General features: G+C 39.2%; 1 protein-coding gene across 1 annotated transcript; it reads left to right on the top strand.

Moving 5' to 3' along the window:
* Positions 1–18,685: 18,685 nt before the first annotated feature.
* LOC308406665 (scavenger receptor cysteine-rich type 1 protein M130-like) lies at positions 18,686–42,530 on the top strand (the record flags this gene model as incomplete). The annotated part of the gene is made up of 20 exons (XM_080897803.1): positions 18,686–19,048; positions 22,223–22,295; positions 30,811–31,131; positions 31,332–31,430; positions 31,658–31,876; positions 31,945–32,136; positions 32,278–32,432; positions 32,622–32,769; positions 33,016–33,324; positions 35,178–35,483; positions 35,748–36,044; positions 36,414–36,722; positions 37,320–37,616; positions 37,907–38,179; positions 38,591–38,772; positions 39,201–39,303; positions 39,509–39,658; positions 40,681–40,776; positions 41,824–41,958; positions 42,099–42,530. The coding sequence occupies 20 exons, from the start codon at positions 18,686–18,688 to the stop codon at positions 42,281–42,283; spliced, it is 4,212 nt and encodes a 1,403-aa protein (XP_080753929.1). The 3' UTR covers positions 42,284–42,530.
* Between the last annotated feature and the right edge of the window lie 10,972 nt (positions 42,531–53,502).

The raw sequence follows: 53,502 nt of genomic DNA, 5'->3' as shown, positions 1-53,502 counted from the left end.
ATCATTTTCAGCTGAATTCTTAAAACTATAACAGCCATTTAAATTTTAGCAGTTACTATAGCTATCTGCACTGATCATCTATTCCAATAGTTGTCAAACCGCTTACATTGTTTATAACTGTTTATAACTTCCATTAGTTTCTGTCCTGTTTATGACTTTTAGCTGATATGTAATAAATCCTTGCGGTGTCTTTATTATTGTCTTGGGAAAATTCACATGTGATGACTATGTGACGACCTGTCAGTTTGTGGTAGGTACAAAAACAACAAACAAACAAAAAAACAATACATGTTACTGTTACTGTACTTGAGTAGAATTTTCAGGCATCTATACTTTGCTTGATTATTTATTTGTCTGACAACCTTTAACTTTTACTCCCTACATTTTTACACAGATATCTGTACTTTCAACTCAGGCTCATTACTTTAGGTGGTATCAGTGGAATAATTTATAGTGTTACACTCGGGGTTAAAGTGAGCCAGAGTGAGTGCACATGCCTGTAAGCTGTAGTCACAGTAATTCAGCATCTAGTGTTACGGGAAAGGAGTGAGGATGGAGAGTGTAACATGTTTCTATTAGCTCAACAAACATCAGTACACACACATTTTTGTGTGTAGTTTCACACACAGTGTTTCTGCTAGCTAAATGTCTTGCTGCTGTATTTTCCAGTTGGAGCAGGATTAGAGCTAATTTTATACAGGGATGGAGAACGATGTAAGAAGGAAGGATAGAGATGTAAGTTTCAAAGGTAAGCAACACTTGATAAAGTGCAAATGTGAAGCTTACATGTATCATCATCATTTTTTTCATATATTGGATCCATATATGATTTGTTTTGATAAATTAATAAATACATTAAATGTATTTTATATTGCGAAAACATCCTGTAAAATAAATATATACTAGCTTTGTGTCATTCCAACACGGTAGTTTAGTGCAGGACGAACTCTTCATTATTATGTTAGGATGGCACAAGGTGTAGATACCTTTGCATAAAATATATGATAGAAGCCTGCATTTTTTCACTTTCAATTAAGTAAAGTAGTTGATACAATACTGCAACTTACTGCACTGTTTTTAACACAGGTCTTTGTTCTTCCACTTAAAGCATGTTTGTGCTTTTGATATCTCTGGGGCCCAGCAAAATTTAACCCAATCTTATTTATTTTGAAAGTTGTATTCAAAAAGATCAACAATAAAGACCGTTGGCTGTAAACTGCCACTGGGAAACTTCAATTCAAGAGTAGTAAATTTAGGTCAGGGTAATCAGTAATATTGTCCTATTTAATTCACTTTGTACACGCTTGTGAGTAATTTCAACCAGAAATTCTGTTACTATTGTGGCCCACCTGGGTACACTATGGGAATCACTGCTATATAACCAAGATGGCGCGGCCACGTCCAGACGCCTTCCTGACCGCTCCGCTCCGACTATCCACTTTTCTTGTTTTTTACTTATTTATCGGTGCCAAGGTTGCACATCTAATCTTGGACACTTTTAAACCTGACCCTTCCTGGCCGCCAGAGATTCTACGCGGCGCGGAGAACAACAAAGGACGGGCCTCTCATCCGAGGGACAGAACAAAGAAGCGCCGGGGAAAACGCGCTGGTATTAGGAACAGACTGAGACAGCAGGCGCATTGCGCACCACTGCCCAGTATCCTACTGGCCAATGTACAATCCATGGAGAACAAGCTCGATGACCTAAGAGCAAGGGTCACCTTCCAACGTGACATGAGGGACTGCAACATTCTGTGCTTCACGGAGACATGGCTGACCCCCCACCAGGCCGTAACTCCGTCGGATTCATTCTTTGTGCTCCGCGCAGACAGAACGGCAGAGTCGAACAAAACCAAAGGTGGGGGAGTGTGTTTCATGATAAACAGAAAGTGGTGTGATGCCAGGAACATTTCTACTCTCTCCAGCGGCTGCTCGTCACATCTGGAGTTCCTGAGCATTAAGTGCCGCCCTTTCTATCTGCCCCGTGAGTTCACCTCAGTCATCGCCACGGCGGTCTACATCCCACCCCAAGCGGACACAGGTATGGCTTTGTCCGAATTACATGATGTGCTGAGCTCGCTTCAAAACAAGGACCCGGGCGCAGCCCTCATTGTAGCAGGAGACTTTAACAAAGCGAACCTCAGACAAGATCCAACAGATCCACAGAGGATGCCATCGCCCACGTCCTACACACCACTCTCAGCCACGTGGACAAGAAACAGGGTAACTATGTGCGAATGCTGTTTGTTGATTACAGTTCAGCGTTTAACACAATAGTGCCCTGCAGACTGTTCACAAAGCTGAGGGATCTGGGACTTAACAGCCGTCTGTGTGCATGGGTGTTGGACTTCCTCACTGGCAGAACTCAGGTGGTGAGGGTGGGCAGGTGCTTCTCCAACAGCATCACCATCAACACAGGAGCACCTCAGGGATGTGTCCTCTCGCCACTGCTCTACTCCCTCTACACTTCAGACTGTGTGGCCACCCATGGCTCCAACACCATTGTGAAGTTTGCTGACGACACAGTGGTGTTGGGTGCCATCTCCAACAACGATGAAGCGGCCTACATGGATGAAGTGAAGAATCTGGCATCGTGGTGCCAGGACAACCACCTCCAGCTGAACGTCAGCAAGACCAAGGAGCTGGTGGTGGACTTCAGAAGGGGTCAGCACAGAGACTACAAGCCCATCATCATCAATGGAGCTCCAGTGGAGAGGGTGCAGTCCTTCAAGTATCTTGGTGTCCACATCTCCTCAGACCTGACATGGGCTGCCCACATTCAGGTCCAGACCAAAAAGGCTAGGCAGCGCCTGTATCACCTACGACAACTGAGGAAGTTCAGGGTCTCTCCAAAGATCCTCAGGATTTTCTATACAGGCGCTGTGGAGAGACACTCTAAACCAAGGCACAATGTACATTTCAATTCCTTTAATTTTAAATATGTTTATATTGTCTATCCTGTAAAATAGTCAGATGTCTATTCATATTAATGTACAGAATTCACCTGCTTGCTGCTACTACTGCACATTCACCCAGTGTATATACTATATGTGTATATATATATATAATGTTCTTCCTCTACACCCCCCCCCCCCCCCCCCCCCCCCCCCCCCCAATTTTTGCACACATGTCGAGGAGCGTGTCAGGCTACATTTCACTGTGTGTTATACTTGTATAACTATGCATGTGACAAATAAAGAACCTTGAACCTTGAACCTTGATATACAACAAAAATGCAACACAACATCTCCACAGCAGCCATGTGGTTTTCTTTCACATACATCCATCCTCTTCCACTTATCTTTATCAGTGTTGTGGGGTGTTGGAACCAGCGGCGGGGCACACCACGAACAGAGAACATGAGCTGAGACGAAGTTCTTAACTCATGTCAGAGTCATGTAAATGATGGTTTTAGCTACCTGCTGATTATATTTAGCTGATTTAGAACTCCATTAATTTAGCATTACCATCTCTGGATAAGTACATATTTAGCATTTTATAATTTTTCTGATTTGTTTGTTCTGATGTCAGCAGTAAAATAAAGCATATAAACTGTTATTTTGTGGGAAAACTATCATCAGGCCTCATGTAAATGTGTGTGAAATGGGACAAGCTATTCTAAGATATTTTAGTCATTTAATCACCATGTTAATATTCCACTAACTTTATGCAAACACTTTTTACATTCATGCTAGCTTGGAAAGGGTTTATTCCTGCATTCATACACGTTAAGCTTTGTATTATATATATGATAGTATTATATTTGGTGTATTTGTTACAGGCCCCAGGAGTGGTGTCACTATAACAAAGATGAAATTAATGTAAATACAAGTGAAATTCAGGAACAATAAAGGCACAGTGCACTCGGTTTACCTTCCAAACTGCATCTGTTATTCAAGTTTCATTAACAGTAACAATATCCATGTGTATCACTCGCTTTCAGTCTCAGTGATCTTACACGTTGCATATGTTCATCTTTTAAGTCATAAGCAGAAAAATAAATGCATTCACACTTCAATGTTCCATCTCTTTACATGTACTTCATTAGGGATTGAAAGCTTTAATACATCTACAGTGCATCTTACAGCAATATGTATTTAAGGCAAATCACTCTCTTGGCTGGTTAAAATTAAAGTGGACAAATGTACCTGTTCTCAATACTGAAATTAAGGTAACTAAGCATCACCAATTAGCAGTATTATGTAAAACAGCACGGGCAGCACAGTGGTACGGTGGTTAGCACTGTTGCCGCACAGCAAGAAGGTCCTGAGTTCAATTCCACCATCAGGCCGGGGTCTTTCTGTGTGGAGTTTGCATGTTCTCCCCGTGTTTGCGTGGGTTCCCTCCGGGTACTCCGGCTTCCTCCCACCGTCCAAAGACATGCAGCTTGTGGGGATAGGTTAATTGGATAATCCAAATTGCCACTAGGTGTGAATGAGAGTGCGAATGGTTGTCTGTCCCTGTGTGTTGGCCCTGCGACAGACTGGCGACCTGTCCAGGGTGTACCCTGCCTCTCGCCCTATGACAGCTGGGATAGGCTCCAGCGCCCCAGACTTAAAAACTCCTTTGTCCCACACGCCATCAAACTGTTTAACTCCTCTCTGGAGGGGAGAGGGAGGGGAAACAGGAGGACAAAGGAGGGGGGAACAACTAAGCTGTAGTGCCTCTTCACCTCACTGTACAATACCTTTGTGCAATACTTTTGTAAATAGTCAACAGTGCAATAGACCTCAATACTTGAAATGTGCAATTCACTTGTATTTTTATTTTTATTCCTATTTATTCTATTTATCCCCTTTGTATATTTTATTTATATTTGTCTCTGTATTTATATATGTGTGTGTATGTGTGTGTGTGTGTGTGTATATATATATATATATATAATATTCTGTAACTCTGTAACTTCTGTCGGTGCTGTGCTTTTTTGGAAATCGAATTTCCCAGAGGAACCCACCCGAGGGATTAATAAAGTTCTATCTTATCTTATCTTATCTTATCTTATCTTATCTTATCTTATCTTATCTTATCTTATCTTACTTTTTCTCCTTTACTTGAATAAAGAAATTAATCAGTACTTTAGCTTTTACCACAGTATTATTTATGACAGGTTTCTATTCTTCTACTTAAGTACAGGATTTCTGTACTCTGATCGGGGGGAGTTGCCGTTATGGTGACAGTTAGGATCCAATGGATATTTCCTTATCTCATAGTTATTCACCTACTCACTCAGTTTGTTTCTTCCCCACTCCACGTTCACGTTCATGGCCGCTCTTCACCTGTACAACCTTACAGCCTCTGGAAATCCACCTGCTAAATTCTAATACATCTCTTTTTCCCAGGTGTTTGTGGCTAATCTAAGCTTTACATCAATTCCACTTTCCCAGGCTATCAAGCTGATTGTGACATCACTGGTCTCGTTAAATCATCTTTCTGCCTGCCTTCTTCAGGTCAATCAGCCTTCATGCCGCGTACTGTCATTATCCCTTGTAGGTAACTTTGTGCAAACCACTTCCCCATTGCTGCCTCTCCCCATCACTCAGACTCAAGTAGAAATTTAGACAATCATGAAGCTCAAAAATTATTTTGCTATGTCTCTACCATCCTGGAATCTGCATTAATATTTTCTCTCCTCTACCAGAAATCCCATACATTCCCCAAAACTGAAGGTACCAGTTCACTCGTTGCTACATATCTCACCCTCACAGGTCCTTTTAGTGTGTGATAGTCGCGGAGACAAAAGCTATTCAAACTGAGTTTGTCATGGTTGTCATGTCAGCTGTGATGAGCATCACTACTACTTTGGCGAGTGCTGGAAAACTAAAGGAAAGAGTGATGTAAATTTCTTGTAGTAGTCTGTATATGTCCATACACCTGTCTTCCAATGCATATATCTCTACCTTGATTCATACATCACTACATACATATGTGTTTCCTCTGCTAAACCACTTTCATTTTTGCTTAGTTTTCTTAGTCCATTTATTTTAAAAACTTTTTTTTCATATAAATGAAACAAATATTTGAGAAAAATAACATTTTCAGGGTCTTTGTGGGAGAGATCTAAAATAATCTGTATATGCAGTAGTGATAATATTTCGTGATGTGATTTTTCCTTAGTATTTCTAGCACAGAATTAGGATTTTAAGATTGATGTAACTCATACATTAGCTAGAGCCAAGGCACATTGTGTCTAACTTAGCTTAGGCTGGAGCCTGGTGAAGCAAGTGACCTCAGCTCACAAGTGTGAAAAAATTTTCTTTGAGTTTTTAAACAGCAACATTTTTTACACTTTGGCTTTCATACCTTTGGACAGAGGGAAGCCAGCTGTTTCCTCGGCCCTTCTGCTCTTGCTCTTGACGAAGGTGGTCGCACTTTTCTCCTCTCCTCCTCCTCCTCTCCCTTAGCTTCCCTGCTTAGCCTCTTGTGTCCTTGTCTAGTCTCGTGTTTTTTGTATTACTTTTCCCTGGAACACTCTCTCACAGTCTGTTTTCTAAAACCTAAAAGAGGAATTATGGATTTGATCAACTGGTCCCTGAATGCAATTGACACCCTTTTCTCAACGAGAAGTCTGGGCTCAGGTGAGCCTGAGTGTCCTGGAGGTACTTTCCCTGCCGGATACACAATGGACGGGTGGCAGAATTGGAGGATCGTGTGCCTGGTGGGACTGTCGATCAAAGACGCTGAAGATATCTACCTATTCGGAACCATGATAACAGGGTTCTTGCTGATCGGAGCTGGCTTGGCCCTGGCTTATCGAAGAATTAAGAAAGCGGAACCGGCTGTTCAAACCCCCACAAGGCTGAACGCTGGGATTGAAACGATGGGCTCAAAATGGGCCATTGAGTGCAGCACGGATAAGATGTTGGAGATGCTTACGGCTGCCGTGAATACTCAGAATAAGACCTCTGAGCGCAAACTGGATTACATTTTGGAGGGGCTCGCTCGGAATAACACCTCTGAGCAAAAATTGGATCACATTTTGGAGAAGCTCACTGTGGTCGTGAGTTCTCAGAATCGGCTCTTTGAGCACAAGAATGACAACATCACGGAGCGCAAGGTTGATAACATCATGGAGAAGCTCACGGCTCTCCAACGGGAGATTGACAGACCAGTGTCAGACTGTTAGAACAACTTTGAAATTCTTATGAGTTGTTCGCACTAAAGTAAAAACCACCATCATTTCCCCTTCGGCGCCAGCTGCGGTCTCAAGGCTGGAGCTGAACAACAACACCCTGATACGGACTGTGTTTAGACTGTTCTTCCCATTCAATGCAAGGCCACCCGGGTTGGCTGGAAGACTGTTTACTTAGCCTGGCAGGGCGAAGGACACTGTCTCAGCTGAACTCTGGACATACACACACACACACATACACACAGACATATATACACATGCAGATGTACACTCATCCCCCCTCCCCCTCCAAACGCCTTCGACGCTTATTCCCTTCCAATACTGACGGTGGATAAAGGAGACCAGCGCATTGGCTGCAGGCCCGGATGTACTGTCTACACTGGCTGTCTCTCACCCTTTACCCATCCCTGTTGCTTGTCATGTGTTTCTTTGGTGTATTAAGAGTTTTTTCATGTGCTATGTGCAGGTGTTTTTTTTCTGTTCTCAAACTGATCTCCATGTTGGAGCTCAGTCTGGGGGGAGTTTTTTTTTTCTCCTTATCTTTCCTCATGTGGTGCTTTTTCCATTGTTATACCTCTCTGACCTGTCTTCCCCATGTGATGTTTTTGTATAATGTATGTATGATCGGAGGGTAAGATGGCGCCGCCATTGCGTGCAATAGGTCGGCAGCCTTAACATGAAATTTCCCCTTGTGGGACTAATAAAAGTATCTTATCTTATCTTATCTTATCTTATCTTATCTTATCTTATCTTATCTTATCTTATCTTATCTTGGTGTTTTTGCTAAGCTGACCATCTGCAGTTTCATATTTGTATGTCTTTCAGACTCAAAGTGGATAAACGTGTTTCCTAAAGTGCCAAAACTATTAATCCTTTCTCAGTATGCCATACTGGTTTTTAAAATATTCATTCACTTGTTTTGCATAGAAAGGGACTGTACATCCATGAACTTAAATAAAGTACAGCTCTCACTATGAATGAATCCAGAAAACTAAAATGTGGCTGTATTTGATTTCAGACTGTGATGCCATTTCCACTACAGTTAGAGAGAAAGAGAAAAGGGTTTTTGGAAGCTTCTGGCCATGAGAGGGCGCTCCTTCAACATACGGACTGAATTGTGACGTCTCTGTGCCCTTCAGTACATGGCCATTTCAAATAATGCCATCACTTGCTGTTGACTGAACACGTTATGTACTGTAAGAGTAAATATGTAACACTGTAACCTTTCAGCAAGAATGCTTCCAGGGACAGAACTGGAGTTTGAAAGTAAGGAATATGAGGATGTCATGAACAAAGAAAATGAGGTGACCTCAGTCATAGCAGTGAGTCATTTATTTATTTATTTTAACTTTTTAAAAATGTATTTCTAAACACTACTGATTCTGCTTAAAGTCTTTAGCTTAGTGTGATTTATATCCTGTACATCAATAAGGTCATTCATTTGGATTAGGAATGGTATTATATTACATTTTAATATTTTACATCGATAATATTATCGATATATTGATATTCCAATTTTCTGCTTCCATAAGTTGTTTCTACTTAACTACTGCTGTACCTACTACTACAACTGTATCAAGTAAGCACAGAGGCTCCAACCATAAAAAGTGCTATTGCTCCTGATCAATTCAAGGTGCATCATTTCTATTTCACCTCAGTTTTCACTGTGGAGCTGAACAGAAATACAACAAATATGAAATTCATTAATCTGTTTGTTTGTTTTTTAATCTGCTTTTTATTACTGATCCTCATTTTTGAAAGTTTGTGTCATTTAAATACTGTACTTCACTAAGGTTGTTATAATCATTATAAACAAGAAGTATTTATGTAGAACAAGAAATAGCAAAATCTTTAACATCGTTTTATTTGATACTGATAATATTACATGAGCTACTATGAGCTAGTCTGTCAGCTGCACAGACACAAGTCACTCACCTGATCTATCTTTCTGTAAAGAAGAAATGCAGAACTTTTTAAATACAACGCTGTTCATGTCTTTAACCTCCTAGGACCTGCCGACCACATATGTGTACATCACATTTTTGGTTGTCTAGACCAGCGGTCCCCAACCTTTTTTGGGCCACGGACCGGTTTATGCCCGACAATATTTTCATGGACCGGCCTTTAAGGTGTCGCGGATAAATACAACAAAATAAAACTAGTACTGGTACTGAAAAAAAGAAAATTTATTCATAACACACGTGAAAAGACCAAGGAAAACCGAGAAAACGATATAAACGATAACAGAATAACGCTGAAAACCGATAAAAACCCTGAAAACCATACATTTCACACCTGAGCCTCAACTCTCACGGCCCGGTACCAAACAACTCGGAGGCCCGGGGGATGCGGACCGCTGGTCTAGACCAAAATACAGTATTTTACTCTACAAGGGCCTGCTATCCACTTATGAGGACATTGTACTGTTTCTGTTTTATCAAATGTTAAAACAAATATCCTCATATATGGCTCTCATTTTTCTTAGAAACAAGAATCAACAAATTAAATCCATAGTAAAAAAGAAATTTAGACCGGGTCAAGTTGAACTACAAACACCACCAAGTGTGGTTCAATTTCTTACTCTTAAAACCCCCAAATTACTATCCAAAATATACAGAATGCTTTCTAAAACAGATGAATCAATATCACTTCCTATTGCAAAATGGGAAGCGGATTTATCAGTTAACTTAGACCTAAACTTCTGGTCTCAGATTTGCTTAAAAACCTTTCATCTAATTAGAAATCCCAGTCTTCAATTAATTCAATACAAAATATTACATAGAGTGCACTATACAGGTCATCGGATGTTCAAGATGGGCTTTACGTCTACCAACACCTGCTCCCACTGCCAAACCAATTCACCGGACAATTATATCCACGCTCTTTGGTTCTGTCCACCAGTTCAGAAGTTTTGGCGCGAGATATGTGAAGACTTATCGAAGTGTCTGAAATGTAACATTCCAACTTCCCCCTTAGTGTGTTTGTTGGGCAGCTTAGATATTGTCACTTCAGAAAATAATATAGCCCATATGGTTTTCACTGCCCTATGCATAGCCAAGAAAACAGTCCTCATGAACTGGAAAAATAAAAATAATCTTAATTCTAACCAATATAGAAATTATCTATTAGATCACATTAATCTTGATACAGCCTCTGCCACCACATCAGATCAATTGCTCTGGGCTCCTTTGATCAGCTCCATCACCTAGTGGGGGTGGGGGGTTCTTAGTTTGGTCCCGCCTTCACTGTTGTGATTGGTGTGGGGGTAGGGATAGGCTTAGGGTGTCTGGGGGTTCCCTGGAGGCATCTTCCTTGGGGGGCTCAACCCGGGGTAGCAGTCATGTCCGATTAGGGGCTCTGTTGGCTCTCAGGTGACTGTTTCCTCGCGGCTGCGTGCAGCGGGGCTAGGGGAGGGTCTGTGCTGACGGACATGGGTTACTGACCTGGTAGCCTGGCTGCCCCTGGGTGGGTCCGGGATGGGCGTGAGGTTCTGGGGGCGCTCCGTCTCTGGGCTGGGGCCCTGGCCGGGCCTCGGGGGCTTGGGTCCTGGTTGGTGTGTTGCCGGGTGTTGTGGGCGGGTGGGTGCATGAGGGCCCAGCCCTGGAGCAGGGTGCCGCCGGTGCGTCGAGCCACCTGGGGGACTCTTCAACTGGGGAGCTGGCCCCAGGGAGGGGTCACTTGCCCCTCCCTTCCTTCCCTCCCCATCTTCAGCTGCCTCCCTCTTCCCGCTCCACCACAACCACCCACACATGCAGGGCCTTGGAGTAGGGGTATGTCACCAGGGTGCAGAGGAGGCTACCCCCCCTCCCCCTCTGTCCCCTTCTGGCTGCCTCTGCCTCAATTTTATCCCACAACTTAGACATTCACATTACTCACACTCTCATTACACATACATATAGGATCTTGGGGGTGGGCACGCTACACGGACTCCAAAAGACCATCAGTGTGTACACCTCACCCTTGGCGTCGTTGCCCACCTCTCAATTTTAAATACACATAGACATTGAGGGCTAGCAGGAGGGGCTATGCGCCTACCTGCTGCTCTCTGGCAGGTAGCTCCATGCCCTCCTGGGTTTTAATTGCACCTTAGAACACACATGCATCAACACTACAATGAGCGGGTGGAGGGAGGTTTGGAGTCTTCTCTCACCCCCATTCTCTGCGGCCTGCTGGAGCGGGGGGGCTAGGAGGAGGAGTTGGCCGTCCGACTGCGGTCTGGAGTGTGGGGCCTCCCTGCTGCTGCGGAGTCGGGGCGGTCTGCCTCCCCCCACCGCAGGGAAAAGGGTAACACCACCTGGGTCTGGGTGCAGTTCCCCCCTCCAGGGGCAAGGGTACCTAGACCCAGTTCGTAGAGTACGCTTGGGGAGTGTGATCGTGCGTACAGCGTCTCTTTATGTCTGTCTCCACGTTGGTTGAGTGTGGAGTAAGTGCATATGAGAGCATGAGGGTGGGAATGGATGTTTGTATCTGTGTATGCCTGTATGTCTTTGTCTATATGTCAGGTTGGGTATCAGACGCCACCTCTCTGGGGACATCTCAGGCACTCCAAGGTTTGGAGGTCTATCTCCCCCCACCACCACTTCCCCTGCCAGTGGCGGACTCCCTCAGACATCGGTGCGTTGGTGGTTCTTTGTGTCTGGGGATGGGCGTCCAGGTACACACCGGCTCACTCCTTGGCGGCCGCTTATCGGGGCCTGGAGCCTGGGGCTCGCTCGGGCCACTTCGGAGGTGGGGTGCCCCCAGCCTCTCGGCCTGGGGCTCGGTCACTCAGGCACAGCTGGCTGCCGGTGGAGCTCACGGGCGCGTCACTGCAACTCCCCCTGGCTTCTGCTCCGCGGCTGCTGAGTGAGCCCTCATCTGGGACTCTCCTCAGCTCTTTCTGGGACAGTGGCGCAGCTGCCCCTCTGTTGGTCTTCCTTGGTCTCTTGTGTTCTGGGGGCCTCTGGATGTCTGGAGTTTTGATCTCCTCCATACCTGCTTCATGCCCTGGAGGACGGGGCAGTGGCCCCCCCATACCCTCTAGCAGATCATTACATGAAGGAACCTTTTAAAAAAACAAGCTCGTCCATGCTCACAGGTGTACACACGGGTGATCACACCCACAAACTACACCCTTTTTGGCTCCTACCTCAAAGCACACTGTGTGCTGTCGATCTTACGTGCTGCACAATAATGTTTAATATTTAGTATTTACTGTCATATTCCCATATATCATTGTGATGTTGTTTATTCTATTACTCTTGCTCTCTTCTGCTTGTTTTCTTTTTTCTTTTTCAACAGGTGATCCAGGTGATCGATATATGCATTTTTTCCCCCCCTGCTTATTCTGTTGGTTTTTGCTTTTTGCCCTTCTCCCCCATCCCTCTTCTCAGCTGTTTCTCTTTCCCTCTTTCTTTCTCCCCTTCTTTCCTCCAGTCAAGTCTGTCCCGTATTCAGCAAGTGAAAATAAAATAAACAATAAAAGGTGAATCAAATGGACCATTATGGCAAGGCTGGGATGGTCAATTTGGTAAAGTAAATCCGTTGGGCATCTTTCTTTGCCTTTAGACAATAATTCTGATGGCAAAAGAGCCAAACGGGACAGGCAAAAAAAAAAGAAAAAGAAACAAGAATCTGGTAAAGTGTCTTAGTTTTTACATTCATCGGGTCCCAATCATCCCAAATATCAAAGCGAAATTAAAAATGCATGCCATGAAAGAGTTCATAGGAGGTTGAATTGAATTGAATTGAATGAATGCTTTATTGGCCATATGCAGGTTGCCCCGCAGAGGAATAGGACCCCCCTAACATAGAGTCATCTCGTTTCTGACACTGTAACAAACTAAAAATATATCCATTTCCTTTTTAATTCAAGTTTCATTAAGAGTTCAATTGGATTTTGGTCAGCCGCGCGTGGGGGCCAGTCAGTGGTATCAATTTACTCAATCATTCAGGAACTTTCCTTCATACTCTCGAGCTATAAATTTATTCTTCTTCCTGCTCCTTTTCATGCATGGAAACAGTGTTACTTTAATTGAAAGGAAGGTTGTGTGTAGGAAATGAACTACTGCTGTATCATGTGTGAAACAAAATAAAAAATGAAATGAAATGACCCACAGCAGCAGGCTGTCTAGCCTTCAGCTCTGTCACCACCAGTCACTGCCCTTACATCAGAATAGCCTCTGTCGACTGGCAACCCTGAAATTGCAAAGTACAGAGAAGTGGAAAAAACTGTAAAAATGTAGCCCGAAAGTTTGCTTGTTTTCTGTTAATTTTTCTGTTTCTTTTTAATTTTTATTTATTTTTATTTTTGGGGGGTGGGGGGTTAACCCTCTTAGGTCTCAAATGTGTTGATTTTTTAAAATAACCCACCTCATACCATAATAATAAAAAATGTTTATGTTGTTCTCCACCTTCAACTTAACCAGGCCACACCTCTGCAGTGGAGCCCATCACTTCAACAGCCATCGTTCCAGGACACACTCTAGAATCCAGCATGCTTTTGGAATGATGAAGACCAGGTTCAAGGCCATCTTCCTGCAAACAGATGCACCACACCTTGGTATCTGATGTAAGTAATGACCAACCACCACACCGTCACTACTATTAACAGGCAGGTAAGCAAAAAATATATAAATCTAGGATTCCTGTTTTTTCACAGTGCTTTGTTAACCTTTTTTTTGTTGTTTTTGTTGAAGAGTTCCTTGTTTTATATTATAGTAGTAATATTTTGTATCCACCATCTTTTATCTTTGCACTTCTCTGAATCCATCTATGTGATGTGGCAGTGGACAATGGAAAGAAGCATCCCAAACACTCTCTGCAGCCCACCCTGTGTGACCACCCTGTGCTTACCAAAACCAGACTTCCTGTTAGGGCAAATATCAGGTTTGCTATTCTATTAAAATTCAAAGCTTTTTATTCTTGGGATTTTTTTTGTTAGAATTCCATTTCCTTCTCATTCAGCAATCAGCCATTAAAAATGTTTCTAGTTAGCTAACAGATTACTTAGCAAATAATAAGCAATAAACAAATACTGTAAATAAACACACTGATGCAAAATACCATTTGTGTAAATCTGTTTATTCATTAAACATCAGTTAGAAGTTAAAATAACTTCTTGAACTTTTAATTTAATTTAATTTTAAATTAGTTTATAAGAACACAGCTTAATCTGTGTTGAAAATAATCTATCCATGCTTTCCCTGCTGGTTTTTTTTTAAACCTTTATTTATACAAGCAGTCCCATTGCAGCTCAGTGTCTTCTTTAAAAGAGAGATTTTTTCCAGACAAACATATTAAAACTACAAAAATAACAGATACAATAAAATAGCTCAATTTGTCTTGTGTACACAGACAAAAACAAGTTCCCAGTGATGATTTCACAAAATCATTTGTACGTCTTTTGAAATCTGCAAGTGAAATCATTTGAGCGAGCTTCAAATCCTTCTGCAATGTATTTCATGAAGACGGGACAGAAAAGGAGAATGGCTTCTTCTCAAGCTCTGAATGTAATGATGTCCTGAGGCTGCAATCTATGACAGAAATGTTTGCGTAACATGTACTCTGATAAATATGAGGGAGGTAAACCAGAAATAGATTTATAGATAAAGTGATACCAATGAAACATCCTGCCCAGAGGCCCAGTCAACCAGAGCATATACAGTACAGTAGTGTGTTAAAGGTCTACAGCCAGTTATAAATATTAATGCTCCATGACAGAATCCAACAGATAAAGAGAGTGAGCAGAGGTATTCATGTAAATTATGTCACTGTAATTCTGGAGGGGTAAAAAAAATTTTTTTTACTTGTGGTGAGAAACATGATCTGTTTCTGAAAATGAACCCGAACTTCAGCCTCAGTTTCTTTCACAGATAGTCAATCTGTGGCTTTAAGAAAAGATTGACATCAATTACAACACCTAGGTATTTGTAGGAGGCTACAGTTTCAATGGAAATGCCTGCAGCAGATACTAGAGAAGGAAATACTGCTGGCACCCTTTTTCTTTTGAGAACATCATGAGTTTGTATTTTTCTGCATTTAAAACCAGTCTAAGCTGACTGAGATTGAGACTGAATACTGTCAAAAGCTTGCTCTTGTTTAAAAACCAACTCGAAAATAAATAATTGTATCATCTGCATAAAAATGGACAGATGCATCTTGATTTCCCCCATTGACATAAATAGTAAATAAAGTAGGCCCCAGGAGAGAACCCTGTGGCACTCCATTAGAGACATTTAAAAACTGGAAGAGAGACCACTGAGCTGTACGCACTGCTTACAGTACGAAAGATAATGTCGTGGTCCGCCAGTCCTTGCCAGTCGAGCTGCCATGTATTTGGATTTGTGTTGTCTACTTTCCTCTGTGCAAGTTTGTGTGTGTATGGCGATGTTCACGTTTTGGTGCAACACTAGGCCTGGATAGTTTTCTTGCCTTGGAGCCAGCCACACCCGTGTAGTAATCACACTCGCCTGATGCTGTTTAGCCTTGGCAAGGGATCACTATCAAACAGAGTAGCTGAGCTACAGACGATGCTGGATCGTTGTTGTACACAGTCAGTACTCCAGCTCGTCAGGTGAAAGTCGTTGTGATAAGAGTACTTACTGCAGTGTCTTATTGTTTCCAGGTGAATTACAGAAACGTGTGGAAGGAGCTGCGCACCATTTTACATAGACACAGCTGTAAGTTGTTTTGTCACCACGGACCATGGTGAGAAGTCACTGCACGGGAGCTGGGAATCATCACAAGGAGAGATCACTCACTGTGATTAATTTGCACCGTTTATCTTGAATTACTGTAAATAAGCACACTTTCAGAAACCTGACAGATAATTAGAGAAACAGCCAACTGCCTGGTTTGAAAGGCCTATTTCCAGTAATCGTTGGCATAAAGTGCCATGGTCAACAGTGTCAAACGCTTTTGATGGATCATATAAAAAGAGCTGCAGAGTAGATCTTTGCGTCCAGGGCTTCACTGAGAACTTTTAGGGAGGCAGTTACAGTACTGTGCAGTTTTCTAAAACCAGATTGGAAAGGAGATAAAATACTATTTTAATACAGATAATTTTTAAGTTGATTATTTACCAGCCTTTCAAGAACCTTAGGTACGACACAAAGTTTGGAAATTGGCCAGTAGTTATTAGTCATGGAAGAACCACCACCTTTCCATAGGGGGAGTACAAAGGTGCACCTCCACATCCCTGCTAAAGTGTTCTGTTGTATAGAAAGATTAAAAATATAAAAAAAAACTGGCTCAGCTATGATATTTGTAGCCAGGCAAAAGACAAAAGGAGAACCGGCTGACCTTTTGGCCGTGCAGTGTCCTTGGGGATAGAAACAATTAGGACAGGAGGCCTAGTTGAAGAGCTCTCTCCTAGCACCTCATTCATAAGGACAAACCAGGTCAGCTGCAGTGGGCTTCTCACTGACTCCCTCTCCTGAACTAGATCCTTTCAATCCTGAAGACAAAGGAAATCAAAAAGGCAGCTGACAAAAAGACTAAAAATAAACATAAACTTCTTTTTAAAGATCATTTGTTCATAGAACTAAAAACAGGAAGAATACTGTCTGGAACAATATATCCTGGCTGCAATGATATCAAACGTTCTGTATAGGATGAGGGTTAATAAAACTGTACTCATGTGCACGAGGTGCTTATGAGTATAGTTTAAACTGACAGATTATTTACTCTCATACTTCAGAACCACAGTGGCAGAATCTTTGGTGAAAAGGAAATTTTCATCTGTCATTTGGATGAAATGAGCTGTTGGAACCTAAAACACGATGTTTAAATTCTTACTTTATATGAGTAAGAATTTAAACATCTAGTATTATCTAAAATGTGTTTCTTCATTTTTCTGGCCAGAGTGAGGTCAGTTTAAAAATAGAGCCTACAAAAAAAATGCTTCATGTTACCCAAAATTCATTTTTTACTTCCATAACGTTCTTCTTCTGTAACAATTATATTATTTGTATGTGTCATTTATTTTTGTATTTGTTATATGCTTGTGTATTTTTGATGATGAAAGTTATTTATTTTAAAAAAAATTAATCTGAAATACTTGTTTTGTGAAATCTTAAATAAATGTGAAAAGATGCTAGAGTGTGAACTAATTAACACAAAGAATGAACATATGGGGATAATATGTTAAAAGCAATTTATTACTGCTTAATTAATATTGCGGTAGTGTGCAAGTTATAAACAGTGATAATGGTTATATAATATTAATAACTAGCTACAACAGAAAGTGTTAATAATGTGGCAACTTGTTTGTTAGACAAATGTGTAAACAGTAGAGCCACAGTTTACACAAATTCAAATTTTATTTGTCACACACACAACCAAACACAGAATAACATGAGGTGAAATGCTTATTGCTGTGCAATGCCCGACCAGAACTGACAGTAATATTTACAGATTTAACTCAGAAATTTACAGTAAGATGTGCAAATAACAGTTTGCATAAGAAATTATTAATAAAAATTAATTATAAATCATAAGAAGTGTGCAAAAGGAAAAACTAGAGTGCGTGTGGAGATGCGTGTGAAAGCGTCCAGTCCTACAGTGATGTGATGTGTGTGGGCGAGTTCAGTCCTACACCTGGTTTAGGGCCCGAATAGCTTGGGGGAAGAAGCTCCTCCTCATTCTCTCTATTTTGGGCTTAAGGGAGTGGAAGCGCTTCCCAGACCTCAACAGTGAGAAGAGTCCATTGTTGGGATGGGAGAGGTCCATCATAATCTCCCTGGCGTTAGTCTTGCACCGCTTAGTGTAAACGGACAGCAGGTCAGGAAGCTCTGATTGAATGATGTGTTCGGCCGAGCGCACCACTCTTTGCAGATCTTGTTTGTCCTGCTTGGTGCTGTTCCCAAACCAGGTGCAGATGTTTCCCGTCAGGACTGTAATATTTCATGTATATAGATATTCCTTGACAGTGCTTTTTTTTCTTGTTCTAATGTTGTCATGGTCCTGGGTCCCCTGACCCAACGTTTTTAGTTCCTTGTGATGTTTGTAATATTGTACTTGTGTGAGTTATTCTATGGTTTCTAGTTTCGATCCCTTGCCCTTCATGTTTCTCTGTGTCCCCTCTGTTCTGTGTAGTCTGTGTCTGCATGTTTGAGTTCCCCTCTGTGTCTCTCGGTTCTTAGAGTCCTCTGCCTTATGGTTTATGTCTCTGTGTTTCTTAGTTGCTGTCTCCACTGTGTCAAGTGTGCGTCTCTGTATGATACTTCCTGTTTTACTTTGATGGTCCGTGTCTTATGTGAATGTGTCCTGCTTCGCTTGTCTCGTCAGTCCTGATTTCTCCCAGCTGTGCCCTCCTCCTGTGTCTCATTCCCCTCGTTACTTCCCAGTGTATTTAAACCCTGTGTTTCTCTGAGTCGGTGTCGCATCGTCCCTCATGCTGTGTGGATCTCCCTGTGAGTGCTTAGTTTGTTGTTCCCAGTTTAGTTTGGCTGTTTTTTCCCTGCCAGCAAATAAAGCTGTGTTTTGAGTTTACCTCCCCGAGTCTGTGAGTCCTGCATTTTGGGTCCAACTCCTGCCTGCCGCACAGCGATTCATGACAGTACGACGCGACCAGACATGGACCCAGCAGCACTCAACCCACCAGAAGAACTGCGTCTGGACATAATCTACTCCGTGGAAAGACTCCTGCATCTGTGGCTCGAACATGAGGGGAAGGAATTTCGCCGTGCTGTGGAAACCAGACTACAGCGTTTAATCTCTGGTCTTCCTTGGCTATTCAGTGCGCTCCACCCACTCGAACAGGATTTAATCCTAAATGAGCTCCACCTTCATCCCCCAGCTCCTACTGCCCACCTGCCTGAAGGGCCGGACGTGGAGCTGCTCGGCCCGTCAGAGCCATCATCAAAAAAGAAACGGCGTTCCCACCGCCGACACCCACCGCCACAGCCGGACCCCGAGACTTCTGAGTTGCTAGCTGTGGTGAGTGGAAGGGACAATCAGGAGTTTCCTGACTCTGGGACTGTTTATTCCGGGGCTGTGTTTTTTCACTTAGCTGCCCAGCCAGAAGCGCTAGCTCCGTCTCCTGTGTCCCCGCTAGCACAGTCGTTAACTCCACCACAAGCTCCGTTTTCACCCCTACCATCACTTCAGTCTCCCTCAGTTCAGTCTGCCACTCAGTTACCACCTCAGTTGACTTTAGCTCAGTCGTCTACTCAACCACCAACTCCACTCTCACCACAACCGTCACTGCAATCTCTAGTGCAGTCCCCTGCAGCTCAGCTTTCCCCAGCGCAGTCTCCAGTGTCCCCAGTGCAGCCTCCTGCAGCTCTGCTTTCCCCAGTGCAGTCTCCAGTGTCCCCAGTGCAGTCTCCAGTGTCCCCAGTGCAGTCTCCAGTGTCCCCAGTGCAGTCTCCAGTGTCCCCAGTGCAGTCTCCAGTGTCCCCAGTGCAGTCTCCAGTGTCCCCAGTGCAGCCTCCCTTAGCACAGTCATCCACTCAATCACCAGTTCCACTTTTCCCCCAACTATCATTACTACCTCTAGCTCAGTCTCCTGTGCACTCACCTCTGGTTCATTCTCCTGTGAAGTCAGCAACTCCACCGCCTACTCCACTCTCACCACCACCGTTACAACAGACATCAGTGCAGTCCCCTGTGCCAGTGCAGACGCCCTCAGTTCAGTCTCCCGTGCAGTTATCTACTTCACCACCATTAGTAGCTCAGGTCCCCGTGTCTCCAGTAGCTCAGCTCCCACTCTCACCCGTGTCTCCAGTAGCTCAGCTCCCACTCTCACCCGTGTCTCCAGTAGCTCAGCTCCCACTCTCACCCGTGTCTCCAGTAGCTCAGCTCCCACTCTCACCCGTGTCTCCAGTAGCTCAGCTCCCACTCTCACCCGTGTCTCCAGTAGCTCAGCTCCCACTCTCACCCGTGTCTCCAGTAGCTCAGCTCCCACTCTCACCCGTGTCTCCAGTAGCTCAGCTCCCACTCTCACCCGTGTCTCCAGTAGCTCAGCTCCCACTCTCACCCGTGTCTCCAGTAGCTCAGCTCCCACTCTCACCCGTGTCTCCAGTAGCTCAGCTCCCACTCTCACCCGTGTCTCCAGTAGCTCAGCTCCCACTCTCACCCGTGTCTCCAGTAGCTCAGCTCCCACTCTCACCCGTGTCTCCAGTAGCTCAGCTCCCACTCTCACCCGTGTCTCCAGTAGCTCAGCTCCCACTCTCACCCGTGTCTCCAGTAGCTCAGCTCCCACTCTCTGCTCAGTTAGCTGGCCAGCAGCCACTCTCTGCTCAGTCTCCTGTGTCGCCAGTTTTGCTCATTCACTCCACGCAGGGAGGTACCTTAATTTCTACTCAGGGCACTTTTCATGGTTTAGCCGCCGTTGGCACAGTTTGCCACTCCAGGGCTTCCCCAGAGGCTGGGTCTCAGTCCCCAGCTGATTCTGGACCCCTGCCGTTTAAACAGCCCCCTAAGAACTGCACCATGTTAGCATTGCCTGGGCAGAGTCAGTGCTTGGTGCGGCGCCAGTTGGCCTCATGTCCGCCCCCTGAACTGTTTCCACGTCGCCGCCGTTGCCGTCCGCATGGTCGGCCCCCTGAACTGCACTGTGTTTGGGCTGTTTTCTTGGGCTCCGGTGTTTGCTGTGCTCTTCTTTTGTTTTCTGTCCCGAGCCCTCCGTCCTGGGCCCCTGCTGCCCGCCCTGGGTTGTTTTCTGTTTGGTTTTGTTTTTCTGTGTTTGGGCTGTCTGGAGCCAGCCCTTAAGGGGGGGTACTGTCATGGTCCTGGGTCCCCTGACCCAACGTTTTTAGTTCCTTGTGATGTTTGTAATATTGTACTTGTGTGAGTTATTCTATGGTTTCTAGTTTCGATCCCTTGCCCTTCATGTTTCTCTGTGTCCCCTCTGTTCTGTGTAGTCTGTGTCTGCATGTTTGAGTTCCCCTCTGTGTCTCTCGGTTCTTAGAGTCCTCTGCCTTATGGTTTATGTCTCTGTGTTTCTTAGTTGCTGTCTCCACTGTGTCAAGTGTGCGTCTCTGTATGATACTTCCTGTTTTACTTTGATGGTCCGTGTCTTATGTGAATGTGTCCTGCTTCGCTTGTCTCGTCAGTCCTGATTTCTCCCAGCTGTGCCCTCCTCCTGTGTCTCATTAACCCCGTTTCTTCCCAGTGTATTTAAACCCTGTGTTTCTCTGAGTCGGTGTCGCGTCGTCCCTCATGCTGTGTGGATCTCCCTGTGTCTCTCTGTGAGTGCTTAGTTTGTTGTTCCCAGTTTAGTTTGGCTGTTTTTTCCCTGCCAGCAAATAAAGCTGTGTTTTGAGTTTACCTCCCCGAGTCTGAGTCCTGCATTTTGGGTCCAACTCCTGCCTGCCGCACAGCGATTCATGACAAATGTGATGTTTTGTGAATACAGAGAAAAGTAGTTACGAGTTTGTGTTACAGAAATTTTTAGGTCTGCACATAGATTCAAGTCTCTCAAATCACCAGCGGCAATCTCCGAATTGATCATGTTTTTTTTTTCTTTTTTTCTTATCTTGTGGAACAAACTACTTACGTGACCTGAGATCTGCCACATCTGCATGCAAATGTAAACTAAAAACATTTCTCAAGGTTCTCATTGGTTACTCTGTCTGCATGCAAGTCTGGGTGGGTGGGGGTCTTTGTGGTTTGTCTTTGGGTTGGATGTGGGTTCTGAGTAAATGTTTTCATATGCATTTGTTTGAATGCAAAGCATGTTAAGATGATTTGAGCGCCAAAAACCGACGTTTTCATCAGGTGTAAACTCACAACCAACCCAGCCAGATTAACTCATTTATCAATACAAACAATGTTTTGGTAAATCTTACAGTTAAAGTTGGATCCGGTGACCCTTAATCCTCTTTTAGTTACGCTGCAGTAGAGGTATGTGTTTATAGACCACTCTGTGTTTAACCATTAGTTATTATCAATAACTCATCCTGGCTCATCCTGTTAATGCAGCATATTTATATTCAGTGGCATTAGAACATTTTTGCTAACAAAATAATATAAATACAGAGGCAAAACAAACAACATAGTAAACGCATTTCTCATACAAGGCATAGTAGATTACAGTCAAACTAACTCATCGGCCAGTACATTTTCAGACCCTTTCTTGTCTTTTATGTCTAAACTGTATTCCTGCAGCATGAGGGCCCAGCACGTAAGGTGCTAGTTGTGATTGAACATGTGTGCCAAGAGTACAAGAGGGTTATGATCAGTAAACACCTCAATAGGTAACGAACTGGACCCTAGGTAGACATGGAAATGTTGAAGGGCCAGCAGCAACGCCAAAGACTAGTGAGCCTCCCTGAAAGCCTGCCTCAGGTATGCTTTTATCCACACCTGACTAGGTGTGGCAATTAGCAATATCTGAACACACTGAAGAGATTAGGGGCTGTAGAGGGGTGTAACACAGTTAGTCCCACTGAGACTCAGGGTCTCATTTACGAGAGATACCTGTTGCAAACTTTATCTCTTAAAAAAACATTACATTTGTTGATGAATGTGAGCTGTGTATTTGAATTTACTTAAATACATAAGATATTTTAATTTTGGTTTTGGCATCTGCTGTCTGCTAAGATATTAACATTGTTTTTTCTTTTTATGGCTAAAGACTGTCAGAGCTGTAGTGGTGTTTAACTCAATCAGCTCACATCGCACGTGTGAACATTATTAAATAAATAAAATAAAATAAAGCAGTACGTGTGTGTGTGTGTGTATATGTATATTACTCCGTTGTTTGCTGTCTTGGCTACAGGGCATGTTAATCTGTTAATTACATTTAAAAAATTCAGTTTTGAAAAGATTTTAATTTCTTAAGGATAAATATTTTTTTTTATACAAACCTACCCTACCCGCTGTGAAAAAGGAATTGACCTCTAACACTAATAACTGGTTGTTCCACACTTTTCAGCAAAAATCCCGAAACGTTGATTCTGTTCATCTGGGATTTCCTTCCCTGGATGATAACTGGGACGAGTCTGTCACATCACTGCGAAGGATTTTTCTCCATTCTTGTTTGCAGACTTATTCAGTCATGGCTTCAGTATGAAAAACTTGTTTAAGATCAGGCCAAAGTATCTCAATCAAATTTAAGTTTGGAATTTAAATAGACAACTGCAAAAATGTTTTTTTTTAATTGAATTTAATGTAATTTATTTAAGCTCAGGGGTCAACTTAGTCTACAGTAATTAGGTCTGGCGGTAATCAGCCCTGATGCAGCTAGTGAAATGGAAAATTTATTTTCAAAAGATGATTATGTTTTGGTGCGTAAGTTTATTTGTAAATAGTTGCAATTTTATTTATTTTAATTTAAATCTAATAGAAAATAAAGTGTTGAAATAATGGAGGTCTATGTATTTCCTCAAGTGACTATATTAAGGTTTGCACACATCAGTGCACTTTTTAAGGACTATTGTCATTTCATGTGATTTCTTAATCTTTTCTTAATATTCAAATATGTAAAGCCAAGCATTATATTAGTTACTGACAGCTTTATGCAAATAAACTGAGAGGAGAAGATTTAGATAGAGATATACCAGTCATGATAGACTGTTTTAATTTTGTGGTAATAAATACAATGTTGAAAGAAAGCCAGTGTTTTATGCATAAACTATTCATGTGTAAAAGTTAGTTATGGCATATGTGATACATTATTGAATAGTGTGTGTCTCTACAGCGTGTGTTGGAGGACAACAGGGTTGGTTTGTGCATCCAGACAGTCTTGTTTGCTGGTTAGCATGCCCTTTAATTTTGCATTCAGTTTGATACAGATGTAAAGCACTGAAATTCATGAATCTGTTGTTTAAGTAAATATTCAAAACAAGTGAAAGCTCCAAAATCATCTTTTTTCCCCCTTAAACACTTTAAAACCCAGTTCGGAATGGATATTTTTATGTTTCCTGAGAATATGTCTGAAGCAGAAGCATATGTACGAGTACAGTTTCCTGTTTAGATAGACTATCTGGTTTCAAAAATACAACCCAGAGGTTTGTGGCTTCATTTCTGTTAAACTTGCTCCTAACTTGAGCTGATGGTTGAGTCAGTTATGCCTTAACTCTGATCGGTCCACTGATAAATGTGGTCACGACACCACTGTGTGAGTCATACGCTTCAAAGTGAGATCAAGAAGAAATCAAACAGATTTCCAATAAAAAAAGGAATTGAAAAACATTTTGTTACTTTAAAACTAGTTAATTTATTTTTACAATTTTATTTAATTCACTTTATGTTAGTGTCTCTTAGTGAACCAGACAAACACACAAACTGATTTAGAAGGAGTTATAATATGTAACTTGTGTGAACCTTGGCATTCATTATTTGCTTTGTTAACACTGACCTGTAAATCATTCAAGCATAAAAAAGGAAACTAGACTAACTGCATGTGGTGCAGTAAAGGTGATTATATCCATGTTGAACTAACAGCGTCAGAACAGCGGCCCTCGTTCTATGATTACGGTTACTAATGCCACATCAATTACAGCTTCCAACTCACATGACCCCTATTTTAGTTTCTTTACATTGGCTTCCAGTTGATTTTGGATTCTCACGCTTGCATGCAGAGCACTAAACGGACAACTTCGTGACTACTTATCTGAACTTCTTGGTACAAACACTGCTGCTTGCTGTCTTCCCTCGCAAGCTCAAAATCTAAGACTGAATACTGTAGGTGACAGAGCTTTTCAGTCTGCGGCACCAAGGCTTTGAAACACCTCATCTCCCCGGCTTTGTTTAGGTGGCTCCTCGTAGTCTCTTATAAAACAGTTAAAAACGTTTCTGTTTATTCAGGACTTGTGCTGACATTTTTTTTAATCTATGTTATTTTTAATTATTTTCTAACATAGTTCTCTATTGATATTGCATTGTGACTGTTATGTCTGTGTTATATAAACAATCTTACTTTACTATATTAATAAAATCAAACTGAACTGCATTAAAAGTGATTTGATTAATGTGCATCAACGTAGGATGAAAAAAAGTGTTTTCTTTCAACCTGCTGAGACCCCTTGAACAGAGTGTATCTCTTAGAAAATGAGATATCTCTTGGAAGTCTTTTAGTGACCTATTTTGCTTTCACCTAATGTGCGGTTGGGCGTAAATGTATTTCCGCAGCTAACCAAAGGGCACTTGAGAATATTTTTTTCCAGTTACTCACAGCTCTGAAAAGTCTCCAGCCACAAAGCCACAGAGCCATACACTCATTTTCTCTCATATACTCATTTTATACCTGTGACCACAGTTCAGGCAACATTCACATGTAAAATCTGACTGTAAAATAGATGGATAATTTCATTAGAGTGACTAGTAGATATCCATTACCATTCGCTTGGATGTGTTTTTAAAGAAAATCTCTTGTGTTTTTATGCATATTTTATATATTATATCTTGTATATAATCTTTCTACACTCTGCAACATTCACTCCAAATGAATGTTTACTTGCTATATATGCAAAATATTCTTATTTACATTTATTGCACAGCCTTTATAATTCCCCTTCATGTCATTGTAATTTTTACGCAAATGCCATTCTCTCTATTTTAAGGATGCTTTTTTTTTTTCAACTTCTAGATGCTGTGTGATAAAATATACCTGGTTTGTTGTTTTCCTGTCTTCTCACTTAAATCTTTCCATTCTAAGAATTATTATTTTTTTGCTGATATGAGCTGATGTTTGCTCTGCTAATGATTGCTATATGTGCTGCTTCCAGTATTAGTTTTCTAGTATATAATGTTCTCAGACATATAAAAGATCAAGAGGTTGATATTTGGTAGAATTTTATTCAAGAAAATTTTTTGTTGCTGATGATACAGCAACAATTTTTATGGTAATTTGTTCAAATTAAAACTTTAAAATATTTTTTTGATATTTTCTACCTATTAATTTTATTATTTTAGTATCAGAACTTGGCAATCTGTCTTTGCTTGTATTCAGAAAGGATCATGGTCATTTAGTCTGAAATCATCATGGGCCGTCTGCTCAACTGTCCCTGATTTCCATAAAAATGTTATGACCCAACATTTCATCTGTCACGGTTCTGGGTCTTTCTGACTCAGCTTTTTGAGTTCATGTGTTTTTATATTATGGTTTATGTTTTGAGTCCTTTGTTGTACTGTGTTTGTTATTTCCCTAGGTTTCAGTTATGGTTATCATAGGTTTATTTCTTAGGTTTTATAATATGGCTTCTCTGTGTTCTATGTTGTGCCTACTGTGCCTTTCTGTACCACGTTTCAGGTTCCTATGTTCTGTCTCCCCAGTTGCTGTTAAGTTTACATGTATAGAGTTCAGTCAGTGTCTCATGTCAGTGTTTCTAGTTTTGCTTCCCTTGTCTCGTCCAGCCTGATTACTCCCAGCTGTGATCTGCTTCTGTGTCTCATTCCCTCGTTATCCCTCAGTATATTTAAGCCCTGTGTTTCTCTACGTTCACACTGCAGGCGAAAGCGCATCAAATCCGATTTTTTTGACCCTATGCGACCCATATCCGATCATGGTATGACAGTATGAACGGCACAAATCCGATCTGGGTCACTTTCGTATGTGGTACTGAATCTGATACATATCCGATGTTTTAGAAAGCGACTGCTGTTTGAACGGTCATGTCGCATTAAATCCGTCTTTTACGTCACTGACACAAGACAGACGGCAATTATCAGCGCCGGAGAAGACATCGCGAACTCCTGGGCGTCCAGCGTATATGTTAGTGAAACTGTTGGGAAGATAATGTTGGAGAAACGTGAACATTTTATTTGTACTGTATAATCTGCAGATTCTGACAGAAATCTGCAACTATCCTTTGAATCACCGCTCCTCTCTTAAACAGCAATAAGGATCATTATTATGTTATTTACATTGTTACGTAAATAACAAAATAACTTAAAGCAAAAATTGGGAAACGTAAAGTCCGAAGTCTTTATATTAACGGCCATCAGTCAAACAATATTGTTTGCTCTGGGTCTAAACAGAGCGCGTTGTGTGTGACGTCTTCTTTTGCGCATGCGGGCCGCTTTGAGCGTTCACACTAGAGCGCGTTTGCTGTCGCATTTTATTTGTAGTGTGAACAAGCAGACCAAAAAATTGGATTTGATCAAAAAATCGGAATTGAGCATTAAGACCTGCAGTGTGAACGTAGCCTAAGTCAGTGTCGTAGTCTCCCTCATGGCTGTGTTTCCCTGTGTGTTAGTTATCTATGTCCCAGTTTAGTTTTGTTATATTTTTTGTGACAATCTGCAATAAAGCAACTTCATGAGTTTAATTCCTGTGTGGTGAGTTTTGCGTTTCCTTCTCCTGCCTGCACACAGCCGAAACATGACATCAACATAAATATTCCCCCAAATTTTTGATTCATACTTCTGAATTTTAGATTTTCAATTTTAATTCTTGCAAAAACTAAAAAATGTCATTGTCATTCAATTTTCAAAGTAGATTGAAAAATTATGGCAACATATGCCACAAAAACAAAAATATCAGATATCAATAATCATTACCCAGAAAATTATTTTGTTAAATATGTACACATTTTTCCATTCAAGACCACTCGAATTTCAATATTTTCTGCTCTGGTATATCTTTTTTGCATAAAGATGTTATAGTACAAAGGGTGAATATATATTTTATATATGGATTGCTGTTGATTTTATTTGGGCATGAATATCTCCTATCGTCCTTTCTTACAGTCAGCATGAGTCAGGATGTGTTCTCTGGGACTGATATTTAAAAAATAGAAATCTCTTGGCTATTCAAGATCCTGAATTTCAAGATGGCACTCGAATTATGATTGAGAAAATACATTTGTTAAACAAATACACATAGAACCATTCTACCTACCTACCATTTTGAGGCCTTCTGTGATAAATACCATAGTCGATAAATACCATAGTGGCCTAAAAGTCGGTTGACTGACCTAAAAAAATAAAAACTGTTTAAGTAAATTGGAGAGGGTTTAACAGAAAATGTTCGGAAATGCTTTGCTGATGTTTAACAAAATTATTATTTTTAAATTTTAGTTAGAATAATCTAAGAACTCCAGAATTGTATTGTTTTCAGACAGTCTGCTCATGTATTTTGATTTTGTGATACAACTTGTCATATTTGCAATCAGCACGATTTTTGTCACTTCTGATGAAGAATTTCTTGTTGAAAAAAAGCATACAACAGGCTTTATTTTGCATTCAAAATGAACTATTTAGAAATTGTCACCATATGTTATCCTGATTCAGTTTTATGGTAAGAATGACTAGTTAAAACAGTAATAGTAATATAGTAATAGAGTAGTACATTTAAAAATAGTTTTTGTGATATTTATGCTCACATATTTCCAAAGTTTTCAAAATGCAAAAAATATAAAGCAAAAATTTCACAGTAATGATCATCACACTTTGGATCAGAGCTGCTTAGATCTTGGGGGGAAATGCACGTGTTTAACGTAATTGTTGTCTTAGTTATAATTAAGGTATCATTGAGAAACTCCTGAATTTCGCTCTATTTGGATTCCATTATAGACTTGAATTTCTTCTATTTTGATTGGAACAATTATTATTTGCTGAATTTAGCTTCAGTCTTCAGTCTGTAAATACCTCATTCAGAAATTGTCGCTGTCTTTTGCAATATTAATTTTTTCATTAGTATGTGCTTACATACTGATTTTTGCAGGAGAGCTAGACTCCAAGCTTTTTTTTTTTTTTTTTAACAATAAAATTTCACAGTACTCGTTATGCTTGTAATATCTTCAAGATTTAGACCAAAACGGGAGATGGTTGGGTAGAAAATCTTAAAAAATTGGCTGATTTGAAGTGGAATACCCAATATGACCCTGTTTGAGGCAGATATTATATGATGATTAGAATAGAATAGAATAGAATTCAACTTTATTGTCATTGCACATGCACAGGTACAGGGCAACGAAAAGTGAAGTCTATACTGTAATCAGTAGTCTATGTCATAAATCTGTAATGTGTAAATAGTTAGAACTCTGTTTCTAGATGAGCCTGCGTCAACATTTTTGGAATTAATTAATTAACAGTCAGTTATTAATCATTGAATCAATAGTTGATCAATTCACAATTTTTATAAAATCTCTAGTGTGTGTAAAAGCGTCATAGTGAGTTTGAGTTCAACGAAGAGAAAAGCATAAAAAGGTGCTGCATAAGAAATAAGTGCACTTGTGTGTTAGTTTTCTTTTAAATTAAGACAATATTCGGCAGTCTAAATTTGGCGCGTATGTTGCTCATTTCCATTTTTGGTGGGCGAAGCCACGGCAATATAAAGCTGAGAACATCATTTGTCTGTCTCACTCTCAAGTCATGAGCTGTGGTGATGATGTGGTTCCTCCTCCTGCTTCTCCACCTTGCTCACATTGGGCTGATGATCTCAGGCAAGTTAATTTAATTTATTTCATTCTGAATACGATTAATTATTGTTATTTGTTAGATTTAAGAAAGTATCTTAAAAATGTCTGTGAAGTATTTAACATCTTTGAAATACTGTTTTAAAAAAAGCTCAGTGTGTGTGTGTGTGTGTGTGTGTGTGGATCTGAACTGATTTGAGATTTAATACTCAATTTAAAGCCAAAGTAATAAAATAAATATGCTATTTTCTTGCAAAATATATTGAAGTAAGTTTGTGTCGAAGTAGGAAGTGTTGTGTCCTCTAATGTGATATACCAAATTGCACCACTAGAGAGTAGTATTGTGAAAACGTGCTGTGGAGAAAATAGATGAAAAACATCTGAGAGAGCTGATGAATGCGCTTGTAACACCCTACTACATCCAACTATGTAGGTTTATGTGCTGCGATCATTAAAGAGCCACTTGTTCCTTGCAGAGGACTTGTTTCATTATCAGTCACCATTACAGGAAGGAATCTTTAAAATATTTTTGAAATCCTAACAATGTTTTACAATGGGAATCCCCCTCTCTATTCAAAAAGTTATGTGAAATGGTTATATTTCTATAGCTTTTTTTTTTTTTGCAAAGATGAGGTGTTGCGGGAAATTCGGAATTTCAAAAATTCACAGTCAACAAAAAGCTTTAACTTTTCAAATGTATGTGGAGATCTATTTTTTTATTTAGAGAAAAATGACTACTTAAAGAGCAGCATGAGGTCCAGTGGTGAGCATTGTCACCTTACAGAGTGCTAGGTTCGAATCAATGATGGGCCTTTTCTTCGTGGAGCTGGCACAGCCGGCTTGTGTCTGCATGGGTTATCTCTGGGTACTCTGACTTCCTCTCACAGTCCAAAGATATCCGTGCAGTAGGTTAATTGGTAAATCTAAATCAGCTGTGGGTGTAAACACGAGTGTCTCCATGTGTTAGCTCTACAACAGATTGGTGACCTGTCCAGGGTGTTATCTGCCTCTTTCCCTATGACGGCTTAATTCCGACTTCCCAGAAGTTTTATAAGCAGACCTGTTTGGATTAAGACTTAGTGGATTCAAAATAATAATGATAATAATAATAATAATAATAATAATAATAATAATAATAATAATAATAATAATAATAATAATGAACAAAAACAATGTTTAGAAATATCTTGCTAGATATATTAAAATAATAAAGTAAAACATAAAAGCATACAAAACAAAAACAAAATGTTTTGTTATGGCAGGAGCTCAAATTCTTTACAAAATTTTAACATTTTATCCTTTGCAGTTCCCAAAAGTAAGTCAGCCATGAAACAAATCATAATAACAATAATAATAATAATAATTTGCTGTATAAACCTTGTATGTTCCTAGCTGAGGACAAACTGATTCTAAAAAACAAAGGAGGCTACCCATGTGAAGGCTACCTTGAAGTCTACCATAACAACATATGGGGTTATGTTGGGGATAGACTCTGGAGCAACAACACTGAAAAAGTGGTTTGTAAGAGCACTCACTGTGGGGAACCTGTGGAGAACTCAGTAACAGATATTCCCAAGCCTTCTGAAGACAGACCGATCTGGCTCAATGAACTGGAGTGCAAAGGACACGAGAGCGCTCTGTGGAAATGTAAACATCCTGGTTGGAACTACAGCGATTACTCAAAGGTCACAGTGAAAAAACTTAAGTGTTCAAGTAAGTTTTTCAAATTTTTCTCTGTTTTTGTTATTTATTTATTTATTTATTTTTGGTGAGCTCAGTGACAATGACTCTTAGCTAAAAGTTGTTAAGGGAAATCAATTGTGGTGTTTGTTTGGTTGTTTTGTGTGGGGGTTTTTTGTGTTTTTTTTTTATCTGTGTTTATATTTGGCTGATAATTGAGTGTGCTCTTCAAGGTAATATCACATTAAGCCTGGATGGACCCAAATGTGCTGGAGCTGTCCAGTACTCTGTTGATGGCATAACTCAGGGTTACTTTTGTAACAACAACATTGGTATGTCTTCTCTTTTTGTTAATTATTTATATATATATATATATATATATATATATATATATATATATATATATATATATATATATATATATATATATAAGGGCAGGGCTGTTTAAATATTTTCAATATTGCTCTCTCTCAATTTGATTTGCAATAAGTTCTATCATTTTTTTATGTTTTGCGATGTTTTTGATGAACAAACAATAAATTATTCCTCTCTTAAAAAGGTGAAAAAGAAGCCAGGCTTCTGTGTAAAAATCTCGGGTGTGGTGGGCTCAGAGAAATTCCTCCCTCAGAGAGGGGGGATAGGGAAAGATTCAAAAAAGCATCAAAGATGAAGCTTGATTGTTCGGCTTATAAAAACGGAGACCCAGATCATCTGTGGCAGTGTGCGAATGGCAATGATGATTCAGCATCATGCAAAACTTTCTCTGTCATATGTGAAGGTAACACACACACACACACACACACACACACACACACACACATATGGTGAAAGTGTTTTTATGAACAGGTTATACGAGACTGCAGCTCAAAGGAAACCAGTCAAATGTGTGTTCTGGGCAGCTGGAAAAAGAAGAAAATAACAACTGGGTACCTGTTCAACAGGACAACTTTGATTTTGATGTGTGCCAGCAAATGCACTGCGGTAACTCTCTCAGCCCAAACAACAGCACAAACAAAAACCTTAATGTGACATGCACAGGTAATTCAACACATCTATATTCCAACACAAACAACTTCCAAGCAAACACTTCACACTGTGAAACTGCTCTCTCGCTCTCTCTCTCTCTCTCTCTCTCTCTCTCTCTCTCTCTCTCTCTCTCTCTCTCTCTCTCTCTCTCAGATAAAGTTAAAGTAGTTCTGAAGGACTCTGGTAAAGACAGCAAGTGCTATGGTACAGTTAATATTGAAGTGAAAGGTTCAGTTAATCCTGTGTGTGCCTCCACCTGGACTAAAAAGGAAGCTGAATTGGTCTGCAAGGAGCTTGAATGTGGGGAAGTGAGTGTTCAAGTTTAGTCAACATAAGTTACCTGGTGTTCTGATACATGGATACTGAGTGTATCAGAAACTGTCCATACAGCAGTGCTATGGACTTTATTGTGATAAGTGTACTAACGTGCACCATTAATACTTAATTAATAATGATTATCAATGAAATAACATAAACTCATAAATGCTCTGTTCTAGCTGATTTATACTAAAGTCGAACGTCAAAATTCAAGAGGGATAATGGACCGTGTGAGCTGCAAAGGCAATGAGTCCTCACTGTGGCACTGTCAGTCTCAGCATGGCAAGAACATCCAGTGTTCAAACCAACCTTATATGGTGTGTTCAGGTGAGATACAGCAGTGGAAATGTACAGAGTGGCTGCTGATGGCCTTTGTCTACTTTTATAATGGGATTTTAAATCCTGCAATAAATTCTCTGTCGAGAGAGAAAATGAGTTACTTCATTCAGTGAAATTGTGACATTGTTAAATTCTGATTTTATTTTTCCAAAATGTGTTCAGTAAGAGTTTAATTTAATGTATTTATTCTTTTTGTGTTTCGTGGCTGATAAATCTCTTATTGTCGTGGTACAGACAGTGTGGAGGTGAACCTGGCAGATGGTCCTGGAAGATGTGCTGGGAGATTGGAGATAAAGCATGAGGGCCAGTGGAAGAAAGTTCCTGCAAAAGAATGGACAGAGGCTCAATCAGCAGCTGTCTGCAAACAACTGCAATGTGGGGAAAAAGGCAAAACTGAAAAGTTCAGTCAGGGTTCTGGTAGCTTCCTGTCAATAACGTGTCCGAGAAATAAGAAGATATCAAAGATATCTGAGTGTTTAACAGAAAACTCAAACAACCAATTTTCGGATCGGGAAGCGGAAGCAGCTGGAATCACCTGTGAGGGTGAGTGTAATGTTATAATTTCTCTGCCCTTCAGTGACATCAGCCGGGAAAACGGTTTCCTTTCTTAAAGGAAGAATTTTTGTATCTTTGGCTTTTTAATTGCTTAACACTGATTATATTGGTGAAGTTTGATCAAAACGGGAAATACTAAATTACTAATATACGACAAAATCTTAGAACCAGGAAAAAGCCATTTTCATTCATCGATGTGAGGCAGAAGAAAAGAAAATGTGTTTTTTCCCCTCAGCTTATTCTTGACCTCATTCAGGCTCAAGAGTCCTTCTATACCTACAGTTTAATACTTGCAAACTGAGAAACGGATTTTTGTTAATCTGTTTTGATCAGAAAAGTGAAATAAGACACTACAACTTTCATTGATCATGCCATATTACCATTTTTTCTTTAACATGCTGCCTTGACTTTTTACTCAAATGTAATTTACAAAATTATTTTTGGAAAGTCACATGCTTCGTAAAGAAAGTCTTAAAGCCAATGCCCATTTTTTGCTTATAAAGAGAGATAAAACTGAGTATATTTTAATCTTATAAATATTAAATTGGCCTCCAGTTAAATCTTTACTTGATCCAGAATGCTGCAGCGAGAGTACAAGAGAGAGTAGATTTGTCGTATCTTGGCTTCTCTTGATTGGAACCCTAGATCAAATTTAAATCCATCTCTTCACATACAAGGTCTTGAATAATCATCTTAAAGAACTACATTGGCAGTTGAGCACTTCCCTCTCAGACTACAGGCTTGTGGTTCCTAAAAGTGGAATAGAAGGCAGAGCACTCAGATTTCAGGCTCGTTTTCTGTGGAATCACCTCCCAGTTTGGATTTGGTAGACAGACACTGAAAGAAACTACGTCCCGGGTCTGGTCCGTGGATCGGGTTTCTCCAAGGCGTGGGCGTCTATAAGCAGAGTTTTGTCTTTACCCTATAAGATTCAAAATTATTCTTAAGTAACACTCAGCAATATATTCTCAAGTAGCACTCAGGTATGCCGTCAGCGGGTTAGTTACGACGTCGGGAGCAGCTGGGAGAACAAAACGACACAGAGACTGTCCGGGTTGCTTTCCCAAAATCAACTCAAAGTTGTATTCCTTTGTGCAGCGGTATTTATAGACAGAAAGGTTCGTGTGTCAACAAGTTTCAAGTTAGAACCATATAAGGAAGGTCCCCCCCCGCTCCGAAAGGGGCCTTGTACAATCGTATCTCAACATACCTTTAACAGGTCCGTTAAACACTTAGACAGTTAGAATCCTTTGTTCTACAATTGCAGTAAAATGCACTCTCAAGGCCTATAAATCTTATACAGAGATCTGCTACATCCTGAGTTCTGACACAATTCAGATGGTCTTTACATAAACATCCTCTGCAAGGGAGTGATAAGTAAAAGAGTGATTTGTTGGTGTTTTCCTTCCAACCTTAGTATCTACTTTCACACCATAAAATCTTCAGTTGACACAGCAAGAGGAGATGAGGTTCAAACAAAGGGCATTGCAGAAACAGGGTCCTTTGTATAATATCATCAAAAGAATACCCAGTACATGCTCCAATAATACTAAATTATCTAACAGACACCTTCTCTGCTTTTAAGATTAGGCTTCAAACCTTCCTTTTTGATAAAGCTTATAATTAGTGTTCAATAAGGTGATCCCGAATAATCACTTAGTTATGCTGGAATAAGCCCAGACTGTGGTATATCTCCATTCAGCTTCTTTCACCAAGTATGTATTTATGCACCACTTTCCTATTTTTGTGTCTATGTCTTTGTGAACCACTGACCTTTCAACAGGTAGACGACCTGCACAGCCACTTACTGTATATCATGTTTCTCTCTTTGTGTCCATCAGGTCACAAGGTGGTGTTTTTAAGTGGAACCTGTTCTGGTCACGTGGGGATAGAGCATGGCAGAGAAATCTACTGGCTCTCTGGGTCTAAAGAGACATGGAACCAAGAGTCTGCAGACACAGTGTGTCAGCAGATGCATTGTGGGAACGCTTCCAGGTTTTCTTTCAATTCTAGGGCTGATATGATTAATAAAGTTTGGAAAAACTCTTTTAGCTGCTCATCCAGAAAAAAGTCTCTTTTTGAGTGTAGCCGAACTACACCTCTGCCTCCTGACCACCATAATTCTACTGCCTATGTGAAATGTTCAGGTAATGTGAAATATGAATGAGTTAAAGTATAAAACTAAGAATAAGGTCATTATGGAATTGATTTATTGTGTCACAGAAGAGACAATTTATTTATAACAGACTTTACCTTTTAATGTCCATAGATGTACATTCACCTCCTTGTTTTCTCTCAATCAAATTTCTACTATTTTCTATTTTTTCTGAAACCTAGCTTGGTCTAAGAAGTTGTGAAATATCTGCTGATACTAGTTTCCTCTTAAATTTAACTTTTTCATGTCACAACAGGAAATATTGAGATGAGGTTGACGAACAGCTGCTGGGGAAAAGTCAGGATTCATGTAGAAGAGAAGGAAGGAGATATGTGTGGAGACACCTGGACAGAAGACAAGTCTGTGAAGCTGTGTGAAAAGCTGAACTGTGGGACGCCCATAAAAGCCCACAACAGTCCCAAAGATGGTGATATCCTCTTTAAGAGTTTACACCCGACAAATCAGACTACTGACCTGACACAGAGCATCTTTGTCAAAAACCAGGACAATGATAAGTCCTGTAAACAAAAACCAGCCTATGTTGTTTGCTCAGGTAATTAATTGTTTTTAAAAAAAAAAAAAACTATTTTTAGATTGCAAACATATAATAAATGTTGTGACTTTCCTTGGCAGAATGTTTCATTTTCAACTAATTTGCCTCCTTTGGAAAAAATTGCCAGTTTTATTGTTGCAGTTTATTGGATTGTTGAATTTTTGTCACTAAGTTACAGGATACCAGAATTTAAAAAACAAAAAGAGACTGATTTTTGCTTTAACATGAATCTGTTTTTAAATATTCCTTCAAATCCTTTTTGTGTTAAAGAAGCAAATTTGAATTTTTCTGAAGTTACCTTTTCATCTTTTCACTATGACTATGATGGATAATTAAAAATAAAGTGACAACATTACTAATTTGTTTCAGGTAGTGTCAAGCCCAGATTTAGCATTCCCAGTTACAAATGCTTTGGAAACGTAGAGGTGGAGTATGAGGGGAAGTGGATCCCTGTGTGCGAGGATGCTCTCAAAGACACTAACAATGGAAACACCATCTGTCAGGAGCTTAAATGTGGTGATGCTGTCGAGACTCTTCCCTACTTTGGACCTGCACCAGCAGATAAATTAGCCATTTCAAACCTAAACTGCACTGCAAATGCTAACAGTCCATTATCTGCATGCAGCAGTATTACTGCTTCTACAGCTGCCTGCAAACACAGTGGCCTCCGATGCTCTGGTGTGTATAATGATCTTTGTGTCAGCAGTTTCTGAATTATTCTTTGCTCCTTCAGCCTAATTTTAAAATAAAGGCTTTGAAACTGAATTGAAATTGAAACAAACTGAGACTAGTTTGTATTTCAGAAAAATGTTGAGATAAAAATAATGCTGCGTTCAAACTTTGACATGCTCGCCTTCAAAGGTTACTTTTAGTGAAATAAAGGGTAGAATATTAACATCCTCACCTCCATTAATGATATTTGTTCTACTCAGTTTTACTCTTTTCTTCTCTGCTTGTTGTCCATGTCACCAGTACGGCTCTGCCACACAGTCTGACTCACTTAATGTCTGGAATCAGCTGGAAACAGCTGGCCTGTGCAGTCTGATGGTTATAGAAATATCGCTGTCATCAGTTGTCATCTCTTTGTTATCACTCTATAAAATCATTTTATTTACACAGCAGTCAGAAGGGTAGCTAAACTTCAAAAGTGTAAAACTTTAAGTTGATGCAGGATCATAATGTCATTTCTGTGTGCAGAGTGTGTTATTTATATCATTCAGATCCTGTTGGTTACATCATGTTTTGTGAACTTTTTATTTCTCTTGTCTGTCTCAGAATGGAGGACGATGGTACCTGACAAAAAGGCCTGTAGTGGAACAGTGTTGGTTCACTGGAGACAGGGACTCAGTGCTGTTTCCAGAGAAAACTTCAATGAAACTGAGAAGGAAAAGCTTTGCCAGAATATGGACTGTGGTGGATACCAATCAACAAATGAAATCCACCCCCAAACAATTGAAATAGATTCTTTTTGGAACAAAAGCTTCAGCTGTGGTGAAAATCCAGGAAGCATTTGGGAATGTGAAAATAAAACCACACCCTCAAGGAAGGAGCCCGTCTTTATTGAATGCAAAAGTAAGATTTATATCAGCAGGACTGATCTTAAATGATCACAGACTTTTTACATTTGCACTGGAAACACTGAAGAGTGAAACAAGACACTCGGAGTGTGAAGGAGAATTATTCCAGATACACTGGATAAAGTAACAAACCAAAGCTAAAAGTGTTAAATGAACTATTTGATTATGGACTTGTGCTTCATATTTTGACTTTGCAGTGCAGAGAAGATTAACTGATCATTTCTACCTCAGTGCTTTATGTCTTTATCAATACTTGACTGCAGTGTTTATTGCTTTCCTTCCCAGAGGAGCCCAGTGTCAGCCTTTCACAGGGCTGCCGTGGGGAAGTGAGGATAGATGGCGTTCCAGTGTGTGCTAGTAACTGGGATCTATCCTATGCACACAAAGTTTGCCAAGAAAAGCTTTGTGGCAATGCTGTCTTCATTGAATCCAAAGCTCCATCAAAGGGTTCAGGTAACATTTACCATGTCAGCTGTGAAAAGTACCATTCCATCATTGGCCAGTGCAGGAGGACTAAAGGAAAGTGTGACAAAAATGTGGTGTTCATTACTTGTAGTGGTAAGTGTGAGTCCATACACCTCTCTTTCCATAAACTCATCCCTATATACAGTACATACATGTATGTCCTCTCTTAATTATGGTAGTATTTTAATTCATTATCTTTGAGTAATTTTTCTTTCTTTCTTTTTACAAAAGGAAAGTTGTTTTTTTAAAATAAAATAAAATAAAAATGACATTTTCAAGTTGTTTATGCCACTGTTAAGGAACTTATTCCAGTTTCTGTAACAATGACCATTTGGCTGGTTCAGTAGAAAAGTCATCTCAGAAATTTTAAAAATGTACAAGTTATTTTTGTTCATTTTTTAAACACATTATGAACACAAGCAGACCATCTCTAACATCATATTTGCCAGACAGAAGTGGATGAGCTTGTTTCCTTCTTTAAACACAGTTTCTTTGCTTTTACAGAAAGTGTAAAGTTCCGCACGACTGAAAAACATGGAGGTGTCCTTTATGTCAATTATCGAGATAAGTGGGAAAGAGTATGTCCATTTAGGGCGGAAGAGAAAGAGTATGTCCAAAACTTAACGGCAAAGCTCTGTGAAGAAATTAATAATGAGACCCATAGCGGCTCTACGGAAGACAAACAGGTAAATCTTTACATTCTGTTTCTTGAAACCGGTCACTAATTTATCTCGTATGCTACAAACCAATATCATGGACAGTTTCCTGGCTCTGCGTTTCAGCTTATTTAAATCTAATAATGAAGAATGGAATGTGATTTTTATATTATTTAGGTTTATGAAATGGAAAGAAATCTATGGGAGGTTTAGCTGACTAAATACAAAATGCTCAAAGATTTTTAAGTTAAAAACTTACTGGACACTTTGCTGACACGTAATTTGCAGAAATATAAAATAAATTGAATGTCCCAATACTTTTGGTCACTTTAGTGACTTCTTTTGCTGTGTGTTGCTTTGATGCTTCAGTCAGGCCTGTTTTTCACTGCCAGAGAAATTTCAGTGTTTTCTATTCCGGCTGTATCTCTAAATGTGAAAAAGTTTAAATTTGATTCAAGGTCAGCTTAGAAACAACACTGGAGTTCACTGATGTTACCATGGATGTCAAGCGCTCTGTCAAACAACGTTCCTGCGGAAACGTTTCTCCAGCTGAAATACTTTGTAAGACAAACCACAAATCCTTTCTCAATAAGTTCTATTGTTTTCAAAAATATTCATTCAACATGTTTTGCAGAGAAGAGATTTTTTAAAATGGGTAACTCTGAGCTTACTTACCTTGAGGTGGTGCAGATAAACAAGATGAGTCAAGTACAGCTCTCAGTGTGACTGAATCCAGAATAAATAAAGTGGTTGTTTTTGATTTCAGGCTACGAGCCACCCCCTACACCTCCACCACCTCCTTCTACACCAATAGCACCTATTATCGTGGGTGTGGGATTTCTTCTTGTTGTTGTGATCTTAATTTTGGTATTTTTACGATTCTATCTCAAGAGAGCCAGGAAGTCCAACGTTTCACGTGAGTATCTTTATTACATGACTTAAACACATGGCTTGTTTCACTTTTAATGAATTACTTTAAAAAGTGTAAAAAACCTGCCTGAACATGAGAACATAATCCAGAAAAAGGTGTTTGAGAGTTTTTTTTGCCACAAGAGGGCAGTCTCCAACATACTGACTGAATTCTGAATTCAAATAGTGCCATCGCTACTGCTGACAAAACAAGGAACGCATCATCTCATTCAAACATTGCTCACTTTAAAAACTTAGGGAAACATTGTGAAAACTACCCAAACTTGTGCTTGTGTCTTGTATTTCCTGCTCGCATACTCAGGACTGGACTGTTACAAAAAATCAGCCCTTAGTTTTTCTTTTTAATCTCCTTGCTAAAGTTGTTTTTGGGTTAGTTCTTAGTTGAACTGCACTACAGTATGTGACAATTAATAGCTAAACTTTATCTGTTGACAGTGGCTCATGGACAAAGTGGCCATTCATTTTACTTTTGTTGGGACTGCTGTCCCTCCCCCTGCACTTCTCCACGGCAGCCTCCTGTTACTGTGAGGGTTTGTTACTACAGCAGTTGTTGCTGGAACAGCAGCAGCCCCGATAACAAGTGGCCTAATATGATATATTTTGCTGCATTTATTTTTACGTTTCTTTTCCTTTTCTCAGCTTTTCAGCTCCACCTTTTTGCCACTTCGTCCATACTAAATTCTGTTCTGCAAGTTGTGTGAGCACACATGGAAAGTAGGGGAGGGCCTAGTTTAAAGATTTGAAAACAACAACCTGAAAGGAAAATGTAACCCTGTTTTTTCATAACAAAAAGTAATCTTATCTGAACAATAACACTGTTGCTTACATTCAAAGTGCCTGTATCAAAAATGAATAAATTGCCTGCTGACAGTGCTTTTATGGCTGATTCCAGATTAGCGCACCAGTCTTTTTCTGTACCCTGGTACATTGGTACATCACTGGTACATTAACACAGTGCACTGTTGTTATGTACTCTATGAGTAAATGTGTAACACTGTAACCTTTCAGCAAGAATGCTGCAAGACAAAGAAATGGAGTTTGAAAGTGGGGAATATGAAGATGTCACGAACAAAGAAAATGAGATGGAAGACTTAAGTCATGGCAGTGAGTCATTCATTTATTAATTTGTTTATTGATTGATTGATTATTTTTTTCATTCATTCATTCATGTTTTCTAAATACTTTATTGCTTCTGATCACAGTGCCCTTTAAATACTGTACACCATGTTTGTTTGTTGTAGGTCTTGCTACTTCTTATATTTCTATGTCCATGGTTATATTTTAAACAAATATTTCTTATCACTGCATATCAATATTCCATTTTTTCTGCTTTTGCAAGTTATTTCTGCTTAATCATACTGTGTCAAGAACAAAACCTTACCTCAGTTAAATCTGGATTTTACCCCGTCTGATGTCGTCTCTTTGTGCAGCCCTACTGCTCCCCCCTGCTGACTACTTGAAGGCGCACAATTTCAATTTCACCGTGGACTTGAACAGAGATATAAAACATATATGAAATGAAAAATTATCTTTCAAACTGACTTTCATGGCAGAGATCATTGGTAATAACAGTTAAGCCTCTGGATACAAAGAGCAGCAGTTTTTAGTGAAAGTCTATGGCTGTCAATCATTACATGGTAGGCCACTTACAGGAACCAGTAAAATCCCACTTTCTATCAGCCTAAAGAAATGTAACTACACATTTAAAATAATAATAAGGGCAATTTAAATAGTATTTCTTAGTTTTCTGCATGATAAAAAAAGAAATGCTGCCGTAGTAAATGTCAAATTTGAATTGCAATCATCAAATGTGTAATATTACAGAAAAATAGAAAGTTTCTATTAATTCACAGGAAATACCCTGATGGGTTTTTTTTTTTTCAATTTAGACCGACTGTAAAAAATGAAATAGTAAATCATAAAGACAGGAACTTCTCTATGATTTAATGGTTTATCTTTTGCAGTACTTAATTCATTTTGTGCAGTATAAACATCCTTGGGGGACCTATTTTTCAGCATGAGAAGCTGCAAAAATAATTGTTTTTCTAAAACAATTTGCCTGTCTTAGATTTATCTCAGATTGTTTCCAAGTGGGAGTTCTTTTTAAAAAGCCAACATGATGTAAGTGTTCTCTTGCTATTTTTCATTCAGGAACCAGATCAGAGGCTGAATTAATCTCAGAGAAGGATGGGCAGAATGTTTCCTCTTATGAGGATGTTGAAGCAGATGAGGCTCGACCCCTGACCTTTCAAGGCACTACTGTCATCAACATCAACACGCATGAAGGTGTCCATAATGAAAGCACTGGGGTTCTAAACTAGTTCGATCACAGTGTTTTCACATTTCAATAACAGTAAATGGCAATTTGGAAAATCAGTGAGTCTAATCTCTGTTTAACACATGTCATCTGTTTTTCTTTGTGACAGACGGGGTGACCTACGAAGTGGAAGATCCACAGGAGAATTATGACGACATCGATACAATCCCTGGAACCACACAGACTACAGCAGAGGTCCATGAAAGCCTTGAAACATCACATGACTTAAACTCAGCTGCCCCAGGATTGGTGGAGAGAGATGAGGACTACCTAGAGCCAGATGTGGATGGGTGAGCCGAATGTGGCTTTAGAAACTACTTTTAAAAATCAGTCTCAAAAAGTGGCTCATGTCCAAATTCACCTTCATTTCTCTCAAATAAATATCAAATGAAAAGCAATATTAAAATCTTTAAATTCAACATACATTTACTGAAATGGGTGAAGGAAACTTCCATTTGATGGAGGAACAGTGCAAAACGACTGAAAATCTATCTTTTGATACTGTATAGCAAAAAAACTTAAAATGTACAATGTTTTATAATGCCAGCCGCTTCTTCCTGCTTCTAGTCTATAGGCTTACCTAACTGTCTTGTTACTTTTATATTCAGCATAGAAATGTGTGTAATATCAATATTCTCATCAAACTCTGAGTATAAAAATACAAGTGTATTTCTCACAATATTAAGCTATTGTTCTAAATATAGTATATTCTTTAAAGCATAAATATAAAGAATTCAATATCTTGTGGTTGTCATCTTTTTGTGATATTGTTTCATTTTAATGCAATGTGTCATTAAATGGTCCAACATGAAATACCAATGCAGTTGGTATTTCTTAACTGGTCTGTTAACAGCTTATCTTAACGATGCTCAACTTGACAAAAAAACTAAACAAAAAAACCCAACACCCAATTATTATTATTATTGTTATTATTTTTGATTATTTCCCCCATGACTACAGCTTTTTTGTGGCTAATTTTCACATTCCTGACAACTGTTCACAGTGCACATTTTTCTATAACTCACCCAATTTGTGTATTGTTTGTATTGAGACTTAATTACGGCATGATTAAGGTTGTGATTGATGTGAATGACATGTTTCATCCTGTTTAGCTTCTCTGGGTAGGTACATTTTGTTTTGAAACTAGTCAACAGTAGCATGTGATTAGAAATCTCTGTGAATTATGGATGTACATTGCTAACAGAACTAACTAGCTAGCATGACCGTTAGCTACTAACTCATTATTTTGTTCTTACCATGAGTCACTGGAGTGATGAATAACACTGCTTTACTCACAGAGCTTTAAATTATTGACATTTTTAGGTTTAATAATTAAAGAATATCTAGTGAAGCCTCGGAGACTCTGGGATTTTGGAAATGGCTTAGATGTTGAGTATCAAACTGTATGTTATGTATGCTATATATAGTTTGATACACAGCACAATAAGCCGTTTTATCAATAGGACAACGCTTTAGAGTCTCTGAAGTTCTGAAACTTGTTACGTTCCATTCTTACAGGTTGTTGACTCTTTCACCAGTGTTTGGGTTGAAAATATTTTGAATACAGTTACATCATCATGCACTTTAATGTTCTCTATTGCAATTTATAATTTTCCCCAGTGGTTAAACTTGGAGCAACTGCTTGCTGCAAATGTTAACATGGGTAAGCTCATCATTGAGGTGCAGCTTTTAGGACATTGACAGATTTACTAAGGCCTCAGATGTTTGGTCAGAGCAAAGGGCCAGTGAGAAGAGAGCCAAAGGGACTAATTGTAAAGAGCATTCTGTCACAAGCAGCACTGATGTCAGATGCCTTGCTGAGGAGCCATGATGTAGGATTAAGTCTGCTGTGTAGCTGAAGTTGAAATAGATTCAGCATAGTTGTCTGCAAAGGTGGCAAATCCATTCTGGACTTAAATATTTGTGCAAAGCAAACTTAACCTTGTGTTATACAAATGCAATAAAATGTTATTAGTACATGATAATACAAACTTTTATAGAGTTTGTATGTAAGTTTTCATTTTAATCAATGTATTCAGTTTGAATTAGTTATATATAAACACGAGCAGAGAAAAGGAAGGAGAATTTTTAAAGATACCTTTATATTCTTTTCCCTACATCGCTCAGGGTGACTTTGCCTCTGTGGATTCCCATTCATTTCCTATGGCGGAACACCACAGATGTAACAAAGTTGATTAAAACACTCAAAATTCAATGAAAGAGGTGCTCATCGCTTTTAGATGTTCAAGTGCATAGTGTGGAGGATGTCATAAGGCCTCGAGGCAATCGGATGTAACCCCCCCCCCCCCCCCCCCCAATATTTATGACTGTTTCATTTGTAAATTGGTCAGATTTGACCCGAATACAACGGGAAGGTAAGAGGGAGAATAAGCAGATGAATGCATTTTCCTTTTCATAGAATGATACAAATAACCATAATAACTATATAACATATAATCATTAATTGCAGTTAAAAAAGAGTGTGTTTATCCAACACACACAGCCTTCTTCAGTTCTTAGGTTTTACATATGACAACAAAAAAGAATCAATTGAGTTTCTGCAAGCTATAAAATTAGTTCAGAACATTATATAACATATTATTACACCATGCTACTGTTTATTTCACAAAAACTGAATATAAATATGAAAGCAGTGCATGAAAAACGTCATGACTCCACAGCTTGTAGAACTACCTCATAGCACCAGGTGTAACTTCAACTAATTGTTTTCTTTTTCAAATAATTTACAGTGAAAAGCGTGATGAGTGCCCCCAAGTGTCCTTTTCTTGAGACATTTTTTTATTTTATTTGTGTGTGCATGTGGAGTCCTGCCTGTGCCCCTCAACAATAACATTTAACTATTAATCACAATTTTGCTAAATAAAAGGATGTGCTTGCATCAGTCACATGATGACCATTAACCAATGCTCACCCTTGACATTAGAGCGCGCTGGCTAGTTAATTAATGATGTGACTGATGTTTTCTGAGGTGTTAGGAGACACACTGTCTGCTCAAATCCAGCTAAATACAGTCAAATTGATTGGGTGGCATTTTATTTCATAACATGGACAGTCACCTTAATATACAGCCAAAGCAACCCAGCAGTTTATTAAAGCAAAGAAGGTCAATATTCTTAAATGGGCAGTCAGTTATTTGATCTTAACCCAATTGAGCATGCATTTCACTTGTTGAAGACTAAACTTTGAACAGAAAAGCCCACTATGTCTAAATAAATAAATAGATCTGGGTAAATTCCTAGATGATTAAACATGCAACTATTATGCTGGTAATAACTGACTAATGACTAAAGAAAATCAACAGCCTATTTATGCAAGATAATTCATAATTTTATTGGGTAGGGGGGGGGGGGGGGTTCATTGTAATTATTGTTATTTAACTCTGTCATGCATGAATTATGACAACCTCATTTTTTCTTAAGTATTTTTATTCATCTTTTCATGCCTAAAGATGAATAAAAATACTTGATTGAGGTTGTCATAATTCATACATGAAAGGTTTAGAAATGAAAATGTTATTTTTATTTATTACTTTTGAGCCCCTGAAATGAAGAGATTGAGTTAAAAAAATAGTTTCTCACATTTCGGGGAGGGGGGGTCGAAAACACATATCTTGTGTTTTCGATCTTGTGTGTTGCTCAGTAGCATTCAATATTTATTATTTACGGTTATTTATGCTTATCTTGGTTATTGCTGTGGTTCCCCACTGTGTTGTTCTGTTCTTGCTTGTTTTCTTTTTTCCCAGCAGGTGATCTAGCAGATTTTTTGTGTCTTTTCTCACTGTCCCGCTTCCCCTCTGTTTTTCTTTCCCTCTCCTTTTCTTCAGCTTCTATTGTCTGTCTTTCCCTTTTCTATCCCCTGGTCATGTCTGTTCCGTTTGTAATAACTTAAAAGATAAGAATAAACAAACAAACAAACCAAATAATAAAGATCAATCAAGTGGGCCAGTCTGGCAAAGCCATAATGATAAAGTGTTTGTGAGTTTGTGATAAAGTCATACAATCTATTGTAAAATATTTTTTCCAGTATCTTAGACAACTGCGGTGGTAAAGAGATGGGCCAACAGTTTGTGAGAAGACGTTTATCTTCAGGTTTATATATTGGAAATAACCTTTGCAATTTTCATCTTATCAGATAATAAACCATTCTGTAGTGACTGATTACAAATGTAGGTACATTTGTAATCACTGCCCCGGGGCAGTGGCCACCCTACCCATTAGCTCACAGCAACAAGGTCCCAGTTTTGAATCATCTGGCCTGCTGGGGCCTTCTTATGTGGGGTTTGTGGTAGCTAATATTGTTTCTTTTTGTGCTGCAGTGTCTAATCTATTTGTTTTAGTTCCTGTTGAATATATTATGTTTTATGTTCTTTTTATAAATTTCCCGAATGTCCTTTCTATCCCTGCTGCTTAACTTATGAATGGAGGGCACTTGTACCACCAGTAATAAAAGTCAGTAAGACCTGTGGTGGACTAGTAGTCAGTTACTCAGGAGGAACAATAAAAACCTGTTTCCTAAAGTGCTAAAACTATGAATCCTTTCCCAGTCACTCATAATGGTTTTCAAAATATTCATTCACGTGTTTACCAAGGTGTGTATTCTGTAAATCTGAACTTGCTTACTTTGATTGATGTGATATAGATAAACAAAATAAATCAAGTCACAGACTCACAGTCACTGTGAGTGAATGTAGAAAAATTAAATAGGACTATGTTTGATTTCAGGCTATGTGATGACATTTCCACTACAACCAGTGCCCCTTTTCTATATTCATATCACCTGTTATTGTAGGTGTGAGACTTCTTATAGAGACACCGTTTTGTATATATAAAATTCTGAGTGTTCAAACACCCAAGAAGTCTAAAGTTTCACGTGAGTATATTGATTGCATCAGTTAGAATTAACTGACTAATAGCTTGTTTCAGTTTTAATGAATTGCCATGAAGTGTAAAAACCCTTACTGAGCAAAAAGTTTATCCTAATCATCCAAGTTTAAAGTAAAAGTGTGTTGTAGGCTTTTTGCCAGGAGAGGGCAGTCTTTCAACATACTGACTGCATTCTGACTCCTCTGTACTCCTCAGCTTACAGCCATTTCTAATAATACCTTTACTGCTGATGACTGAACAAACAGCACAGGTCAGCCAATCATTTGTTTACTTGATTAAAAATGCAAAAACACAACTGGGAAAATGACCCAGACCTGTGCTTGTGTTTTTTATGTTCTTGTGCTGTGTACTGGTGCATTAGCACAGTGTATTAGTGAAACAGTTGTTATGTACTATATCAGTAAATGTGTAATACTGTAACCTTTCAGCAAGATCGCTGTCAGGGAAAGAATTGGAGTCTAAAAGTGGGGAATATGAAGACGTCTGAAGAAAGAAAATGAGATGCACAACTTCAGTCTGTCATGGCCTGTGGCTGCAGGGTGCGTGTTGTAGAGAATGAAGACCCAAATGCTGACAAGCAGAGGTTAACTTAACAAAAAGTGAGACATTTTGTTTATGTTAGCTGATTACAAACATAAACCAGACAAGAAAGCCAACACTTGGAAATACCTTGACAACATGGAGAAGGATTAACAAACTATCCAACAAAGGGCTGAGAAAGACAGAGACAATGTGCACACTGAAGAGTGACGAGGGAAGTGGAAACACATGGGAAAACAGCAAGAATGCATTAGAAATAACAAGACAAGGGAAGCAAAACTGAACACACTGAACACAGAACAAGTGAATGTCAAAATAAAACAGAAGTACGCAAACACGCAAACACTGACAGGAACACACAAGGGGAGAAACAAGGAAACATATAAGGGAGACGAAACACATACGTGACTAAGAGACTGAGTCCAAGGGAAGCGAGGAAAACAAACATGAGATGTAGAGGGAATAAACAGAGACGTGACTGGGGAAACATATACACAGAGGACATGACAGACTCTTACAGGAGACACAGCGATGACACAAAGACAAGAAAAAGAAATACAAAAAAACTCACAGACATAAAAGAACTAAACTCCAGGCTAAACTATATAAACGTGAACTTAGAACATCTGCATAATGCAACGGAAAGAATCATGTATACAAAATAAACTAAAAATGCTGAGTCAAAGACCAGTCGTGATTGAGCCAAACCTTGTTGTGATTTGACACTATATAAATAATACTGAATTGAATTTAAAGTGCTACTGCTCCTCCCTGTTGACCACTTGAAGGTACATAATTTCATTTTTGCCTCCATTTTACCTTGTGTCATAACAGAGAAACAGATATGACGTGTAAAATTGATCAATTTGTTCAGTTTTTCTAATCTGCATTTTTTTTAAATTTTTAAACATGTTATTGATCAAAGTCTGGAGCTTTGTATTATTTAAATACTGTACATTATATAGGTAATTATTATTACCTATATATCTATATATATTATTTAATGTGATAAGAATAGTGCTGTTAAAATTAACGTGTTAACATAGATGGATCGGGGTGGATCGTCTGGCTGAGTGGTGCGACAGAAACAACCTGCTGCTTAACACCGAGAAGACCAAGGAACTCATCGTGGACTACAGGAGGAATGCTTACCCACATCCACCCATCCACATTAAGGGGACGGCTGTGGAGCGTGTGAGCAGCTTCAAGTTCCTGGGAGTCCACATCTCCGAGGATCTCAGCTGGACGACCAACTGCTCCAAGCTGGTCAAGAAGGCTCACCAGCGCCTCTTCTTCTTGAGGACTCTGAGGAAGAACCACCTGTCCTCAGACATCCTGGTGAACTTCTATCGCTGCACCATCGATAGCATCCTGACCAACTGTATAACAGTCTGGTACGGGAACTGCTCTGCCTCGGACCGGAAGGCGTTGCAGAGGGTCGTGAAAACTGCCCAGCGCATCGCCGGAGCACCACTTCCTGCCATAAAAGACATCTACAGGAAGCGGTGTCTGAAAAGGGCTGGGAAAATCATCAAAGACCCCAGTTAACCATCACATGGACTCTTCACCCTCCTGCCCTCTGGGAGGCGCCACAGGAGCCTCCGGACTAAGACCACCAGGTACCGGAACAGCTTCTTCCCCACAGCTGTCAGACTCCTGAACTCTGCCTCCTGACATCTGACCCACGTTAAACTCATGGACTGAACATACACACACCCACAATGGACAACTGTACCCTCAAACACAATAATAACATGGACTGAACCACCACTCACAACCACTAGCACTTTATATAGCCTCTGTAGAAACTATCTACACCCTCACTTATCTTAACTGCACTACTGTATAGCTCTGTGTAAATAATCATTCTGTACATTCGATAATCTTTAATCCTACAACTGTTTACAACTTGCATAGTTCCCATTTCTGTTTAGCTGTATATCCCAGATTCTGTAAAGTTATTTATTTCATATTCTGTATAGTTTTTCATATTTATATCCTGTTCATATCCTGTACATAGCTTGTACTCACTACAGCCTGTACATACTTATAGTTATAGAATATTCACAACATACTTCATACCGTGTACATTATAACATACCATAATAGACCCATTTCTGTAATATACTCACATATCTATATTATTGCTAATATATATTGTAATATATCTATATCACTAAAGCACTTCTGGATGGATGCAAACTGCATTTCGTTGCCCTGTACCTGTGCATGTGCAATGACAATAAAGTTGAATTCTATTCTATTCTATTCTATTCTAGATTAAGCGTCATCACAATTAACGCGATAAAAAAAATGAACGCTATCAACGCATCTGGAGTGCAGCATGACTCAAAATCCCTGAAATGTTTCTGTCAACGCATTTCGGGCAGTTTGCCCAAGTAGTTACCTTCTCACGGAGCATCGGGGGCTCAGTAAGAACACACACTTTACATAGCTTTGGTTCCTCGTCTCAATGACTTGAAGTGCCTCCCCAAGAGTGACAGAGAGAGAGTGGATAAATGTTTACAGAGCTTTTTTGAATGTTCAAAATGTTCAGTGTTTTTACTCTGTCTGTTTGCTCATGCAAAATGAAATGTTATTAATATAGAATAAAAATGAATGATATTTATTCGTGATTAATCAAAATTAATCCACAGTAACTGTGTGATGAATCTCATTTAAAATTGTAATTGTTTGAGAGCACTAATATATATATTATATATTAGTCTATGCTTACCTACTAGTATGTAGGTTTTTTAAAAAGTTGTATTTCACAGGAGAGAACCTGTGCAAAAAGAAAACTATTCAAATTCTCTTGGAATTTAAGCACACATTCCTTGTGTTTATTCTCCATTTAATTCGTTATATTGTATAAATGTCTGTTACAAGCTTAAATATAAAGTTGAAGTGTAATTGCAGCCAGGCTATTGATCAAGTAATAGTGATTAATCGTGATTAATTACAGAAAATTGTGAGATTAATTTGTTATTTTTTTTAATCTATTGACAGCATTAGGTAAGAAGTAAAATCTTTGACACTGTTTAATTTGACATTGAAAATATGCCATAAACTGCTGTCAGTGTCGGGTCATTTCTACAAGGAGGAACAGGATGAGCACTGCTAGAGCTGCAAAATTACGTCCATCAAGTCACTGGTGTGAAAGTCCCTGACCAAACAATCAAAACTTAAGTTCAAAGGGATTTGTGTCTCCTGGTGGGATCAAACTAGAAATCTTTTTAGGCAAATACTACGCTATGAAGCCACTGGACCATAATATTTCTTATTTATAATTATTCCTTGACAGTTCTTTCATTTTTATTGTTTTAATTTGATGTTTTATTGTTATATAGAGAGACATATGGAAAAGGGTTAGGGCCACTGGGGAAAAAATTCTGAATTCTGAGAAAAAAAGTCAAATTCTGACTATTTTCTCAAAAAAAACCAAACTAAAGCTGTCTCCAGTTTGTTTGTTTCTTCCAGTGGCCCTAATCTTCTTCCAAAGAAAAATACTGAGATGTTTATGTTTTCAGAAAGTTTGAAACCTGCTTCTAGACTGAAGTCTCTCAAGTTATCAGTGGTGGGCTCCAGACTGATGATGTTATTGATTAGTTTGGTGTCTGTTCAGTGGAACAAACTGCCTACATGACCTGAAAGCTTCCACATCTGCATCTGCATTCTAGAACATTTCTCAGTGTTATCGTTACTTACACTGTGTTTGCGTGTGTGTGTGTTGAGGGGGGGTTCATGCTTGGGTTAGATGTGGTTTCTGGGTAAATGTTTTTAAATGCATTTATCTGAATGCAAAGCACGTTAAGATGACTTGAGATAAAACGTGCTGCATAACAAAACTGACTTGTTGTTTAAACAGTGGTTCCTGAACTTCAGATGTAAACTCACAACCAAACCTGGCAGATGTTCCCCTTCATCAACAGGAATGCTTAACAAACATGTTTTTTTTTTAAATTTAATATTATTTAACCAATCACAAAATCTCATTTAAGCTGAATCACAAGTTAATTGTAATTAACAGTAACATTTTTAATGGTTAGCTCACCACAGTGATTATACTGTTAAAACACGTACATGTAGGTCGGCACACACTCAGCTTTAACATCATTCTGCGCTCCTGGCTGTCTTTGTATAAGCATGCTGTCTGTGCAGATGCTTGCATGAAGAGCCAAAGTTGTGTTAGGTGTATAATTCAGCTGTATCTTTCGTGGATGTAGTTGGCACTTCAGGTGAAAGAAAATGTGTCTTTTATCCTTGTGTGCAGATAACTGAAGAACCTTTGCAATCCAAGTAACGGCACAATTGTGACTGGAATTTAATTAATTTAGTACAGAAATTAATTAATTTTAGTAATTAATTTAGTGTGATATTACTAAATTAATGACACTGTAAACTACTAAAAAGTCATTTAATGCTACAGTAAATAACAGAAAAGTATTGTTGTACTTTTCTGTTATTTACAGTGTCCTTATTAATTCATTTTCTACTATCTTTATGATAATGCCATTTTTTTTAAGTTTGTCATGGACTGATTTGTTTAGATGATGGTGATTTGTTCTTGTCTTGGGAAATTTGAGGTAACTTATGTAGTTATCCATTATCCTTTTAATTTACAGAACTTCTATGTGGAGTTCTTCAAGGCTCCATGCTGGGACTTATTCTGTTTTTAATATACATTCTTTCTTGAGGCCAGATGATACAGCAGTTTCCTGATGTTTCTTATCATCTTTTTGCTGATGATATTCAGCTATACTACTCAGCCTTCTGAAATTCATAAAAGAATTTGTGTAAAACTTTCCAGACCAATAGATGTAATATCTTTGTTTCTCAGTTCATCTTGAGTTTCTTTAGATTGTGGAATGATGTGTTGACTTTTGAGATTGTTCACCTTGCTACACTTTTTAAGACAGGTTTTATTTAACTGAACTTGTTTGGCAGTAATCAGGCCAGGGTGTGGCTGGTACAAGAGAAAATGCATTTTTAAAACATTATTATGATTTTTGTGCATGTTGTAAAAGAGGATGTCTGAGTAACTTCTGAAGTGACTCTATCAAGGTTTGCACAGATATATACATCATCACTGCACTAATTAATTTTTGTCTTTTCATGTGATTTTTTTTTCATTTTTAAATACTTGAAACCAAGCAATGTATTAGTCCCTGGCAGTTGCTACAGTTTGTGGTAATGTATGGTATGTGTAAAAGTCACACAGTTTTGTTTAACACTGTGTGTATCTGTAGTGTGTTGGGGGCTGTGCACACAGAGAGTCTTGTTTGCTGGTTAGCGTGCCCTTTAATATTGTATTCAATGTCATACAAACATACGAATATTGAACGAATATTTACAGTAAATGTTTAAAGCAAATTAAAACCCAATATAGGATCTATTTAAAAAAACAACAACTTTTAAACACAGGTACAGTAGGAGTTGATACTTTCATATTTTTCTGAGAATATATCTGAAGCAGAAGCGTATGTGATCACAGTTTCCTGCCTAGATAGTCGTTCTGGTTTCAAAAATACAACCCAGAGGTTTGTGGCTTCATTTCTGTTAAGCTACCTCCAAACTAGAGCTCATGGTTGTGTCAGTTATGCTTCATTTCTGATCACGTCACTGGTAAATGTGGTCAAGACACCTCTGTGTGAGTCTTACGCTTAGATGTAGGATCAAACAGATTTTCCCACCAACAATTTATTAAAAAAGAAATAAATAAATAAAAAAAGGCAACCTTTCTTTTAGGGGGCATGCATATTTGAAAAAGTCACCCAATGATGTCAAAACTTTATGTTGCATTAACATTAGTGTCTTAATTTTTAGACACTAGCAAAATAATGTAAAGGAAGATATAGTATTTGTATTAACTCCTCCGAACCTTGACATCACTTTTTTGATTTGTTAAACTACCTATTTAAGCTCAAAAAAGGCACCTAACTCAAAGGATGAACGACTGTGCCCACACGTAACATACAAGTGAGCATAAAAATGCATATTTAGACACCATGTTACTGTGTTTCCATTTCTTTGGCTGCATTTAATTAAATTTGACAAATATAGCAGTTT

This window comes from Rhamphochromis sp. 'chilingali', assembly GCF_963969265.1.
Source record: "Rhamphochromis sp. 'chilingali' genome assembly, chromosome: 12".
Taxonomy (NCBI): Eukaryota; Metazoa; Chordata; class Actinopteri; order Cichliformes; family Cichlidae; genus Rhamphochromis; species Rhamphochromis sp. 'chilingali'.
The sequence above is the reverse complement of the archived record's forward strand: the minus strand, read 5'-3'. Positions and strand labels throughout refer to the sequence as shown.